A 72,089-nucleotide genomic window follows, 5' to 3' on the forward strand; every position below is an offset into this window, starting at 1 on the left:
GAAGATTATTTTGAGCTAAAGGCACTTGAAAAAACAGCAAGTGCTGGACCTTCCCTTTTCTTCCTAAAAGCAGATGAAACTCCCATGTGAAAGATGTCTTCTCTGGACCAGTAGGAGAGAAACATTCTTATCACCAGAATTGGGTCGTCGAACCTGAGTGAATTCTGTGCAAACAGACCTTGTGAAAATGACTCTTTTCTTCCTTTAGCCTTCCCATAGTTTTTTGGTAATTTTTCCACACTCCTCTAATGATCAATCTAGTATAAAAGCATTTAGGGTTTGCCACTTTTTGGGGTCTTCATTTCCTTATGAAGACTCCCATGTCACATAAAATTTATATTGAAAATGTGTGTGATTTTCTCCTGTTAATTTGTTTTATGTCAGTTTAATTCTTAGACCCAGCTGGGGATTCTAGGAGGACAGAGGTAAAGTAAACTCTGGGAAATGATAACTTTGCCTCTGGAGGAAGTGATCAGATTTTTCTGTTGTCTTCTCCTTTAAAATATCTAGTAAATCTCTAGGTGCAGAGGCTTTTGTAGTTGCACAGCAGGCCCAAGCATGTCGGTAGAATCACGTTTTCGGAGGCACAGATGATGCAGTCAAGGCTGTCGGCAGCAACCGGGAGCGGGCTTGTCAGTTGCCTTTACATCATCAATGGCAAGTGTTACTATCCAACACTTACCTAGCAAGACCCTGCCTATTAAGTGTGCGGTGATTGTTAAATCGTCAATAATGAGATCCTGGAGCCTGTGGAAAGTGAAAATAGTTTCCTGTTTCTCTCTCCCCAAAGCAATTTTTTCCCTTGGGTGTTATGTAATAAGCTTTGTGGGAGCAGTTGGTTATGGTGGTAAGATCTGCTTCCACGTCAGAGAGTGAAAAATTAAAATCGATCAGAACCGCTTACATTTGATTAAAAATGAGACCAATTTTGTGTAAACAAATATATAGATTGATACATATAGATATATATAGAAAGTGTATATATAGACACATAGAAAATCATTTGAAGGCATGTTCATAGGGTATTAATTGAAGTAGTTCTGGTGAACAGAAGTACTTCGAAAACCATTAATTGGCTCTGTAAGATATACTTTATATCTCCTCATACAAAATACACTCGTTCTAGGCATACAGCTTAAATTTTGACAATATATACACATTTACAATCACCAGCCCAATCAAGACCGAACGTTTGCATCTCCCCCTGGAAGTTTCTTTGCTCCTCTAATCAACACCACCTCCCCCAACCTGCAGCCCCAGGCAACCCCTGATCTGTTCTATGGCAGCACTTTGTACTTTCTTCCTTTTGCTTATGTGTGTATTGGAATATTCTTCAGTGAACATATATCTTTTTTTAATACAGAAAAAACATATTTTAATTTTTATTCTTTTTAATTCCCAAAGTTAAGTAAGACTAAAAAGCTTTGAAGATGCTCAGTGAACCCAAAACAGAATAAACAAAGTTCCAAACCACATAAAACAAATCACTATATTGTTTAAGAATATATACATATGGTAAAAACAAAGAAAAACAAACACAAGATTAACCAAAATTCAGGATAGCAGTTACCTCTGTAGAGGATGAGGAATGTGGTCAGAAGGCAACACAAAGCTTCAAATGTATTAGTTTGTGTTGAAAAAAATGTATGTTAAAAGTAAAATATTTAAAACCTAATCACTAAATTCTACTCCAGAAACTAAAATGACACTATATGTTAACGAACTAGCATTTAAATAAAAATTTGAAACAGAGAAGTTAAAAAAATAAAAAAATTAAAAGTCTGATTAAAAGTAGGAAAGAATGCACTATATGCTAACTAACTTGGATGTAAATTTAAATAATAAAAAAAGAAATGTCAAAAAAATTATCTATAAGATGAAGTCATTTCAAAATTGATTGCTATATTTCTCCCTTGTAACATACGCATCGAAGTGTGGGGTTTCCATTGCCAGCTTTGTTCCCTGAACTCTAAAAGATTTCCCTCATCCCCCCATCTACACCCACCTGCACACACTCCACTGACTTAACTGACCCAACTCTCTCAGAACAACCCTTTTCCCCCAGTCAGCAGGTTACCCCTCCCCTCACGAATTGGTCGTCTCTAGAGGTTATGACAATCTTCTCACTCTAAATGGAAAGAAGTGAGACAGCCTCCTTTTTCAGAGGGTGGTACATATGTGACATTCATATCTACTTATTGTTTAGGACAATCATTTACATGACTCCTTTTCCTTCAGTTCTGTTTGAAATACCTCCCAGTCACAGAGTGATAATTAAACATAGTGGAAGGTTCATACAGTCCAAACATAGAAAAGAGATTGCCTTCCTTGGATGTCTCTCCTGCCAAAGCACTGCAAACATTCTGAGACTATGGGAAAATGAAGACAAACAGTGGTGAATGAACTAGACAGAATCTTGGGATTATGGGAATATGGTGCTGACCTGGGAAGCCAGTGACTTCCCTGCCTATAAATGTTATAAAGGAGATCCTAGACTAGATATGAGGTACAAAAAGTGCTTCCATTAAAGCCAAAACAAACGATCAAATATTTATTGAACTCCTGCCTGCCTAATATCCAGATACAAAGTCTTCCTTCGTACCAAAGTACCACGTAGGCTTCAGATGATGCAGCCTAGAAACCCTGCGTAGAGCACCTGGTTTTATTTATTTAACATTGCTCTAAGGGAGTAGGGAAACGGTATGCATTGCCTGCTTTCCTTGTGTAAGAATGTCACATATATTACTTTTCTTAATTTTCTCCATCTCACAGACAAGGAAATCAAGGCTTTGAGGGTTTAAGGTGGTCCCCTGAAGCTGCTTGGAAAGTGGCAGAACTGGAATTTAAGCCTGCAAAGCCCTGCTCCCCTGAAGGGCCTCACGCCTGTTTACTTTGCAAATAATGGCAGCAGTGCCCTGTAGTCTGCTTGCTGGTGTTGAAAGGAAATCATTTGCAAAGAATTTTCATGTACATTGATAGGGTTTATGCCTGTACTTCCCCTTCCCTGAGAATACTTCTTTCTTCCATTCATGTCCTCCTGATTCCTTAAGTGTGAGATAAAGTAAAAAATGACTGGTTTTTATTTGTTTGTCTATTTGTTATTGAAAAAACACGATCACCATGGAGAAAGGGAGCAATTCAAATAAATGGTGTTCTGTATTCCTCCTTTATTTACACCAACCTGTTAAACCGATGTCTTCATGGAGTCCAGTCGTGGTTTGAATGCACTACAGGCAGATCCTTTGCTTTTCTCTCAACCTCTGAATTAATAAGATTAATTAATATAGTTGATATTTGTTGTTCTGATAGTTTAAAATGGAAAATGGGGAAATTTTGTATGTGTTGGGCACGAAGTGTTTTACATAGATTATCTCATTCCTATTATTAACATGCTTGTTCTCCAGTTTAGAAAGTGGTGCAGAGAGGTTAAATAATTTGTTCAAGGTCACGCTGCTGGTAATTGCTCAAGATCGACAGAGCCAGGTTTCAATCCAGGGCTATGTGATTTCTGAGCTGTTACACTGTTCATTCCCAAATTCAACTGGGCTCTGAAGGGGTGGCATCCCGAATTCATTCAATAATGCTAACATATTTAATATTTCTTTCAAAGAGCTTTGGAAGAAATGGGGAAAAACAACAAAAATCAAGCAATATTAGAAATAAATGAGTCAAATGCAAAGAGAAGAGAGTCCAGATAACAAGGAAAAGGGCATGGAAAGGGGCTAGGGCCAGTGGGGATCTTGACCTCTATCATCACCGCCTAAAGCAGGGAGCTTTATTGACGCTTCAAAGGAGATTCAACAGAGACTGATGAGACATTTTAATTGTTTGGCTGGTGTGTGTCTTCTGAAAGTCTTTTGTAAAGAGAAATGTCAGAAAGGGTGGGAAGAATGATACTAAGGGATAGGCTTTCAAAGTGATTAATTAGAAAGAACGACATTCATTTGTATGTCTAAGTGCTGGCAAGATGGATAAGAAATCGTTTTAATCCCTTTATGGTGCTGTCTCATGTGGGCCTGGTCACATAAGGTTTAACAACTGGTCTGGATGGAGCATGATTCTAATAAGGTTATAGTCATGTAGGCCTGTTTGTAATAGAGGACATCTTTTCCACCTGACCACGGTCAGACAGCCACCTGCAGGTTGGTGGTGACAAAGGAATCTGAGAGACTGACCATGACCATCCTTACAAAAAGGCCTGTATTTATCTTGCTAGTGTTCAGTGATGGGATTTTTTATGGCACAGAAGCAAATATTTATTGAGTACCTTCTAATTTAGAAATGAAATCCCGGCAGAGAGTTCTTTTTTTTTTTTTTTTTTAATGTTTCTCACATTGATCTTTTCCTATTTCATTTGTTACTGTCTCAGGTCAGGACCTCATCTCTCACATCAGGATTATTGTTAGATCCTCCTAAACTGGAATAGAATGGAAATAAATTGTTCTAGAGCAGAAGGGACATCGTTTAGTCTATGTCAGTTTCAAGGCTCAGACCTCACCAGAGACGAACTTCGTTTTTTTTCTCCAGTTCCCAAAGCAGATCCTCTTAAGTCAAACCTAACTTCTTGTGGTTCTCTCCTCAGGTATGTCTCTGAGACTTTGCTCAAGCTATTCCTTTCTCCTAGAACATCTTTCTTTCCAATTCCAACTGTCTAAATTCCACCCGTCTTTGAAGAGCCCTTAATTTCCACCTCTTCAATGAATCCTTCTTGACTCTTCCAGTCTTCATTAATTACCCTTCTCTGAACTGTTAGGGGAATTACACTGTGCCCCACAACTTAGTGCTTAATTATAGAATTTTCAGCATTGAAAAGGACCTTAAGATCATCCAGTTCTCCCTCTCAATCTGTGTGTGACTCCCTCTATCACAGCTTTCCTAGTAAGTTTTTACTCTACACTCAAATGCATGTCTAGGCAGATCTTGCCATCTTTACATTCATTCATTCAACTCATATTTATTGCACACCCAGTGCTCCAGGCAAGGCACAAGGGACTGGGACTTTGACAGTGAATAGGATGTAAAAATCCATTTTCCATCATGAAAATCATATCATATAGTGATAAGTGCCAGAATAAAATAAAATAAATTAAAGGGCAGAGAGTCCTGGAGATGCTAACTTAGGGTGGCCAGAAGTGGCCTCTTCTAAGAAATTATTTCAATGCTGAGGGCTTTACTGATGAGAAAAAGCCAGTCGTGTGAGCATATATGGGAGAAAAGTTTTTCAGATAGCAGGAACAGTAAAGGCATGCCTTGGGGAGTGGTGGTGAGTTTGAAGAGTTTGAGGAAGAGGAAGAATGGCAGTAGGTGAGGTGCAGTGAGTGGGCAGGGGGAAAGGTGGGAGACTGGCTGGAGAGTGAGCCCGAGGTATATGCTATAGAGCCCATAGGTCATAGCAAGAGGTTTGGACAACACAGCTTGTATTTAATTTGAGCTGAATATGGCTCACTCTATTTTCTAGTCCTTTATCCTGGCTCTGCCTCTAAATGTCATATGGAACAAATGTAGACCATCCTCCTCTATCCTGTCCCCAGGGAGTCCTTTTAGGGATAGATATTCCCATTTCTTTCCACTGTGCCTTCTTCGGTCTCAGGAACTATACTATTCTGGCCAATGTCTTCTACTCATCCTCCACTCTGTGTTCCTCATAACAGTGACTATCTAGGTCACCAACACAAGATATAGTATGTCTATTTCCTCACCCTTTCTAATATATGTTCTGTTCATACATTTCAAGATTGTACTAGCTTCTTTTTCTTTTTGTCAGCCATTCTTTTTCTTTTTTCATCCAGTCATGACTTTTTGGCCAAAACTCCTGGATCACTTTCTATATCATCTGCTACTAAACTGCACTTCCCCTCAACCTACACCTCTGTGATGGCCATTGTGCAGGGGTTTTTTTCATTCTAGGGCAGAGTCTTATATTTATTTTTATTGTGTTTAGTGTTATTTGGTTTAACCCCTTTCACCAGCCTTTCAGGTTCCCTTGAGTTGCAATTTCATCTGCTGGTCTGCTGTTCCTCTTACCTGCTGGCTATATACCAAGTTAATAATTGTATTTTCTGAATACTCACCAAATTCATCTAAAAATGTTTTTGGAACAAGGCTAAGGACAGACTTAAGTATAATATTCATAAGGGCAGAAACTGTCTTCTTTATTGTTCCTTTTTCTCATCATAGAGTCTAGTACAGAGTATGTCTGATGGAAATAGAGCTTAGGTGTAACACTAAGAACCTCCTTTCAAATTGACACAAATCCACTATTACCACCCTTTGAATAATGCATAAATTCAATGGACTGTACGCACATTCACTCAATATTATCATCTTGACCATAAGGAATATCAAAAACGACCTTCATTTCGTTGCTCCTCACGTATGTTATACCTATTATAACCTTATGATCCATTGGTCTTAGAACTTTTGTCGAAAAGGGAAATGAGGTAGTTAGAGATGCCTGACTCACAAAGAACCCAGTTCATGCTCACACCTGCAGATTGTCTTGTTGGTTGTTTTGTAAGTGCTTAAAATGTTGCTCTTTAAAGAGTCACACAGAAACCTTCTGGGGATTGTATTTAAGAACACACGTTTCATCTGATTTTATATATTAAAGTGACATTTGTCTGTCTTCTGTGTTTACTTAGTATTTCTCTGGTCTTTCAATCATTTTCACTGTGATTTACTGAGTCTGGACATATGAACTCACTGTAAGGAGCTCTCTTTTTCTTTTTTAATCTTTATTTATTTTTGAGAAAGAGAGAGACAGAGTGCAAGCAGGGGAGGTGTAGAGAGAGAGGGAGACACAGAATCCTAAGCAGGCTGTGCTGTCAGCACAGAGCCTAATGGGGGGGCTCGAACTCACGAAATGCAAGTTCATGACCCAAGCCAAAGTCGATACTTAACCGACTAAGCCACCCAGGTGCCCCGGGAGCTGTGTGCTCTTAGGATTGCTTGCAGACTGCTTAGCTCTCCCTGATAATTTTTTATTCTACCTTTTCAGTTTGAGTATCATTCATCTTTACCAAAAAGGCAGAAATAAAAGAGATAAAAGTTTTCTGTTTTTGTTTTTTGTTTTTGGCATTTGCAAACTCTTATTAATTCCAATGTAATCCTGATTAAATGTAAGTACAAAATATTTTTTGTTAACCTTAGCATTTTTTGCAATTAAAAGTTTCATACTACAGTTTCACATAATTCTGTGTACAGATTTTTCTTTGTTCAATGGTCTTTTTCTCCTGTGTTTTATATGCACCTAAGTTATAGAGGAGCTTGGGAGAAAGCACACTGTGTGATTACATTGTTCTCTCCCTTTCTTCCTCATGGGGAAATCACATAGTCAGAATTTCTTTTTGATGATTCCTCACCTTCTTGAGCTATATACCCTTTTAGAATATTTTGCTATGGAACCATATTGTTTTCTATACCTCAATCTCAGACTTTGTTTTTTTATTTTATTTATTTTATTTTTTATTTTTTTAAATAATTTTTTTACATTGTATTTATTTTTGAGAGACAGTAAGTGAACAGGGGAGGAACAGAGAGAGAAAGAGACACAGAATCTGAAGCAGCCTCCAGGCTCTGAGCTAGCAGTCTGAACAGAGCCCCACCTGGGTATTGAACCCACAATTGGTGAGATGGTGACCTGAGCCAAAGTCTGGCGCTCAACCGACTGAGCCCCCCAGGTGCCCCAATCTCAGACTTTCTAAATTGGAACTACATTCAACTTTTCTTTCCCTGATGATCATCTGGGGACACTTTTCTTCTGGGGCACAATTACTTTCGTTTCACTGGCAAACTCCCCTTTGCTTGCAAGTCTTGGGTTCTGAATTGAAATTTCTCTGGTCGTTTCATCTCCTCTTTGGGAAATAAAATCATGTATTTAGCCACAAATTAACCAAAAATCGTTTTAGCTGAGACTCTTAGTAAATGTCCAAACATCTGAAACTATATCAGTAGTCTTTCTTATTCTTTCCCACTAAATCCTTCCTATTGCTTCTTATAAAAGTACATTTACACACTGTGCTACAATCTGAAGTGTGCCTCCTTTGTAACCCAGTTTCTGTGTTAGTGTGTAAAACATGAGACTGTGGGACTGTGAGTGTTGTTTAATGACCCATTTCTCAGTTATTATTTTAATTGAAATTGATTTGGCACTGCATTTGCAACTGTCATTCTTGTTTCTACATAACTTTAGATGAGGATCGTTTGCCTGCAAGAAATAGGTACTTATTTGAATGAACTTAAACTAAAAAGGGGCTATTTAATGAGAGAACAGAGTCATGTCATAAAATATGAAACTGGGAGAAGAGCTGGGCTCCACAAGGAACCCCTCCGACATGTGGACATTTGGAATTGATATCATTCTGTGCTTTGATCTTGAGGTGAATTTGTACCATTCTCCAGCTTCAGGAGCCCACCATACTCTGCTTCAGCAAGCACAAGGCAGACAATGGTGATCTGATCTCCAATGGACATGACTCTCCAGATCAAGTACTCATGCCTCAACATTCAGTCCTGGTACCCCTACTTCAAACTTTTCTCTGAATCATATTGCCTCGGAATGCCATATGGCTTATTTTCTTTTGTGTCACAAGCTCACTCAGTCCAGTCATTTGGAGCTGGAGAGGAAAGGGTTGCATGATGTAGACTGGGGAAAATAACTTTTTTAAGAACCTCACACCTAAGCAGAGGAGGAGGGCACAGCAAATTTTATTTGGAACTTTGATGTTAGGATTGCTGTCTCCTACCCTAATCATTGCCATAGGTCTATTTCTTTTCTCTGCGATTACATTAAGTAGTTTCCAGCCAAATATAATCTTACACTTGTTTGTAAAGTACACTCCCATCTTAGACATGAGTCTTTAATGCCAGTATTTTAAACCACGGTTTAGAATTTAAATTTCATTCATCATTATCTCCCATATCCTCCTCTTCCTCCCAAAGGGAATTAATGAAAACCTCCCCTTATAATCTAAAATGTTTTGGTTTTCTTCCAATGACATTATAATTCTGAAGATACTCCCCAGTGTCCCTATAGGAATCAGCATAACTGGGTAACAGGCCTGGGCATATGCTTGTGAAAGATAGTAATACTAGTTTCTTTGGTCTGTTGTAGCCGCTTCTAGCACATCACAATCATGCTACACACAGTGGTAGCACAGTATGGTAAAGGAACTCTCACAGGAAGCAAGGAAGAATTTGATGGAAAGAATAAGAAAAAGTACTGATACAGCTTCAAATATTTGGACATTTACTGAGTCTCATTCAGCTAAAACAATTTTTGGTTAGTGGGTGGCTGAATACACTGTTTCATTACCCAAAGAGGAGATGAAATGACTAGAAGAACCACTAACACCAAGACACATTCTTTCCTCCCAAGGTAAGTATTTGATATCCTTGAACTACAGAGGATGTTCAATTACTTTCCAGCACTTTTCCTTCCTTGAGAAAGGTCTGGTCCCTTCTCTGCTCTCCTGCAGTGGGAAACACATCCTTAATGTGCATTGCCAGTGGGCCAGCATCTTCTTTGTGTTCTCTCTGTCACATTCTTATACTCTTTAGTCTATGGATTCTGATTTTGATTTTCCTCTTCTTTAGATTCTTCTGTTGAGCTTAAGATAAAACCCCTTTTCTAGAAGGACTAGATTTAACTTTTGGGGGAAGCTAATACCTATTGTATATGTTTTTAGTCCAATAGAATTTCTTATTCAATTGACCTTTGTTTTCTCTTTTTCCTTTTCATTAATTCCCGTCTGTGCTGCTGGATTAAGATCTGACTCTCTTCACCTTTAAAGTCAAGATCTTGTACTTTTTCTTTTTAAGTAGGCTTCCTGCCCAGAGCAGAGCCCAAAGTGGGGCTTGAACTCATAATCCTGAGATCAAGACCTGAGCTGAGATCAAGTGTCAGATGTTAGACCGACTGAGCCACCCAGACCCCCCAGGATCTTATACTTTTTAGTTTCTCTTTTAATCCCATGTTATTGGAATTATTTATGCTCATTTTATGTGAAAATAAAACATATTTTTCAAATCTCTTCAGACATTCAAGCATGTAATTGAGCTAGCTAGTATTCAACATGCCTTTAGCTAATCCTTGCTTCTGACAGGAAGACAATCTTAGATTCTTCTCTGCTTTTCATCAAACTAGTACCATTATATCTGATGAATTTTGGTTGGTATTAAGACATCATATATGTATTATCCTATATTGCATCATTTTCTTTTATTGTCTCTTGGAATATAAGTAAAGAGCATAGCCTTAGAGGTCAACTAGACCTCTATAATATTGAGTAAGTTACTGAAACTTTGTAGCCTTAGTTTCCTTGGCAGTAAAATGGGGATAATAACAATTCCTACGACATAGCATTGTTCTGAAGATCAAATAGGAGGATATGGGTTGACTGTTTACTACATAATAAATGCTCAATAAGTGCTGCCTTTAATTATCACTGTAACTACTTTTGTTAAATTATAATTTTCTTGAAATTGAGAACCATATTTCAAATTTTCAAGTTAGTACTTAACACAAATTTATTGCCATTTGCTTATATAATAGTCATATTTAGGGATAAGAACTCCCAAAATGAAACACACTGGAATTAAGATTGTTAGATTTGATTATAGTTTCTTTATGTCACACCCCTTTATTTACCACAATTTGGTGGGTTTTTTACTTCTTTCTCCTAATCTGACTTAAAAAATTTTTTTTGGAAAAATATTTCTCATTTCTAAACTTTCTTTTGTCTTTTCTAACTTGGGAGGGAGATTCATAGTCAAATTCCACCAGTATCTTTAAGTGTCAACCCTGCCAGGCTTTGTGCTAGGTGCTTAAACATATCTACACATTATCTCTATTTCATAGATGAGAAAATCAAGGCTTAGAGGATTCAAGTGAATAACTTAAGATCATATGATTAATAAGGAGCAGCTGCAAGAATAATGAATAAGACTTAACCATAAACCAGTGAAAAGAACTCTAAAGAAATATGACTAAATAGTATGAGGTACAGAGAGAGATTTTTTTTCTTCAGCAAGGGATGAGTAGGAAAGTCAGGGAAGTCATTGTGAAGGAGATGAAATTAATCTAGGAGATGTCCAATCAACCCATGAACAGTCAAGAAGATTTTTTCTTCCACTCTTTCAATTCTCATATTGTTATATATAATAATTTATGTTTATTGCATATAATTGCAGAGTAGATAAATTTTCACTAAATGGAAGATAAAATGGTGAACATGGTAGAAAAGCATTTTATTTGATGATTTGTGGACTGTAAGTATACTCACAGGCTTTTAACATATAAAGAATGGATCTAATGGAAGAAGACTTATTGTCAGTGTTGAAAATAATGGTACATATGTCCTTTTACCAAGTTTAGTTACAGTTCTCATAATATAAAACCAATCCTTGAAATGCATGGTAAATATGCTGATTCTGGGTACAAATGAATCCTCCATTTCTGAAGGCTTGGTATGGGCTCCGATTTAGATCCCCAATACAGGTCCAGCGATTTTTGGTCCTCTTTTGGGAAACACACCATTTGGCATGATCCTGGTAAGAACTGAAATAAGACTGTCCAGATATCTTAATTGCCTTGACATTGTAGACATGGTAAGAAAGGGAGCAATTTGAAGGAAGCTCTTGTCTCTTTCGCTGCCAGGTTTCTGTTAGCAAATGCGTCTTCAACCGTTGAGCCATCCAGGCTGCAAAGATGTCTAGGGTTTACAGGGAGAAAGATAGCGAGGTTAGTATTTATCCTTAGATAAGTCCCTGAAAATATCCCCAGCAATGGAAATCATCATTCACCCCTGATATATGGATGTCACAAGCACAATAATAACAACATAATTGAGATAGTGGATGGGAGAACATTTTGTTAGTGCTAAAGTGTTATGCAAATAAAAGTTCTTATCACTAAGATAATATTGGTGTTTAAAAATGTCTTCTGTTCCACACAAACAAGAGAGCAATCTATGTTTTTGTCTGTGAAAAGATCTTTGAACAGAATAAAGCTAGAGATGTAATCAGAGGCCAGCTTCAAGGGGCCTTTGCAAATCATGCCAAAATGTTTGGATTTTCCTGAAATCAATGGGAGAATTAAAAATTTTTTTAATGTTTATTTTTGAGAGAGAGAGAAAGACAAGAGTGTGAGCAGAGGAGGGGCAGAGAGAGAGGGAAACAGAATCCGAAGGAGGCTCCAGGCTCCAAGCTGTCAACACAGAGGCCGACACAGGGATTGAGTCAACGAAAATGAGATTATGACCTGAGCCAAAGTCAGATGCTCAACTGACTAAGCCACCCAGGCACCCCTTAATGGGAGAATTTTTAAAGAAATGTTAGTGGAGAATTAATAAAATTGATTTTTGATCATAAATATCAGTTGCAAAGCAGCATGCAGGATGAACTGAGAATGGTGTATTAGATTGGAGATAAGGAAAAACACCAGGTTGTCACAATAATTGTGACAATAAACACAGGCATGGACTAAGGCAGCATAAAGTTTGGTGAGGAAAAGATAAATGTGAGTGTTACTGAGAACCTAGAACAGATTGAATTTGATGACTTGATAGAGGGGAAGGAAAAAGGAGGTATCTAGAGTCCCCAGTTGACTCTGCAGAATATACGAAAAAGAGTAGATTTGTGGGAGGTAGTGATGAGTTTGGCACGTTGAATTTGGTGTGGCCGTGCCACCTCCAGGTGGCAATGTCCCACCCACTGTTGAATACATATGGCTCTGTCAGTCCAGAGGTCTTGGGAATCACCTGAAAGCTTACTGGAATTGCCTAGAATGAGTATGTAGAATGACATAAGGAAGAGTAGAGGACCATGTGGCAAGCCAGTCACCTAACGAGTAGTCAGAGGAGGAGGACTTAGCTGAAGAGACTTGACAGAAGTGGGAAGAAGACCAAGAGATGGTACACTTCCAAAAATCAGGGAGGAGGAGTGTTTAAGGAAGAAAAGAGTTTTAACCGTGCCAAATTTTGCAGAGGCTATTTCTGTCCTGTTAATTTTTGAATCTCTAGTGCCTAACACAGGGCTTGGCAAGTGGTAGGCATTCAGTACATTTTATCTAGTACAAAAGGAAGGAAGGAACAAAGCAAGGAGGGAAGACAGTGAGGTCAACTAAGAGGATCATTGGTAGCTGGGGAGAGTTGGAGTGTCTACAGACAGAGAGCAACACTACAGTGAAGGAGCATTGAGCAGGTGAAGACCCTGAAGGGTCTTTAAAACTTTTTTTAAATGTTTATTTATTTTTGAGAGAGAGTGAGACAGAGTATGAATGGGATGGGGGCAGAGAGAGAGGGACACATGAAATCTGAAGCAGGTTCCAAGTTCTGAGCCTTCAGCACAAAGTCTGATGTGGGGCTTGAACTCATGAACCATGAGATCATGACCTGAGTCAAAGTTGGATGCTTAACTGACTGAGCCACCCAGGTGGCCCCTGAAGAGTCTTTTAGAAAGAAATTGGGAAGAAAAGAAAAAAGCAGAGATATAGAGGATCTAGAATTGAGGGAAGATTTTTAGAAATATTTGTGTGCTAAGAGGACAGTGCTTATAGAGTGGGAAGGTTGAAGTAGAAGAGGGAGAACAGATAAACTGGTTGAATCAAAGTATTCTGAGACTGGGATAGGTTCCAAGGCACAAGAGACGTACTGATTCTGTTGGGATGAGAGGAAACTCAGGAAAAGGAATAAAAACAGATAAGATTGCTGAGGGTGTGTGTGTGTCATTTTCAGTCATTAAAAAATTTTTTTTCAATTTATGTTTTGAGAAAGAGACAGAGAGAGTGAGCAGAGGAGGGGCGGAAAGAGAGAGGGAGAGAGAATTCCAAGCAGGCTCCACACTGTCAGCATGGAGCCTGATATGGGGCTCAAATTTACAAACTATGAGATCAAGACCTGAGCCAAAACCAAGAGTCAGACCCTTAACCAAGTGAGCCACCCAGGTGCCCCTAGTCACATAAAAAAATGTTTATTTATTTATTTTGAGAGAGAGAGAGTGAGAGTGAGCCAGGGAAGGGCAGAAAGAGAGAGAGAGAGAGAAAGAGAGAGAGAGAATCCCAAGCACACTCCACACTATCACTGCAGAGCTTGATAGGTACATAGTTCATAGGATCCATGAGATCATGACCTGAGCTGAAATCAAGAGTCGGATGCTCAACGAACCACCCCAGCACCCCTTTTGAGTCATTTTTAAAAATTGAAGTATAGCCGGCACACAATGTTAAATTAGTTTCAGGTGTAAAACACGGTGATTGGACAACTCTGTTATGTTATGCTATGCTGACCGTTAGTGTAGCTACCGTGTGTCACCATATAACACTACTACAACACCATTGACTATGTTCCCTCTGCTGTACCTTTCATCCCACGACTTATTCATTCCACAAACTGGGAACCTGTACCTCCCACTCATTTTCACCCATTTTGGCCATTCCTCCCATCCCCCTCCTCTCTGGCAACCACCAGTATGTTCTGTGTATTTATGGGTCTGTTTCTGCTTTTGTTTATTCTTTGGTTTGTTTTTAAGATTCCATATATGGGGGCACCTGGGTGGCTCAGTCGGTTAAGCCTCCGGCTTCGGCTCAGGTCAGATCTCATGTTCGTGGGTTCAAGCCCTGCGTCAGGCTCTGTGGTAACAGCTAGCTCAGAGCCTGGAGCCTGCTTCCAGTTCTGTGTCTCCTTCTCTCTCTGCCCCTCCCCCTCTCATGCTCTGTCTCTCTTTGTATTAAAAATAAATAAAACATTAAAAAAAATTAAAAAAAAAAAAGATTCCACATATGAGTGGAATCATATGGCTTTATCTTCCTCTCTCTGATTTATTTCACTTAGCAAAACACCTTCTAGGTCCTTCCACCTCATCACAAATGGTAAACTCTCGTTTTTTTTTAATGGCTGAGTAATATTCCACTGTGTATACATACTACAACTTCTTTATGCATTCATCTATTGATGAACACTGGGGTTGCTTCCGTATCTTAGCTTCTGTAAATAATGATGCAATAAACATAGGTCTGCATATATCTTCCTGAATTAGTGTTTTTGTTTTCTTTGGGTAAATGCCCAGTAATGGAGTTATGGGATCATATGATATTTCTATTTTTAATGTTTTGAGGAACCTCTATACTGTTTTGGGGGTGTGTGTCTTGAAGTGGTTTCTCTCTGGTGATGTCTGTATGAAGGAAAGAGCCAGGCTAAGAATGAGGAGGCAGGGTAATATAAAGGACTCGAGAGTAAAGGAGGCTTAAAAGAGCTGCTTGGGGAACGGAAGAAAGAAGGGGACAACTGTGGTCTTCTGCCCGGCAGAGGCTGGGGACTGCAAGTTTTCACTGACTTCTGGCTTGGATGGTTGCGAAGTGTTTCCATGGTTGGATCAGCAATTGTGCTATTCAAGCAGAGCAGGCAAATGTTTGAACTGATCCGACTTCCCTTTTCCCTTTTCTTCCTTTTTCCTCCCTTCTTTTCTACTTCTCTACCCGCAAATAATCAGAATACTTCCTCTATACAATCCAAAGTGAGTCCAACAGCAGAGTTGTATATTGTTTGATCATGGTCTTTCATACCGTCAAGAAAAGAATCAGACTTCGCAAAATGGAGGAATTTTTGGCCCTGGGCTGACTGAAGTGCGGTGAGGTGCCGGTCGGGGGTCTCTGATGAGCTGGACCTGGCGCACAGCTGGGGCATATGAATGAGCTCCTGGTGGAAGATGGCTGGGATGGAGCAGCTGTAAATGTTTGGGTTACAGACCAAGAGCTGAGAACCTGAATTAAGAAACAGAAAGAAAAATTGAGAATTAGGATACAGATGGAAACACTTGTTGATATTATAGATCTTGTGAATTAGAAACCAAACCAAAACCAAAAGTATTCCCTTCTTTAAGCCAGTAGCCTTCAAATCACTTTTGGTTAAAAACAGTTGACACTTATTGAGCACTTCCTACTTTCCAGGCATTATTCTGCAAGTTTTACATGAGTGTGCTAACTCTAGCCTAATAGCAATTATATTATTAAGTAAGTCTTTTATCATAATCCTCATTGTATAGATGAATTAATAGAGAATTCATGTCGCATGCACAGAGTCATAAAGCTTGTAATTGATGGAGTTGATATTCAACCCTAGGCAGTCTGGCAGTGGAGGCCATATGTTTTTTTTCTCACATATACACGTACATAAACAAAAGTAGAGAACTCCTATTATTGATCATCCATCTTAAAGAATGATCAACTCATCAGCAGGCACAGCTAATATCTATGCTATTCAGCTCTGTAAACGTTACAGGAATTCAATTGGTTAAACTAGAACTTAACTTGGGTGAGAGCCTCAGTAATCCTTGTCGTAAGATGGAATTTGATGAAAAACGTATTCTAAACCTCATATGTCTAGAGGTAAATCACTCTTTACCACAATTTAGCAGCCTCCTCAGTAAAAAGTGACTGATTAAATAGTGTTCCTACTTCTTCTCCCCCACATTAGTTTTCCAAATCCAAGTACTTTTGCCCATTTCAGCTTGGAATCTTAAAGGAATCATCTGACTTGGAGCTATCAGGTTGGTGGCCTGCAGGCAACATGTAGTCTGTACATTGATTTATTTATTTTATTTTGAGAGAGAGAGAGAGGGAGGGAGTGCACATGAACCTGAGAGTGAGTGGAAGAGACGCAGGGGGTCGGGTGGGGGTGGAGACAGAATCCCAAGCAGGCTCCACTCTGTCGGTGCAGAGACTGATGTGGGGCATGACCCCACAAATCGTGAGACCAGAACCTGAGTCAAAATCAAGAGTCAGATAGATGTTCAACTGACTGAGCCACCCAGGTGCCTCCACAATTATTTTTTTAAATAAGATTGAGATCATATTCTCTTCGCAACTCTCTTACTTCCTCCCACCCCTAGATTTCTAGTTTCTCTTGAAAAATACGGATATCTGTAACCATTAGGTCTGCTTTTCTGCAGAGCCACATTGCAGAGCTGAACTTTTTGAAGGGAGAGTCAATATCCCAGTTTGTCACTGTCCCTACTGCCCATGCAGCGTTGCTTACCTATTTCACCCATTTTTTTTTTTTTACCTGCCAGCCTACTGTAGACCTTTGAAAATACTACCCCTGATCAATTTCAAAGACTTCACTGGTGGATCAGGAAACAAATGTCTAGTAAGTGAATCTGCTCAAAGTCTCACCATGGCAACGCCCCTCTTAGACTGTAATAGAATCTAGGTATCAGAATGTTAATGAATAGAGAAAGGGATGAAGAAATAAATTTACTCATACATTTCCAAATCCCTTCTTCATTGCTATCTCTTTTTAAAACATACTCTAGTGTTACCTATTGCTTCATACTGGTTATACTTAAAAGTGATGCAAATGCCAGTTTGTCCATGTCTCCTCCCTGTGGGTGGATAATCATAGCCTTCTTCAGGAGCTGGAGGAAATCGGGGAATAGAGTGAATCAGCCAGAATCCCTGCACTCTGTTCCACAGCAGAAATCCTACCAAAGATACAATGAATACAGATAAATCAGAAAAACAAAGCTCCTTGTAAAGATAGGGTTCAAAGCTAGAACATTTGAGCCCATTTATACTTCAGGTTAATATTTTACTCTGTTAATAATTGCAAAGATCACGCTTGCTTTTCAAAGATTTCAAAACCAAGTTGGGCATACGTCACATTGCCCCATTACTGATAATAAGCGATGAGAAAGAAAAGCCAGGGCAGCCACCCTGCGAAGAGGGAAGAGGGATTTCGTGTTGAAACCACAAGGAGAATTTGTTTTGGCAGAATGCAAATTTGCTAAATTGGAATTTGACCTTGTTAAACTACATAGTCACCTGGTAAACTTCAGATAATGAGTATCTTTCCTGCTAAGCAGCTAAGCTGTTTTCAAAAGCCAGCTAAAAGGAGTTGAAAGACAAAGCATCAAGTGAAGAAATGTACTTGCGATAATTCGTCTAAGAAACTGATGTTCACTTATGTGTAGAAGAGTAATCAATTCCACAAGTCCGAAAACAGAGGCACAGAGAATGAAAGAGAAGCCATTCCCAAATGACCCAGTTAACTGTGTTTAGTGAAAACCTCTAGAGCAAAATAACATAAAAATGGAAAGGAAGAAAACAGAAAGATTTTCATCATCCTGTGACATGGCAAAATGAATACTACCCAACAGGCATCTGTGACTATTTCTGTGTTTATAAATAAATTCGGGATAGTTTTGGTACACTGATGACTTTCCAGTTTGCATACGACCATGCAAATATGGAAATTATTCATGTTTATCTTATTGTTAGAGTAGAAACCAAATGCCTGCCAGTTATTTCTTTTGCAAAGAACACACTTGAAGAAAGCACACCATTGGTCTCCATTCCCTGTGTCCAGGTGGAAAGTGTCCAATGCTCTGTTGCCAAACAGAGCTAGGTGACCTTCAGGGGCTCTCTTTTGCCCATATGAATGTGCTGTTTGCCTGAAATCCTACCCTCCCGGACCCAGTGCCATAGGATGTCAGGGTACCTGTCGGCAAAGAGAGCTCCTGCACTTGACCTGGGGTTCCGTTCCCTTTCTGGTCTTTTTCCCATGCCCTTTTAGCAACTAACAGGATGGAGGGAGAATGGTGGTTGGGGGTTGTGGAAGGAGAGGTTGGAGAACGTCATGTATGGTAAACATTGCTGTGTTCCAAGCAAATAGGACCATCAGGAGGGCAACTTGGCTAAATCCAAAGCTTTCATTAGTCATGATATTTGACAGCCATTACAAATTATGTTCTTAATCAGAAGTTGCAAAAGTGGCAGCCTACTGGCCAAACCCAGCCTGCAGATACATATTATTATTCTCACAGAATCTTTTTAAAACTTTGAGCTCATTGCCAACATTTAAAAATTGGGGATATTTCCCACAAATACTAATTCTCAATATCTCCTGAAAAACTGCATCCCTCTAAGGCAACCTGAGTACTATCTGCACCTTTTGCCCAAGTATGCACCCTCCAGTTCTACATAACCTGCTGGGTTAGCCCCCCTGGCTTGCCCCCAGAGGCTTAGCTGCCTCTGAAGCTGTTTGAGTTTGGGAACTTCTTCTTTTATTTTTAAAGTGTATTTACTTATTTTCAGCGAGAGAAAGAGGAGCTCCTCCTGTCAGTGAGGAGCCTGATGGGGGGCTAGAACTCACGAGCTGTGAGAGCGTGGCCTGAGACAAAGCTGGACACTTAACTGACTGAGCAACCCAGGTGTTCTGAGTTTGGGACCTTCTTGAAAATATTTGCTGTCATGGGAAATTATTCATGATCTTTTAAGTTGAAAGACAATAGATGATAGTCATTACAATAGTTTCATAAAAATGTTTTAAAATACATATTATAGAAAAAGTAAGTAGAAAGGGTCAATGTGATTATCTAATGGGTATGAAAATTACAGATTTTTTTGTTTACTGGCATATTGAATTTTCAAATAATACATATACATAGTTTATAAGAAAAATGTCAAAAATTACTGTAATAAAATCATTATAATATATTAACTATGTATAACAAAAATTACCATAATATAAAAATATATTTAAAATTACTTTTCAGAAATGTTTACTTCAAAAGGAACTATATGCTAAAAAGAGTGAATTTTACTCTGTGGAAATTATACCTCACTGAACTTAAGTGAAATGTGTACACACACACACACACACACACACACACACACATATAGGACTGGCTGGTATTCCCAGTAGACCTCTGGGATTTCTGCTAGAAAGCATATATTTTTATATGTTAAGAAATAAAATAGATGTTATGAAAAGGAGATTTCCAAGTCAGATTATATAATTATAACATGTGATACAGAAATCATGAATTTTGAGAGCTCAAAATAAACCATTAACAAGAAAAGCTATCTTTTTAGGGTGGAAAAAAAGAATATTCAAGATAGGATGTTTAAGAGAAGGTTGATTCCCAGTAGGAAAGATAAATGAAGAGCCTTTGCCGTACCTTTAGTGTGTCCATACTTTCTGCTGTAATTCACGGATGTAGGGACTCCATCATTGTAAATTAGATAGGCTGTGGTGTTGTGCTGCAGGAGTACATTAGTGTTAAATGGTGTAAATCCTACACTCATAAACGTTCACAACATTTCTACCCAGCCTTCAATACAGAGCTTTCATTAATACACATGAGAAGTCATCCATTATCTTAATAGACAGCTTCCGCATCAGACTGAATTCTGTGACAGGCAAGGGAGGTAATGGGAAGTCCATTCTTAACCATGCATGTCTTGTCTTATGTGACGGGGGCCCTGTGCATCATGATGTACGTGCAAAGGCACTATTTCTATTTCTCTTGGTTGTTTTGGACCTGCATTTCTCATTTGGCAACCCCTGTATAATAAAGGAGTACTTAAATATTTGTTGAGGAACGAAGTAGGAACAACCAGCCAAGGATTACACCTGGGTTTTTTCCACTGATAAGGGCACCATGGCAGAACCTGCGGCAGGGTCTGCTTTCCTCTGCCTACCGTGTGCTTCACAGCTTGGTCATAGTTTTGTGTTTAATCAGGATTCCTCATTCTCTGCTCCCCTGCAGGGAGGATTTCCCTTCAATTCATTTCTTAGTGTCACTTCACTTGATATTTCTCTGCTCAGAAAAATAGTGAAATTGAAAAAGAATGAAAAAAGAAAAAAGAAAAAGTGGAATTGAATGTGTGATATTGGACCGCCTCTGGTAAGGCAAAATATGAGTAAATTTTCTAAACAGTTGGCCAAATCTCTGAATAAAAATGAAGTTATTATTTTGATGGTGTCTCCTTTGTCATGTTTTGGAAGCATGCTTATATTTGTTCTGTGTGGTTCCATTTTGTTTGTGTCACGATGCAGTGATTTTTATTGAAGCCAATAGTGTTGATATTAACAAAAATCTCAGGGACATAATTAAGAGCAAGGAAGGACCACCCATCTCTTAAAAAAAGGCTCTTCTTTTTGTATCAGAAAAAAAACCCCAATAACTGAGTCACTCACAACTGATCATTTGATGTAATTTAAAAACCTTTTTTTTTTAAATGTCTGTTTTTTAATAGTCTGTGTAGCATTCTTGGCTACTATATTTAGAAATATCCAGGAAAAGAAACTGTTTTCTTAGCCTCGTTTTCACAACGGACTCTAGCTATTGTTGGCATTCATATTCTCTGCTGGAAGACTCGGACAGTTGTTCAATGAGCTGGCATTGAATGTGGTCACATGGCCATTGTGTGCCTTTGGTGTGCAATGTGCAGGGGCTCTGGGAAGAATCCTCAAGGATCTTTATTCTTATAATAGACGAAGTTTATTATTCCAACAAGGAGTATAACAGCCAGCTACGGTTAAATGGGAAACAGCCCTAGTGAAGAGAGGCTCTCTGATAAAGGGGGAGACCATGGACTTAAAAATAGGTAGGCCTAGGCATCTGCCCCTGGACAGCTTTCTTTCTAGAGCACATAAGCTGGGTATTATTTTAACTATTGGATGTTGAACAAGACAAGTATGATCTCTGCCCATAGCCCAGCAGGGAATATAGACAGACAAGTACAGGCGACTACAATTCAGTTTGATAAGTGTTATTATGAAGGTGTCTGGAAGGTTCTTATTGACAACGGCAAAAGAAGGGAAACAGTTCCAAATGTAACCCAGGTATTGGCCTACGTCATCTTGACATTTGAGATTGAAAGCCAGTTGGTGTGATCTCGCATTCTGCTTTCTGTCAGCAGCCCAGACCAGGAGGTGGGGGAGCTCTGTTCTCGCGGTTGCTTCTGCCACATAGTCCCAGCTTCCAAAGAACGGCCCCACGCACTTAGGTGTCACCCACTATTGTTGCTCTTCTTCTATTGGCTCTGTGCCAGTCAGACATGGAAATCAGCCCCTCCCCTGTCATTTTCTTCCCAGAATCCCTCACTGAAGGCCTTGTGGGTGATTTTACTGAGGGTACAAAAGATTGAATGGTTTTCCATCACAACATGGGATTGCCCCAGTCTCCCTCTAGGTTTCTTACACTTTTTAAATCCTAGCTTTTATCCATTTGTCTTTATTTTGCAGAGCAGTTTAGCTCTCTTGCCCTCTTAGGCTCTGGGGCTATGTTTGTGCCTCCAAAGATGGTTATTATATTCTGCCAAAGTAAGACCCATTTGTCCCAACTAAGGTAAAGGACGGAGGCTCTACAATGTTGCTCTTTCCTTTCCCTCCCTGGTGGGGAAGGAAACAATAGACATGTTTATTTTCTCACTAATGGGTTTGCTCCCAGCCTCCAGCCCCAAACTTGGAAAACAGAAGCAGCTGCAGGCGGTTTGGACTTTACATAATAATCAATTAATTGAAAGCAGGGTTGCTGCTTGGATTAAATACTTTTTAAAAGTGGCTAGAACCAGGCTTGGTACATCACACGCACTTAAACATCTTTCAAATACATTTTTACTTTGTAATTTGGCTTTGAAGGCTGGTCTTAAAGGAAAACGAATAAATAAGTGGTATCAGTCTACACAGTGACAGCTCTCTGAGCATTCTGAGTAAATAGTCGGGAATACATATGCCATAGTTCTAGAATCTAACACATTATTGTTGGGATTCACTTAATTGACACATGGAAAGGCCCAGCATATTGTAAGTGCTGAGTCATTGTACACATTTACTTCTCTCTAAGTGATTGTTAGGAGTGCACATATGTGTGTAACTGAATAATATTGTTTGATTTTCCTTGTCACCCCCGGGTGGGAAGCAGTATTTTGTCACTAAAGAGCAGATGGTGCCTGGGACTTTGGGAGACTGCCCACATCGAGTGATTAGGCCAACTCACCTATGGCTCTGCGGCTAGTTAGCTCATTGCCTAATCAAGTCCAGATAGCAGGTTTCATCGCCATTCAGGCAAGTGAGTTCTAGGGTATCAAACTACAGCCCTAGCTGTTAACCTACTACTTGGAAAATGATAAATTAAAAGGAAGACCAAGGGGAACCCTTTGTTTTGGCCACCACCACTCATCACCACCATGGCATATGTAACCCATACTTCGTGGCGTATTAATTGCCGATCTGTAATGCATTATAACAGGAGAGGGCTTCTCGCTATTTCTATTAGAGGTATAAGATTGCAAGTACTGAGTGAATTGGCAGAGTTTGGCAGCCAGAAGGCTTCCATACGTAATTGGTTCACACCTTACCCAGTGATACTATGGGATATAGTGCTGAATGTGCCCATAATTTGGCATTGCTATAGAGTCTGATGACATATTTCTTAAGGTCTAAGATTGATTTAGAATGTGTGCTAGCTTACTTCAAGTTGCTAGGATTAGAGGTTAGGTAGGATCGAAGTTAAAATCTTTTGGAAGCTTTAGATTCTGTTTATGCATTTTATATGATTCAGACGAATGATAAACTAGAACATACCTTGGAGGCATATGCTTCATATAGCTGTTGTAATGTCCTTCCCAACACACTGTTGGTGTCATTGATTAGTTGCTTACTCCTCCTCCAGCTTCTGGTTGAAGAGTCTAGGTATAGGTACTCTAACCCCGTCTGTCTGCTTTCTTTGTCTTGCCTTTTAGGTAACTTGTAAAAGGCAAACCTAACAAAGGAAATAATTATGAATTACTAACACTTATTGATGGCTTCCCTTTATTAAGCATCTAAATGTTATCATTTGACTTATGTTCCCTAAGTCTAAGGAAAGGGATTTGCTCAGGATTTCTGTCTCTTTTCTTGCCCTTATCTTTGCTCCTTCCCAGAGAAGGAACAGGACTGTGACTGAACATGTCCTATGACATTAACTGGCCTGGTGGGTGGAACTTTCCCTGTTGTGGAGGCCCATGTACGTGGACAGTGGCTCTCTTTGGTTTCCACAGAGCATATGGCTGCACTGGAGAGAGAACAAAGCCCAGGCCTGGACGGGAAAGGCCTTGGATGTGTTTTTCTCGTCTGTCCCAAGTGCTCGGCAGGCTCATCTCTTTGTAGCTGGCTGGCTGGGTCCGAGACTTGGGTTTGGCTTTCAGAGAAGATTGAGGCTCCCTTGAGTCCCTGGCCTAGGCCACATTCTTTAGCTCAGTTCTTCAGACTGCTCTGCATTGAGGATTCAGGGCCAAGACCAGCTCATTAAGCAAGCACTTTGCTTTCCTTACTATTATCTCCGATTTGTATATCTTCTTTGGGTATCTCACAGGGAGGGAAGGCGGCTTGGCCTAAGGCAGGGAGGCACTCTTGGATCACGCAGCCTGGGGCTTCTCAGTGTGCTCTATTCACATTTCAGGCCACGTGACTCTTTGCTGTGGGGGGCTGTCCCAGGCATTGCAGCATCCCTGGCCTCAACTTATCAGATGACAGTAGTACTCCTCAGCTGTGCCAATCAAAACTGTTTCCAGATAATGTTGAAAGTCCCCCGAGGGCAAAACCACCTGGGTCTTGCCAAATACTCTCTAATAGCAAAAATCCCACAGTGAACCCTCAAGTACCCACAAGGAGCCAAACACTCTAAGGCATTCGCCATGACTGCACAACAATGTCCCACGCTGCCCGTAAACGCTTTCTACTCCTTACTTGGTTCTATTCAGTCTTCTTCTATTTACGCGAGCGCTCTTCTGTCCTGCGCATGCGCTCTTACTCTCAGACCAGGCTCCTCACAAGTGGCAGGAGACATAAAATTATTCTTTGGTGCCGACCTGATGTTGCTCTGCCCTCAGCAGAGTTGTAGCAGCTCGACACTGTGCCTCCCTGTCTGCTCAGCTCAGCATTCTCGCTGACAGGTGTTGCTAAGTAATGTGTCCGTTCCGTTGCAGCAAAAATAAATGTTATGTATTATTGATCGCAATTTGGTGGCTCACCAGTGAAGGGTTTGAGAACTATCAGGGTCACGGAATATCAGTGGAAAATTAGTGCTTTTAAACATTTTTCTTGAGTAACCGTTTCCAATTATATTCTGAAGATTCCTCAATCTGTTTGTAGCCCACACCTCTATGCTGAGGTTCAGATAAGCCTAAATGCAGAGATAGCCCAGAGACTTCCAACTCCATATTTTTGAAACCAAGTTTATAACATTTCGCTCCAACTCTGCTCTTCTACAAACAGGGAATACATCCATGTAGTCAGAGAAGCCAGCAATCTGAAATCTTTCTTAACTTCTCCCTCTCTCCTACGACCCTCAGCCCATCTGTTACCAAGTTTTCTTAGAGTGTTTCTTCCTCTCTATTTCTAGCACCGCTTCTTTAAACTCGGGTCCACACATTGGCTCATCTGTAATGCGGCAAAAGTCCTGTTGACCTCCATGACTCTAGACTGGTGTCCTGTTGACCTCCATGACCCTAGGCTGGTGTCCTACAGCTCGCCTTCACCATACCGCCAGTGAGCTTTCTGGAATACAAATCTGACCACATCACATACCCGCTGGGAGATCTTTAGTAGCTCCCTTTGACAGTCAAGTTCACACTCAGCAGCCTAACACACAAAGCCCTTCATGACCTGGCCCTCACCTCTCACTGAGCTTACCTCCTGCCATCTCCCCCTGCTCTCCTGAAGCATCAGCAACACTGTTCTTGAACCTTCTCCATTGCTTTTTGCTTCTGTACCTCCTCATTGCTCTCTCATTGGTTTGAGATGCCTTTGCATCTCCCTTGTTCTTCTTTTCTAATGTTTGTTTTTGAAAGAGAGAGAGAGAGAAGGGACAGAGAGAGAGAGAGAGAGAGAGAGAGAGAGAGAGACAATCCAAAGCAAGCTCCAGACTCTGAGCTGTCAGCACAGAGCCCGAGGTGGGGCTCGAAATCATGGAGTGCGAGATCATGACCTGAGCCAAACTCGGACGCTTAACTGACTGAGCCACGCCGGTGCCCCCTCCCTTGTTTTTCTAACCAACTCATGGGGCGCTTGGGTGGCTCAGTCAGTTAAGCATCTGATTTAGGCTCAGATCATGATCTCCCCGTTTGTGAGTCTGAGCCCAGCATTGGACCCTCTGCTTCAGCACAGCAGCCTGCTTGGGATCCTCTGTTCCTCTCCCTTTGCTCCTCCCCTGCTCTCTCTCTCAAAAATAAACAAACATTAAAAAAAAAATCTAACCAGCTCCTAATTGTGCTTAAAACTTAGCTCAAAACTAGTTTGGGGGCTCTATGCTCCCTAGCGGCCCCATCTATGCCCTCACCACATAATTGAGCCCCTTGAGGGCAAGCGCTATGTTTCATTCATATTTGTATTTTCAAACCTCAGCACAGGGCCTGGCATGAGCTCGGTAACTGCTCAGAGACTGAGCGTGTCTGTGTTCTCAAGCCTGAAGTTTACACAAAGCTTGACGCCAGCCATAATGCTAAACCTCAACACCCTAATTAAAGAGTGAAAAAGTGATCAAAGCTTTAGAAGAATCCATAACTCTAATGCAATGCTGTGTTGGGTCTCTTCAACACCGGGATGGAGGCCAGGGACCTGCCACCCACTCCTGTGCTGCCCGTGCTGCCGTAAGAAACAAGGTTAACCAAATAGTGCTGTGTTCGATCACGCCCTCTTTCTCATTCTTGGAAGGGGAAGCGCAAAGTCCCGTGTCAGAAAAAAACCCAATCTGCCTTCTCTCCTCTGCCAATGTCTGAAAGGATGTTGGAAGGGTCCTGTTAGGAAAGGCGCAATACAATTAATGGAAGCTGCAGATGGAGAGAAGCTGTCTGTTCTCCCGGACCTCTGGGGCCACCAGCCTTGCCCCGCTGGGAGCTGTGAACCAGGCTCACCAGGCACTGCTGGGCGCTTTCTCAGGTGGAAGCCCTTTCACTCAGCAACTATCTGGATATCTGGTCCATTCATACACTTTAATTTCCTTCCTTTTTAGAAGGGAGAGGCAGGGTGGAAGACTCCTTGGGAACTTTACAGTGAGCCAGTTTGCCTCATGCACTCTGGCTTTCTATTTGCACGCACGACTCCTTCCATTTCATTTACCTACCAATCCACAGCTTCACCTTCTTCATTTCTGCATGATATTGTTGCCTCCAGGACCCCAAAGAGGCCGAAGAAGAGCAAAGCGAGGGCCATTCTTAGAAGTCTGGCTGTCATTTTTTTATCTGCCGCCTTGAGTCCGCGCCACAGCAGGAAACTTGCTGCTTTGGTCTCTCTCAGGCTGTGCTGGGCCGGACGTTTGTTTCCGTGAGCCTCTGCTGTTCACTGTTCGGGCGTTTTCAGAAGGCGGTGAACCTCATGTCATTGTGTGATTCTGTCACAACATGCCAGCGTGACTCCAGGGCCTTTGTGCTGAATTGTTGACTAGTTTGCAAAGTCATCAGAAATCCTAGAGAGGAAAAAGGGATGTATAGTTAACTCTTCCAAGGGACATCATGTAAAACGAAGTTTGGTGGGCAGGGGAACTCCATGTTGATACGTAGATGTTGAATTGAATGTGTTTCATGTTTTCTCCTCACGATTAGCCACTCTGTGAGTGAAAGCAGATGTTTGTAGTTCACACATTAAGCAGAAATGACAAAACCTTATGTCTTAGCAAAAATTAGGATCTATCACTTCTAATAGTCTCAATCTTAAGTAAACATTTCCTAAAGTGTGCTTCAAAGCGTTGCCTTAAAGTAAGAGCAATTTAATTGTATTCTACAAAAGATGTTTACATATTGTCTCCACCTGTGGTTTTAGCCATTCAACTTGGTGCTCTGCTTTTGAGAGGACTTGCTGTCCAATTGATTGTCATGCAATCGGGTAAACATATTGATCGCTCACCCTCCAGGTCATATAAAAAATGTTACAAACATGTTTTGCCCAAACTATTCTTTCTCACTCGTGAAACTGAATTTGAAGTTGAAAGCCAAGAGAAAATGGCCTATTACCACAATGGCTATGAAAAGGTGAGTATTCTCTTTCTAGAGGAGGGAAGGGAGTAGACAGGTATATGAAAAGAATTTCCTTAAGTGTGTGATGCTTTTGACTCACTTATTAAAGATGCTGCTATAGTAAGTAGCACTTTACCAGAGGCATAGCTCTGCTCTATCCCTCTAATTCTAGATCCAGACCAGTCGTTTAGGGACCCACCACACCAAGCTGGCATCTTGCAAATCAGATCACTTCTATCTATGGTTGAACAGGAGTTGTTCGGGATCCAAGGTTTGTAGGAAAGGGAGGGTTTGAGGCTGTATATTTTTCCTAAGACAGAGTTTTGTTTGGGGTGTCTGGACCCCGGACCTACATTTTCCTGTGGTTGTTGCAAAAGGGGCAAAATTCTGGGCCTTAGCTCACACCTGCTAACTCAGAATTCTCCCAGTTGGGCTTATGAATCTACATGTTTTATAAAGTTTGCGGTGATGACAGTACACTGGAAACTTTAAGGCTTGCTGCCCTAAGCCAAGGCTACGCCTTATCTGACAGGTTTGCAGCCAATCAAGTTGGTAAATAAAAAAAAAAAAACATTTTTTGTAATTTCTTCATGTATATCATTTTGTTTTATATATGTTTTTATTGCATTCAGAAAAAGATTTCAGCAACTGCAACCTTTTCATCAAAATTTTTTTTAGATTTGACAGCATGAAGTTTATTTTTCTGAGTTAAAATGAAATAAAATTAATTTTTTTCTTGTGATAGCTTTTGGTATTACAGTGGTAATAACTAAGTACACTAGGCTTAGGATTTATTGATGCATCCGTGTTTTCAGTTAGGTAGACTAAAGAACATTGATTGAATAGGATATAGTGTAATTCCCATTTTCTCCTCATTATATGCTTAGCACAGTGCCTGGCCAAAAAGTAAATGATCCACAAATAATAACTAAGATTATTTTTACTATAACCTGAGCCTTTCCCGGGGTTGGAGGACATCTGTATTAGGATGCTATTTGCTAAATTCAATTTTATTTCAAAGTCTGGAAAAATGCTGTTAGGTTTCTTTCAGGAAGCTTTCTTCTCATCTGTCATTGTTGTTGACCTGGTCACGCTGATTGTCAGTCAACAAGCTTTATTATGCAATCACTAGGTAGCACACACTGTACTGAGGGGCTCCAGGGATTTCAACATTGCCTTAAAGCCTAGATTCCACTGTGTCCTGATTTTTACTGAAAACAGCAAAGTCATGTTATGGAAAGAAACTGAATTTGGTGGGTAGAGAAAATGCAAACTGGATAGAATGGTTTGCACATTACCCACTTTCGAAGACCAAGTAGTATAAGATTACAAACATACCACATATACTTTCACAGCATAATTTTCCTGTAAAATTAGTAGAAAAATCCCTTCATCATAACTTGGCCCAGTGAACAAGGTAGAGTTCTTCACTTGGTAATGGGTTTCTTATTTTATAGTTGAAGGTTTGCATTGATTCTCCTAGTAATTCTAGGAAATCTCAGTCCCTATCTCTTTGAAGTTGTGTCTCTTTTTAATGTTTTATTTATTTTTGAGGGATAGCATGAGTAGGGGAGGGTCAGAGAGAGAGGGAGACACAGAATCTGAAGCAGGCTCCAGGCTCTGAGCTAGCTGTCAGCACGGAGCCTGATTCGGGTCTCAAACCCACGAACTGTGAGATCATGACCTGAGCTGAAGTCGGGGGCTCAACCGACTGAGTCGCCCAGGCGCTCCTTCCCGATTCTTTATTTGGATCTATCTCTCTTTCAGTTCTCAAGTTCTCTCATAGGCAACATTAATCTAGCTCTTTCAAATATCTAATTATTTCTTCAGTCGTGTTAAGGAAGTCTGTTTCTTAATGCACATATTAATGCATTAAGAGGTTCTATTGTTTTTTTTTCTTCCATTTTACTTAGTCTTTTTTATGTTCTCTTGTTTTTTGCTCAAGAGAAGGTAAACGCTACCTGCAGGAGATATGCTCAGGGGCGCCTGGGTGGCTCAGTTGGTTAAGCATTTGGCTCTTGTTTTCAGCTCAGTCATGATCCCGCGGTTTGTGAGTTCCAGCCCCATATTGAGCTCTGTGCAGAGCATGGAGCCTGTTTGGGATTCTCTCTCTCTCTCTTTCTCTCTCTCTCTCTCTTCCTCTTTACTCCTCCTCAGCTCATGTTCTCTTTCTCTTGAAATAAAAAAATAAACTTAAAAAAAAAGGAGATATGCTCAGTCCTCTCGTATTTCTGCAAAAATATTAAATATATTATTTTATATTTTGTGTTTGGTAATTCCAACATCTAAAGCTTTTGCAGGCCATACTTAAATGTCTGTTGTTTCTGCAGCTATCTCTCATGACACCTTGCTACCCTGCGTGTTTTTTAAATTTTTGGCTGTGAATTCATGTTCTTTGAAGTTTTATCTGTAAGAACTTTTTGAGATTGAGATAAAGTTGGTTTTTTTCCACACCCTAGTCTAAGCTGGCTTCATCAAAGTTTAGTCATCCTGTGAGGACTTCTGGAAGTCAGGCTGCTGGCTTTATTTAGTTATTTTCAGTAGCTTTTCGAGGTGTGATTTACATGCCAGAGAGTCTATCTGTTTAAGTTTAACTTAATGTTCAAACTTTACAAGACTGTTAATGTACTGCATAAAGCCTAGAATGTGACAAACCGAAGGAAAAAGTTGATACACTTATGGCAGGAGGAAGGGGAGGGGACCTGAATTATTTTGATGAAAATCAATGAGGGCGTCTGGGTGGCTTAGTCAGTTGAGTGTCAGACGTCGGCTCAGGTCGTGATCCCACGGTTCATGTGTTCGAGCCCCACATAGGGCTCTGGGCTGACAGCTCAGAGCCTGGAGCCTGCTTCAGATCCTGTGACTCCTTCTCTCTCTGACCCTCCCCTGCTCACGCTGTCTCTCTCTCTCTCAAAAATAAATAAAGACATTAAAAAAAAAAAAAAAGAAAATCAATGAGACAAACATGATTCAGGCATTTGTAAAACCTTAAAGAATTGTTCATGAGAAATGTTGTTAAAGGAAGCTGTAAGTAGAATTAAAGGAAGAGGGTCAGAAACTTTTATTTTGTTAATTCCTACTCATCATTTATAGCTCTGTGGATGCCAACCCCCCTGGAAACTATCTTTGACCTCTCTCAGTCTGGTTGGGGTATCCTGGAGTTCGCTGTATTTTTTCAGTTAGATAATTACCACAATGGGTTCTAATTTCTTGGTTACTTTTCTAAGTCTTCCTTTCAAGAGCAAGGGTTAGCAAACTGCTATCAGCCAAATCTGGCCCACTTCCTGTTTCTGTAAAGTTTTATTGGAACATGGGGTGACACCCATTCACTGATGTATGATGTATAACTATTTCTCCTATAATGGCAGAGCTGAGCAATTGCAACAGAGACCATATGGCCCGTGAAGCCTAAAATACCAACTTTTTGATTCTCTATTGAAAAAGTTTGTTCCAGTGTATAATCCCTATCAGAGCAGAACAATGTCGGGCTGGTTTGCTGTTGTCTCTCTAGCACTTATCATGGTGCCTATCACCTAGGAGGGGCTGAATAAATATAGATAAATGAGTGGGTTGAATGAAAAAGATTTCAGAGATTTCTATTTTGGGGTTATATGGAATTTGGAATGAATTAAATCTAATCGGATAAGTAAATAAAAATGAGTATGTAGGTAAAATCCCATTTTAAAGAATGTTATTATAATGTTTCATAGGAAGACTTCTTGGTATAGTGAAAATAATCAGGCAGACCTGGGTTCCATGCCTGGCCGTGCCTCTCAAACGCCTTGTAGCTATGACCAAACTACTTAACCTCAACAGTCTCGACTTCCTTTTCTAGAGGTGAGGCTCATGATTTGTACTTGCATAGCGTGCTGTCAGGACTCAGTGAGAGGCTGTGTGCAGAGCCACCGGCACGTGACTAATGCTTAATAAATGCTTGTTCTTAACACCTTGTTTCCCTTTCTTCTATGACAAAGTTATTTCTTTAGCTTTGCAGATGGACTAACAATGGTCCTTCGGCGATGTGGTTTTAATGACCACAAGTAAACCTATACTGCTCATGTTTGTGTAATCCTTACTCAGATAGCAGTCAGTGTTCGACTCAAAGGTAGTGTCCTGTTATTGAAGACACAAAGCTGAATTTTCATTCTGTCCCAAAGGGCACTCAGCCTTTCATTGTCCCTGCACTTTCCAATGTGAACAGCCTTGCATACCCACGGAGCCCATCTCAGCGGAGAATTCTCCTGCAATTTTAACAAATGACCGAAGTTCTAGAAAAAGTGATGTTAGGGGCAGAGGGTACCTCTGGGCACTGGGTTAGTTCAGCCTGGTACAGAGTAAGCAGAATAAGGCTCTTCAGTCTCAGATGGATTCTTTCCACTGTACCAGCCTGCTTGTTAGCTGTGTGACTTTGGGCAGCTTACTTAGCATCCCTGACTTAGTTTTAAAATAGGGATTCTTCCTCTTAAATGGCAGGTTGTGTGTGTGTGTGTGTGTGTGTGTGTGTGTGTGTGTGTAATAGATAAGATAATGTAGCTTCCAATGAGTGGAATTTAAAAAATGGCATAGAAATTCAAGTTTCTGGGGCTCCTGGGTGGCTCAGTAGGTTAAGCATCTGACTTCAGCTCAGGTCAGGATCTCACAGTCTGTGGGTTCGAGCCCCGCATCAGGCTCTGTGCTGACAGTTCACAGCCTGGAGCCTGCTTCAGATTCTGTGTCCCTCTTTCTGCCCCTCCCCTGCTCACATTCTCTCTCTCTCTCTCTCACTCTCTCTCTCAAAATAAAATAAACACATTAAAACTTTTAAAAAAAAAAGAAAGAAATTCAAGTTTCTGCAGTGAAACATGGCCATTTCCCTCCTTCCATTTGGATCAGAGTGTTTGCTTTCTTTCTCTAAAGAGTGGGTGAACCATTAAGGGGGTATAAGGATACTGCTTGTAGTGGGAAAGAGCGTGCTGTTTGGAGACAAATGGACAGGGCTCTCCTCTCTTGCCACTGTCACCTAGTAACTGTGTGACCTTGGCAGGATACCTAACCCTCATATCTCCCATGGCCAAACTTGAATCAAAATACCCACTTCACAGGGTTCTTATAAAGGCCTAGAGGGAACCATATATGCAGAGTTCCTGACATATATGAAACCCTCATTAAATGGTTGTTTTTATATTCAAGAATTACACATTTGGAAAGAGATACCTTTTAATGTATGCATTTCAGTAACATTTTTCTTCCACTGCATTCTCAGAAGTCTCCATCAATTCTTTGCTGTGGAATTTCCTGCCTCGAATCTGAGAGGCTCCTTAAGGCCTTGTTCCAATTCCCACCCTGAGGCCATTGGTGCTGTGGAGAGACTGGCAGGAAGATTTGGCCTTGCCTCTGAGATTTAGTGATGAGTTCCTCTTCCTTTGTAATAGGCAGAAGTATGAAAACAACTAAGCACCTGTAAATGGATTCTTCATTAGGTAGCAGGTCACCTTCTTTCTCCCATAATTATGCATATGACTTGTTAGACTGTTTTTGAAGCATCTGCCTGACAAATCCTTTTAGAGTCACACTTTGAACATAATTCAGGGCATATACCCCCTCAATAGCAAAAATAAGCCATTCTACAGCTTAAAGCAACATGACATTTCCTACTAGATATCAATATTTTCCCATCTGACACTTAGGCAGCCAAAAAAATACCAGCTGCTTCTAAGGCTATGATTCACCATTATTGTTCTTATCCTTATGTATTTTTAAGATCCACCAAAGCGACATTAAAATTGTTCAGATGAGTGTTTCTTTTTCTCATATTAGTTCAGCATCTTTCTCTGAAAGCTTTTTGCTCGTGAACCCTAAGAAAATAGTCAGGCCAAGGAAAAACCTGGGCACAAGATTGGAAGAACTTCTCCAGCACATGCCAAAGACAGAAAGAGAGGCTCGTCTCCATGCACAGTTCTTCTGTCGGGCACACTGCAACTGAGTTGATTTTTATGCCTGTGTGACGGGTCCTAAGTAGCTAGCACTTCTACATTTGTCTCTTTAATGGAAGAAAGACATGAGGCTTACAGAAGCTCTTCAAAGACTGATGAGAAGATGTAGTCATTTTAAAATTTAAATTTACATAGGACACCTGGGTGGTCCAGTCCGTGGAGTGTCAGGTCATGAGCTCACGGTTCGTGGGGTTCAGTGCCAACAGTGCAGAACCTGCTTGGGATTCTCTTTCCCTTTCAATCTGCCCCTCTCCCATTCGTTCTCTCTCTCAAAATAAATAATAAAAATAAACTTAAAAAAATAAAATTTGAGGGGTGCCTGGGTGGCTCAGTCGGTTAAGCGTCCGCCTTCGACTCAAGTCATGATCTCACAGTTCGTGGGTTCGAGCCCCATGTCAGGCTCTGTGCTGATAGCTAGCTCAGAGCCTGGAGCCTGCTTCGGATTCTGTATCTCCTTCTCTCTCTGACCCTCCCCTGCTCCAACTGTCTCTAAAAAAAAAACCAAAAACAAAAACAAACAAACAAAAAAAAACCATTAAAAAAATAAAAAAAAAATTGAACTTACAAAAAAAGTTAAAAAAATCTTCCTTAATATTTTCGACTTCAAACCTATCTGCTGGGCCTTGTAGGATCCAGGCCAAGAACCTCTCATCCTGTAGCAACAACCGCTAGCATTTTTGCTATGGCCTGCACTACAAGAACACTCACTAGCTTATTCCAGGAGTGAAAAATAAGATTAATTTGAAATCTCTTGGAGTTCTTTCCAACCTTACTTGCAGGTAAGCAATGATTTCCATCCCCTTATCTTTCAAGACATGTCTAGGAAAAGGGGTTTTTCTTTAGCAGAGCCTGGTAAAGATGTATTGCTTCTGATGTTCTATCCAGAGTTTTACTCTGGGAAATTGGGTTTCCTTTTGTGACTTGCTTCCGGAAGCCACCCAAGCCCAGAGAAGGACAACCCAAGTATGAAGGTAGCAGGAGCCTTGTCATAGCAGCTGTCTTCCTGGATTGGTGTGCAACCTAGAGATTTCTCTCCAACAGTACAGGAAGGGCCCTTTGATGCAAAATTCGACATCTAGTTATTATTTATCAATGATAATCATGGCTAACGTATATTAAGCACTTACTATTTGTCAGGCTCTTTTCTGAGTGTTTTTCCCCCTCACGTTATCCTCGCAGCAATCCTGACAGTGGGCACCACTATTGTTCTATTTTATAGATGGAGACACTCACCTCCACGCGCAGAGCTAATAGGTGGCACAACAGAGGCTCCCACCCGTGTGCCTGATTCCAGAGCCCAGAGCCTGCCCCCTTCGCCTCCTGCGCCCCTCCAGATGAGACAGACCTTTCATTGTATCTCCTCCTGCAGTTATCACGCACATAGGTCTCCACCATACAGGACAGGGTTCTGGCACCTACTTCTGACTTCTTTGGCTACAGAACTGGGGAAGTTGTATTGAGCCGAGCAGCCTCATTTCTGGTCTGGACCGTTATCTGTTCCGTCAGGTCCTGCCAAGAGGCTCCCGGGCATCCCACACGGTCCTTGTTCCATTCTGCTCCATCCTCAGATGGTTATGTCCTTTTTCTTCTGACTTAATACCCAGCAAATGTGATTACTCCAGCTTTGCCGAGGGGCTGACCTCCCCGGCACGCCTCATGCAGGAGGATGCCTGCGTGGCGCGGAGGGCTCGGGCTTGTTAGCAGTGTGAGCACTTTGCGCCGCACCACTGACTCTCTCTAAGCTCAGTGCTGTCCTCCGGGGCCTTTGTTCTCCAGACGGCTGTGCCTGGGATCTCCAGGCCGTGGTGATCAGACGGCAGATGGCGCCTTCCCCGGTTTCCCCGGAAGAGGAACTTCCTGATTGGGGTTTCAGCTGAAGTGGCAATTCCTGTATTGAAATCTTTTGGATGTTTTCATTTAACTATTGCATGTCACCACGCAAGTGGTGGAGGTGGTGGCGCACCATTCATTCATTCGCGACGCATTTATTAAGCACCTATTTATGTTCTAGGCACTGTGCTGAGCACTGGGGTTGCCATGACAACTAAGAATTGTTCGAGCTTTCATAATTTCCCATTTTTGAACATATCAGACACATGATGAGGCAATTGCGATATAATATGATAAACACTGTGATAAGGTGATAACAGTATTTCCAGACACAGAAGGGGCACCGGACCTTGAAGGGCTAGCGGATTCCCCCGGGAGAAGTGTTATCTGATACCTGACTAAAAGAAGTTAGGCAGGTGACAGGAGGGGTTGGTAGTTGGGCAGAAGGAAGAGAAAGGGGGTTCAAGAAAGAAGGAATAGCATATTCAAAGCCTACAGGCAGAGACAGCCTTCAGAGGCCGGGCAAGCACAATCAGCTTGGGAGGGCTGAAGCCGAGTTTGAAACAGGCTGTGTGGCAAGATGGGAGCAAAGTTAGGGATCTGAAAGGTGGCTGTCACGGAATCTTTCTTCTTTTTTAAAAAAATATTTATTTTTGAGAGGAGAGAGAGAGAGAGAGAGAGCGAACGAGCACTAGTGGGGGAGGGGAAGAGAGTATTTGAATAGCCTCTGTACTGACAGCAGTGAGCCCCACATGGGGCTCGAACTCACAAACAGATCATGATTTGATCCAAATTTGGTTACTCAACCGACTGAGCCTCCCAGGTGCCCCTGAATCTTTCTATGTATCATGCAGGAACACTTGCTTTCACAGACTGAGCTACCATGGCTTGGGTATTTAATGGCAGTGGATAGGACCAAGAAGTTAACATTCATGTGTGTCCCCGGGCTGATGGACCATCTCAGAGACCTTTGGTTCTGGCCCCTCGTTCATGCCATCCAGGAGCCCCAAGCCAGCCAAGTGCCCTCTTCCCCCAAGTGGAATCCCTTGTGGCTCAAAAGACACAGCAGAGTCTTCCTCTGACTGCTGCCAGCAGTGCTCTCTGCTCTGAAAACTGGTGCCTTTACTCTAAGTCCCATCTGCTGTCTCTGCTGCCACTGTGCCCACTGCCAGGCCTGATGTGGCCACTAGTGCTGGGGTTGACCTCACTGCAGCACTAGGTACTAAGAACTGAGTCAGGCCTTTCACCAGCAACTCCTACAAGTAGGGGTGGTTATCCCCTTTTGTACAGCTGGGGAAACTGAAGACTCAGAGCCAACAACTTATTTGTTGCAAGCCACAAAGCTGTAGGTGGCAAGATAGAATCTGGACCTGGTCTGATCCCAAAGACTCAGAACCACAGCGGTGACTCTTTCTCCATCAGTGTTATAGTTCTTAGTAAGCTCCTTTAAGTCTGCTCTTCGAGTTTTCTCATTCATCCTTTTCTAGAAGATGAGACCCTCCAAAATTGGGGCAGAGGCTTTTGAGGGCCCTTTCCAAGAGTTGTCCCTTAAATCAGCAGCATGCCCCACCAGGCACGCTCCGCCCCAAGATTTAAGACAGCCTCCCATATCTCCCATTTTGATTAGCAATGTAACAATAATTTCTGATGTTGGTTAATATTTTACAATTCCTCCCAGAGGATCTAGTGATGCTTTATGTAAGCGGATTTTTAGGGAGCCTGTGTGCAGTTAGCCGGCGACATTCCTTCTTTGTGACTGTCCCCAGGCTAGCATGGCATGTTGTTTTTCATTTGCTTTTTATTTTTGTCACTTTCTGGGATTATCATTTTAATGTTCAATTTTGATGCTAAATAAAACAGGTTTCTCTGTCCCTCTGTCTCCTCTTGCCTTTTCTTTCAAACACCAGTAAAGCCCAGGGACGAATCTTATGAATCCGAGCGGTGGAGATGGATGTATTTGCTCATGAGAGCCCCAGCTCCAAATAAGGGCACTAATGAGTCAATCACCAGGCTTTTATTAAGTGTCTGTTTGCTAAAAGCAGAGCTTTTCCTGCAGCCAGATGGCCTGGCTCTGCACTCCTGAAGGGAATCTGGACCCTGTCACTAATTACTCTTCTTCCCGGCAGCAAGTAGGGGAAGCAATTTTCAAATTGTTTTTAGTGATCATAGGGCATTTTCTCCAGAATATCACTCTGTATAAAAAAAAAACAAGACATAATCATTTTCAGTTAACATAGTCAAACATTTTTATAGAAGAATGGCAGTCTGCATAGTGCTTAGGAGAATAAAAATCAGACCCAATGGATATGAGTATGAATCGTTGGCTCTATACTGGCTGTGTGAAATAGAGCAAGTCTCTTAAACTCTGAACCTCAGTTTCTCCCTCTGTAAAATAGGAATATTAGTTCATAGAGCTGTTACAAGGATTAAGTTGCAGTTATTAAATAAAACAGAGTAAATAGTTTGTCCAAGAGATACTGTCATTATTATTATTACTTATTATTATCAAGAAAGCCAGCTATCTGTTTGTCTTCAGGTTAGTTTGATTTATTTTCATCTGTTTCTTGCAGTTCTCTTTTCTCCATAAAAGTTCCCATTTTGGGGGGCACCTGGGTGGCTCAGTGGGCTAAGCATCCGACTTCTGCTCAGATTATGATCTCGTGGTCTGTGAGTTTGAGCCCTGAGTTGGGCTCTGAGCTGACAGCTCAGATCCTGGAGCCTGCCTCGGATTCTGTGTCTCCCTCTTTCCCTGCCTCTCCCTCACTCAGCCCCTTTCTCCCTCTCTCAAATATAAATAAACATTTAAAAATTTTAAAATAAAAATTCCCATTTTTCTTCAAAGGTAGGATATGGCCTTGCTTTCATGAATACTCTTAACTTTCTCCTTTTCTACTTAGGCAGTTGAATCAAGGCTTGAAGAACTTGCAGTTGACTTTTTGCTTTCATGTATCTTTCTTCAATATGATGACTGTATTTTCATTGCAGAATGAGGAGGTGGAATTTGTCCGAACTGGCTATGGGAAGGATATGGTAAAAGTTCTCCACATCCAGCGAGATGGGAAATATCACAGCATTAAAGAGGTGGCAACTTCAGTGCAACTTACTCTGAGCTCCAAAAAAGATTATCTGCACGGAGACAATTCAGACATCATCCCCACAGACACCATCAAGAACACAGTTCACGTCTTGGCAAAATTTAAAGGGGTATGTATCATTCTTACATACATCTTTTTTCCTAATCTTTTGTGCCTATTTTTTTCCCTAATTTTTAAAATCTTTATTTTTGAGAGAGAGAGAGACAGAGTGTGAGTAGGGGAGGAACAGAGAGAGAGAGAGAGAGAGAGAGAGAGAGAGAGACGGAATCAGAAGCAGGCTGCAGGCTCTGAGCTGTCAGCACAGAGCCCAATGTGGGGCTGGAACTCACGAACCATGAGGTCATGACCTGAGCCAAAGTTGGACGCTTCACCAGCTGAGTCACCCAGGCGTCCCTAAATGATGCCTATTTTGATGCAGAATTCACTGAACTGTAATATATCACTTGCTTACAGCAAGTTCCCTTTACTTTTTAACCCTATTTTTACATTTAGGCCACTAAATATTTTTCTTTTCTATTCTAAAATTCTCAGCCTTACAGAAAAGCTTTTCCCCCCACCCCCTTAATCTCACTTCTCTTTTTTTGGTTCTCAACTTACTACATCTCAGGAAGAGAATCCTATCTGACAAATTTACATGTTCTCTCTTAATTAGGATCATTGGCAAGTCAACACCCTGGGAGGATTTCAGAATAGAATTTTACACATTTTTTGTCATGCATTTCTTTGATTCCTGTTACTTATTTATTTATTTTTTCCTTTTAGAATGGCGTGCATTTATTTATAGAAGAAAGTACCATTTCTCTTCCTTGTGTTACTATAAAAGAAAATCTTGAGTACAAGATATATTTTGAAATATATTGGTCCAACTTTTAATGCCTTCCTAAATTTCTCTACTGCATGACCACTTAGTATCCATATATGTTGGTAATTGTATTCTTCAAAAGGGTCTTGGAGCTGATAGTATCTGATATTTTAGCACTTCAACTTCTATTCTTTAAGTATGAGGGAAGCTGTTTGACCACCAGCAGATTTCTGGGAAACTTAAGGTGATTTTTCTTTTTGCAAAGAAGTCTAAAAAGATAAGAAAACTAGACTAGAACATTTCTTTTCTCATGCTTTTGCATGAAATCCACACTCAGAATGCATGAAATGAAAACAATTAATTGAAATGTAATTTCCACAAGGCCTACCTCCACCCTGAACCGTTGGCTTGCTATTCAGAGTGGCCTAGCAAGCATAAACATTTTTATAGAAAAACACATCTCTCTCTTAAAAAATAAATTGAAAATAGGCTTCTGCACTGCACTGCAAAAGAGGGTCAGGTAACACAGCTTCTTATATTTCCTGTATTGTGTGAGAGACGCAGAAAAGCAAAGAAATGGATCTGAATCCTAAAGACAATTCAAATTTATTCATTGTAATAGAGCAAACATATAATTTCTTTCCAAAACAAGGCACTTTTTACTTTTGTTTTTTTAAATTGAGGTATAATTGGCAAACAACTTTATATTTCAGGTGTACAACAGGATGGTTTGGTATTTGTGTATGTGGTGAAATAAATTTTTATTTCTTGTCATTAGCACTTGTAGGAGTTACTATCTTAACTAATTCCAAATACATAATACAGTCTTATGACCTGTATTCGCTGTGTTGTATAATACGTCCCCATGACTTACTAATTTTACAACTGGAAGCTTGTGTGTTTTGGCTCCCTTCACCTGTTTTGCCCATCCCCTCTCTCCTGGCAACCGCCAATGTGTTCTCTATATCTGTGAACTTAATTTTGTTTGTTTGTTTTTGTTTTGTTTAAAGTCCACATATAAAGGAGAACATATGGTATTTGCCTTTTCCTGACTTGCTTCTCTTAGTATAATCACATCAAGGTTCATCTATGATCTATGTTACCACAAATGTCAAGATTCACTCTTTTTTAGATGAATAATATTACACTATATATACACACACCATGTAAATATGGGGTAAATAATACATATAAACAGGTATATATACCACTATGTATATTACCAATATATATTACATTTTCTTTATGCATTTATCCACTGACAGGACACTTAAATTGTTTCCATATTTTGGTTATTGCAAATAATGCTGCAATGAACATGGGGGTGCATATATCTTTTTGAGTTAGTATTTTTGTTTTTCAAACTAGGACACTTCTGAGAGTAAAATAAGATGCTAAATAATTATTCTGGGACAACAGGCATAAAACAGAACTGCCCTGGGGAAACCTGTACAAATAGTCTGCCTTAGGCAAGACACAAATCATCTGTAGACTCTCCTATGACCATAACGCATTGTCTAGAGATCACTATGAAGAATTTGTGTGGAAGTAGGGTGCTGCTTCATGGGGGTGGAGAGCGAGGGACAGTCAATAGAAAGTCTGTTTGCTAAGCAAGGAAGCAGAAGTGGCCGTATGCTAATGTTTTCCCTTGGGAAACTGGGAAGCCCATTTGCCAACCTCATAAAGACACCTCAGTGTTTTGGAGTACACCGTAGTATTGTAGTTGGCGTGGGTGATGACTAAGCTCACCGAACGGAGAGTCTAAATGTTAAGTTTTCTTGTGCTCATCCATTGATTGACATGTTTCTTCCTGCAAAACAGGTTTCTTTTAAAAACAGGGTAGTCTCACTTGATAATGGTGATGTATTAACTACACTTAGGAGACCTTATCAAAAGTTGGGCTAAGGACCAATTCATCTCTCGAGGCTCTTTCAAAATGTGTATTTCCCTGATTCTAAAAAGGATTTCAACAGGAAAGGGAACTCCGTGGATATTTAAACATTATTTTAAAATAGGGGAGGTATTTCTGATCACTGGCATTTTATTTCCTTTTACAGATCAAAAGCATAGAAACTTTTGCAATGAGCATCTGTGAGCATTTCCTTTCTTCTTTTAACCATGTCATCCGAGCTCAAGTCTACGTGGAAGAGATCCCTTGGAAGCGTTTTGAAAAGGTTTGCTCAGTTATTTGTGCTCTCAGTTTAATTAAAGAAATTGGCTTTATGACATATGCTGAAATTTTACGGGAAACAATTTTTTCCCTAATTTTCAGAATGGAGTTAAGCACGTCCATGCATTTATTCACACTCCCACTGGAACGCACTTCTGTGAGGTGGAACAGATGAGGAGTGGTAAGAAAATATTTTTCATGCTTTGATTCTGCAATAGCAATTTCAATATTTTTTTCTTCTAAACAATTCCGTTTATTAACATTGAGGAAAACTGTTGAGTAGTTTGAAGGCATTTAAATCTGAGATGGGAATGGGCATTGTGATTCTGGAGTATATTTAAAAACAGTCTACTCCTTTATCATAAAAACATAAAAATGAAATAATACATTTTGCAAGAAATCTAAGGGTTGAGTGAGATAGATCATTTTTATTATCTGATTCTGAGGTAAGGAAAAAAAAGGCCTGGGCTAACAAAACCCCAAATCTCTGAATTTTCTGACCAGTACTTTTTGTACTATGCTAATAATTATCATATCCTTTATAGGAAATACCTAGTAAATAACAATCAAGTTTCCCTGACATTTTATTTTCATAATAATAAAACCACTGATATTATTATAATTACTGTAGAATGAAACTCATTTAAATGGCAATGACAATTATGTAATTCTTTCTATTCACTAAGAAATTGAAAACTTAAGCACAGAACAGGGGCATCTGGGTGGGTCAGTCGGCTGAGTGCCAGACTTCAGCTAAGGTCATGGGCTCAGGTCATGATCTCATGGTTCATGGGTTCGAGCCCTGCGTCAGGCTCTGTGCTGACATTTCAGAGTCTGGAGCCTGCTTTGAATTCTGTGTCTCCCTCTCTCTCTACCCCTCCTCCGCCCACACTCTGCCTGTGTCTCAAAAATAAATAAAGGTTAAAAAATTAAAGGAAAAACCCTTATGGAACATAATCACAATATGGCCTTATTAGTACTGAGGATTGAATTTAGCAAATACCAAAATTCCCAAAGCTTGTCTTCCGCAGCGTGGTTAGGATTGTCAGAGCAGAGTAATAATTGCTACGAGTTAGACCAGAGGTCCTCTAGAAACTGTGGAGCCAAACATGGTAGAAAGGTATCCAACCTAATAAAAAATGGACTTTCATGATCGTTATAAATTCAGAGGGTGGACTCTGAACTTTTTTCCTTTTCAATTATTCTTCTGTTTCTTCTCCTCTCTTTTCCTCTTCTCTGGAATTCCTTTTCTTTTCTGTATCTCCTTTTTCTTCTCTAGCTCTCTTCAGTAAGAATTTGAGGTAGCATCTCATAAACACCAGAAACATTGTAAACTTAATAAAATAGAAGTCCCTTCTCATTCTGAGTTCTATTGAATAAAGCCTTCCCTTAGACAGTTCTATTGTATTTGCTGTTATTTAATATTTTTTTGCTATCTGTAGTAAATTTTAGGCACAGCCAGGGACATCTTGGTATTTGATTAACAGTTATGTAATTTTTGTCATATAAAGGAGATGGAATAACTAGTTGTTACATTAAGTTGAAAAGATAATGATTTCTTAATCCCCCAAATGTAAGGTCATATATATTGACTTGCTGATGGAGCTGTTTGTTAGTTAAAGTAAAACTTTGCTTCCTTCCTTCCTTCCTTCCTTCCTTCCTTCCTTCCTTCCTTTTTTCCTTCCTTCCAAATGTGACTTTTGGGAAGAAAGAGAAAGAAAGTTTTCCTAACTCCCCAGGTCAGTGTTTTCCTTCTCAAACCACACTGACTATGTTTGTAAAATTATGAACTCTAAGCTGGCAGAGTCGACCAGAAATATAATGCAAGCCACATATGTAATTTAAAAATTTTCTAGTAGTCGCTTTAGGAATGCAAAAACAAATTATTTTTAATAATAGATTCTATTTAATCTGATATATTTACAAGACACTTTATGTAATAAACTTTATGTAATATTTCACATTCTTTTTTCAAGTTAAGTGTTTTGAAATCCTGTGCAGATTTTATATTCACAGGACATCTTAATTCACATTTACTGTATCCCAAGTGCCTAAGAGACACATGTGGCTAGTGGCTACCATACTGATTAGCCTGGCTGTAAATGATTTTTAAGTCATTTCACAATATTTAGCATACTCCTCTTTCAAGTATGTGAAAAAATAGTTCTAGATAGGGTCTAGAATTTGATTTTGGGAGAGCTAATTAAAGAATGAGAACATGTTGAAATACTATTCATTCAACAATTAGATTTTGAGGGCTTTTTATGTATCCTAGGGCTGTAAATTCAGAGGTGAATAAGATATTCCCTGGCCCTAGTGAGTTTGCAGTGGATGAATGGTAGGAGATAGACTTTTTAAAAGATTATTGCAATAAAAGGGGCTAAAAACCACAACAAGGGCATCAAAGTTACGCCAGGGAAGCAAAGAGGTACAATAAAAACCCTTCCTAGGGCAGTCTGGAAGGCTTGACAGGGGAGGAGAAAATATTTCAACTGATTTTTGAAAAATGATTCAGAATGTGCTAGGCACAGGAGAGGAAAGAAAATTACAGGTGCAAGAAACAGCATGTATACAGGAAGGAGCCATGAAGAAGTGGAAGAGGGAAACTAGCGTATTTTCTATATCTGCCTTATGCCAATCACCATCCTGGGCAAGTGATTTTCGTGTTGAAAGGCCAAAACATTTGAGGAGCAGTAGGAAGTTCAAAGGTCTAGTTCTTAGAATATAAGGAGCCAAGATGTACACGAAGAGATTGGTTTGGGCTGGATTTTGAAGGGCCTCATGCACCGTACTAACAAGATTCGTGTAATTTGGAAGCAGTTTTACATGGTGGTAAAGGCATACATTTGGGATCAGACTATACTGTATTTGAATTTGAGTTCCACTACTTAATAATTTTGTGACTGTGAGTTACTTATGCTCATAGTGGTTTTCATTTGTAAGATGAGGATAACAGTGTCCACCTTAACTTCCCAAAGAATTAAAGGAGATAAATATTAATATAGAGCATTTAAGCACAGTACCTGGCTCATAGAAAGCATTCCTTAAATGACAGCTACTATTGTTATTATTTAGGATGTCAACAGAGACCCAGAAAAGGTGTGTGTGTGTGTGTGTGTGTGTGCTGTTCAGTAATTCTGACGAAGGTTATAGTGATTTGGCTGCAGAAACAGGCAGTGGGGAGATATTTAGAAACTTGTTGCGGAGATGGAGAAATGATGGAGTCAGATGTAAGGCCGTGAGATGGAGAGATGAAGGGATTGACTGCAGAGGTGGAGGAGGGCATTGCGTGAGGCATTTCTGAAGGGCACTGAGCAGGCCTGAGTGGCTGGGGAGGGGTGGAGCTTGGAGAGGAGGAAGTTGCCCTCAAGTCCAGATCTTGGGGAAGTTGGCTGAGGAGAACACGTATGATTAGCAAGTGATCAGGAGGAATCTGGTGATTTGGGGGAATAAGAGATTTGCAGACCATCAACAGACTGATGGTAGGTGAAGCTGTGAGCAAGAAGGAGCCATTCTAGAAAAACACGTGAGGCGAGAAGAGGAATGTGACAGGACCCAAGGGAAATCCCCCAGTTTATGGGTTGGGCAGTCTAAAAAGTTAGCAGAAAGGTCAGAGAGATAGAAGGAAGATTGGAGAGAGTGATATTGTGGAGGCAAAAGAAAAAAAATTAAGAAATCAGGGATAGTGATTGTGATAACAGGATGCATAACACACAGGCTCCTCTGCAGTGGCTCCGTTACAAGAAATTCACTGCTTTTTGTTAAAGTCCAGTTTAGTGGGTGTGTATGTGTATGTGTATCTATATGTGTGTGTGTGTGTGTGTGTGTGTGTATGTATCTGTGTGTGTGCGTGTGTGTGTGTGTATTGGGGTAATGTTCTGCTCCAAGAAGTCATCCTATGTTTATGCAACTGTAATGCCCAAGATTTAAATATCACCTCCAAAAACCAGAGGCCACCAGGGAGACCAAGTCACGCATGCAAAAGCAAAGGACAGTTTTATTATGGCTTAGGCTCGCCGGGCCTAAGTTCAGGCTCACAGACTTTACCAGCACAGTGGATCCGTGCTGAGAGCTCTGAACAAGGGCTGAGTAGGGTTTTTATGGGGTTTGGGAAGGGGGAGTTACAAGAAATTGTGACACAGGTACAGTGACCCAATCATAATGGTACAACAGTATTGGTGGCAACTTTAACCATACACGTTGTTCAGAGTGTTCGTTACTTTTGGCGGGACCCAATCACAATATTTAGGGTATCTTTGAAATTAACTAATTACAGAGTGAGTTCAGGGTCTTATTCGGTGACTATTGGGTTAATTTCAACATTAGGTAACAGGGTCCTATCTAAAGTATCCATCTGCAGGCCTCACCCTTAGGAATGTGGAGAGTGGTAGCTGGCCTTTCCTGATTGGATACCACAAGGTGGTCTCTCCTGCCTCGGGTAATGTGTAACCGCCTAATAGTTCCGGAGAGACTGACCCTTAGACCTTCTAGTTTAGAGGGGGATCTTGAGGCCTGTCATGGAGTCTATTAGGTTCAGACCTATGTCCTTACAGCAACCTAACATTTTTATCCTTACTTTTTGGGGTCACATTGAGAGTAGATCCCCTAACCAGACAACTAGGACAGGAAAAGAGCTTGGAGGAGCAAAAGGAGGAGACAAACCTCCACCAGCATAACACCAGGCCTGAGACTAGAGCACGGCACTTCTCCAGGAGAAAACCTAATCACACAGCCACACCCAACTGCAGTGGAAGCTGGGAAATGTAGTCTAGCCAGGTACCTAGGAGGAAGAGGAAACAGATTTAGTAAATGGCAAATGGTCTTTGCTATGAGAAGGTTCAGAAGTCTGGATTACAAGAAAGTGGAACAGTAAGTGTGCAGTTTGATAAATAGATTACTGGTGTCTTCCACAAGAATATTTTAGCAGGGCCCAGATTTTAGGGCTCTGCTGATCATAAGAAGAATACAGGCCACTCTTCATACCATTGTTCTCTCCAGGAATTAATGGAGCCTGAATTATAGTCACCTGTTTGCTACAGAATGGAAAAACTCATCATAGTAAGACCAAAGCTTTTTCTTTCTGCAGAGAGCCATAAATCTTCAGGGTAGTGCAGTCATTGTGGCTGTGTTCCCAGAAGCTCCAGCTCGACTCTAATCTAGAGTCCAGAGTCTCTCTGATATCATGTAAGGATGGCAGAGATCAGGGAGCAGAAGAAGCATCTGTTGCCTTAAGTGTATGCAGTATATATGCGTACATGTATATGAGTATGTGTATATTCCAGTGTTGTGTATATAAAGATGACATTTGTACTCCATCCCTCTTTGGAGAGTAAGGATTATGATCTTAGGGTAGCGAAGTTTAATCCTTAATTCGCTTATTATCTACAAGCTAAAACTGCAGATATTGTGAGGTAAGTCAATGTACAGGCATTGTCATAAGAAATATCTTTGCATAGGCTTCACTGAAGGAAATAATCATGATACACACACACACACACACACACACACACACACACACACACACACCCCAGTTCACATGGCAAAGACTGTTGTTACAAACCCGTAAGCAATGCTTTTAGTGAGGCGCTAGTTAGCTGGTGAGAATTCTGTCCTGTTAAACACACGTACTTAATCATACATTTATCCATGCAGCTCCCAATGGGGACTTTTCCCAGCAGGATATGTAACTGATGGACTGGATTTTTTCTTACCAACTGAAGAAACATTTTTGAAAGCCTACTGAATCTTGAGCACTATTTTAGACCCTGAGAATTGCTGTAAAACTCCCATTACACTCTTTTCTTAGTGGATCTTGGAAAGCTACATCATTAAGTGTACTTTTGCCTGTTTCAGAGTCTGTTAGTTCCATGGGAGCATCTGGAAGAGAGAGAAATTTGTTCACCCAAATAGTTATATTTGGGACTTGCCAAACTCTAAGACCTGGCCTCTGAGCATGTGATGCAGGTTGTTGGTTTAAGTGTTCTAAAGAGCCTGGATCTTCCAAGTTCTTTCTCTCATGTGTCTCTCTGAACTACAAGCATAGTTTAGTCTTGAAGTTGCTGGTATGCTTGAGTCACTACTTTGGACTAAATGGGCTCCCCAAACCTTGGCATTATTTGAATTATAACCCACAATTCTTAAAGAATCAAATTCCTCCCAATCTGCCACTAACTATAGAAATTCAGCTAAAGCATAGCTAAGTTGTGGACAGTAGATGGAAAACACATCTCTACTAAGAGATACTGTCTTCTGGTAGTTAAAAAAAAATCTACTGACTTGGAGACCAGTGGGGCATAGGAGGTGATTTTAAGGGGGAAAAAAGTGATGAAATTGAGGTCCTGCAGGAGAGTAATTGCAAAGGCATCAAGCTGGGCAGGTGGAAAAAGTGAGATGGAGGGAGGGGGAGACCAAGGACCTTTTCGATGTCCTGTGTATGCCCTTTTCAATGTCAAGACTGAAGTGCTCCTCATTTTCTCCAAAAGAGGAGCTTTTGGTAAACATAAGTCTTTTAAGCTCACCTCAATCATAACCTTGTACAAAAGCCCAGTTAACTTCCTCCCACATGGCTGATGCCATCTTTCTCCATCAAGAAGCACATGGAGGGATCGTTCACTCTTCCCGCACGAGTGCAATGGACTCCCAAAGGCAAATGATATTTAATTTTCCCTTTTTCTAGCACTTTACAAGTTTGAGGTTTTCTACTAGAATGATTTAATATAGTTTTAAAATATCCTCCTTTTAGCTATTTGTGTCCTTTTTGGAGGTGTTAAACATGGAAGCAATTATCCTCTTCATGACAGGATTTTTTTTTCTTGGCTCAATAAAGCTTTGTGCTTTGTGACACCTGATGCGTAGGTAAGGAATCAGGCTTATTTTCTATTAATTCACAGTGAGTTTCTTTCCCTTAGAGAGCTAAAGGGTAGGATGTATGCTTCTCTGAGAGATAAACCACAATCTGTTATGTGTGTAGGAGGACACTAAAAGCTAGCAAAGATTATGTTCTAGCAAAGTAAAATGTGAAAATCTTCCCTTTGCATTACTCTATAATGATGGCATAAAGGCAAAAACAAAACAAAAAAAAAGCTGATTAAGTGGTTCTATGACAAGTAACCTAGAAAAGGACAGTCCTTTTGGTTGAAATAATTCTGCCAGTCTAAATAGAAGTTGTTTTTAGAGTGCCAGGCACCATATTTTTAGTCGATGGGTCCATGAATTTGAAAGGCTCAGGTTCGTACCAGTGTTCAGAAAGCTGGGGCACTGCCAACAGGGAATATAAAATAAGCTCTTTGATTTCATCCATAGTGTCTAATGTGTGCCAAGGGGGGAAAATTCATATTAAAAGAGAATAGGGATTTTTGTTGTTATTGTTCATAGAATGATGAGCGCACTGGAGTAGATGGTTTGTGTTCTGCCAAAACTGTGGCAATAGTTAATTGTCTTTGGGAGCATAAAACATTTTACTTTATGTGAAACCAAGACTAAAGCACATTAAAAAATGCAACTTCTTTCTTCATGTTCAGATGCTAGCAAGAAAATAGACCATTTAAAAAGTTGCCTAGCAGAACTGACACTCCCCAGAGATCAATAAATCTCATCCCAGGACTGTAGGTGGATAGAGACGGCAGGTCAGAAATAGTTTGTAAAACCCAACGAGAAACATGAGAAATGTTCACAGGGAGTTAATGTTGATATGAAAAAGTCAATTATCACAACATCATGATAATAACTTTTATAAAAGCATTTTCTGTGGGGCGACCATTCTACTAAGCCCTTTATAGATATTGTCTCAGACATCTATCAATTGTAGGAAACAGGTATGGTGATTATCTCCATTTGCAAGCTGGGAAACTCAAGGTAAAGAGGGGCTAAGCAATGTTCTGAGGGGAACAGTGCTCATAAAATACGGGAGGAGAGGCCCTGAGAACACTGACATTTGAATTCAGGAAATCTTGAGTTCCAAGGCTGTGATCTCAGCCACTGTGCAACACTGCATCCAGAAATCCTTTCATGATTAAGGCCATTGGAGGAGCCAAAGTCTTATTGGCTTACATGGATGCTATACAGGAAAACATCAACTAGGTAAAAGTTGACTTTGGTTCTCATTCACTTTCTCTTTATTCCCCCTCCAAGGAATACTACTTGTTCTAACCCCATTCCACATTGCAAACCCATTATTTCATTTCTATAGGATTTTGTTTTCTAGAAGGGATTACTATTGGAAGTAGATTATATTAGTTTATAAAGGCTTATGAAGTCACTCCTTTATGGTGTCTTTGTATTTCAATAGGAAATTTTTAAGGAATAAAAAGTTTTTAAGACACATAGGGGCCATTTCTAAACACATAGTTTCCATTTCAGATGAATGGAGATGTTATTTTTTCTGGCTGGGGGCTCTGTCTGAGGCTCTCAAAAAATACTGTGGAAAAGGAGATGGCAACCTTCTTGTCTCCTGGAAAGGCCTCATATTGTAAAGAAATGGGGAGACACAGTGAAATGGAGGATAAAACATCATGGGGATGGGGAGGGATCCAAAAAGAAGGAAATAATGAAGTGCTGAGTTCAAATTCCACTCCTGCCAGTTTCTAGCCATGTGACTATAGGCAAATGGCTGAAAGTCTCCTGTGTAAGAATCTGGTTACTCAGCTGGTCAAGCAGCTGGCTCTTGATTTTGGCTCAGGTCATGATCTCGCAGTCCATGAGTTCAAGCCCTGCAGAGGCTGCTTGGGATTCTCCATTTCCCTCTCTCTCTGCCCCTCCCTCCTCTCTCAAAATAAATAAACAAACATTAAAAAAATAGCTAATAGAATTTGAGGATTAGGTAAGATAAAGACTGAAAAATGCAGCAACTAAATGTATGCTGATCATCAGGATGTTTTCAGCTAATGTTGGTGTCCTCCCCTTCCCCTACCATGCCATGTATGACATTTGGGTGGGGAGTAATCAGGAAGGGACATGGTAAAGATTGATGGAGGAGAACGGTCTAAAAGAAAAAGAGACTAAGCTGTGAAATACTTATTTTCTGACGTGAATCAATCTTGTTGCATGCATTCACTCATTCATTCAATAGATACTTATTGATTGCTTCTGCAATTCTCTTGTATTTTAAACTCAGCCTCACTTGGATCAGCTCTATACAGCATTTAGAAATGCTGATTGTGCAGAATCATGTCTTCATACATCCAGAATCCAATAAACCAAGGCAACTTAAAGCATTAGGCATTACTGGTGTCTTTCTCTTGATCCTTCTTCAGATATAGTTTCCAAAGAAGACTTCCTAATGTTAAATATCATTTCAATTAATATATTATCCTGAAACGCTCTGATCAGAACACCTTATTTAATCAGCAAATCTACTACTAACCACTGGCCATTGCTCTCTTTGGTAGATGTACACCTGTGGCTGGGAAAATATCAAAATATGGTCATTATTTACCTACTTGGAAAACTCCACAGCTCCTGAGTTAACCACAGCAATTGAAACCACATAGATGATGTAAACTATTGGATTATTAAGAGCTGCTCTGGATTTTAATTGAGGTCATGCGTTATATTCCTGTTCTTCAACTTTAACACTATGTACAACATGGATACTTGATGCCTCTTGCTCTTGAGTTATATACTAAACAGGCCAAGAAGGATAGATGTTCCTCAGGACAGGAGAAAGGCAGGGAATCATGGAATTCAGATAGAGAGAAAGGCACACCATCCTCATAATGTCAGAGGAGACATAGCGACAGAAAACATGGATGGTGAGGTAGGTCTTTGTTCAACAGTGCACCATGTTTTAATGACCAGGATTCTCAGAGCTAGCTATCAATAAGAAGACACTGTTTTATGTATGTATGACCTCTTCCCCTCTTACCTTTTTACTTAAAACAGGACCTCCAGTCATTCATTCTGGAATCAAAGACCTCAAGGTCTTGAAAACGACCCAGTCTGGATTTGAAGGATTCATCAAGGACCAGTTCACCACCCTCCCTGAGGTCAAGGACCGGTGTTTTGCCACCCAAGTGTACTGCAAGTGGCGTTATCACCAGTGCAGAGATGTGGACTTTGACACTACCTGGTATGAGTGTGTGCTAAGGCCTGGTGCTGGCTATGCCCTCTCCCCAGGGGTCCCAAGGTCATAGAGTCTTGGATCTGAAAGGGAAACATAGAAGCCACTCAATTCATCCTCCCCACTGTTCAAAGTCCCTGCTGTTGGATAACAGACAATGGTCTGATTTGCATTAGCAAACCTGCCTTGAAATCTTAGATGCTATTAGCTAAAATAACCTTGAATGGACCACCTAATTTCCCAGACCTTTTGTTTTTTTAATTGATTACATCAGTAGTTCTCAAACATTACTGTGTATCAGAATCACCTGGAGGGCTTGGTAGAAAGCAGATTACTGGGCACACCTCCAGAGGTTCTAGTTCCGTAGACCTGGGGTGGGGCCTGGGAACTTGCACCTCCAGTAAACTCTCAGCTGCTGCTGTTGCTGGAGCAGGAGCCAAGCTCTCAGAACCACCATATCAAGAGAGCATAATAATATTTGGCTTTACTACCTCATGGTACACACGGAGAGAGCTACCTGAGGCAACTCCTCCCAGTTTGCCAAGGACTTTTCTGATTTTAACACTGAAAATCCCATGTCCTGGGAAAACTCTCAGTTGATAGGTGAACTGGGATAGTTGGTCACTCTAGGCTAAACTAAAAATGAGATATTTACAGAAGCAGTTTATAAATGATAAATGAGTTAACAACATAAAGGTACGATTATAACATCCTTGGCAAGCAAGACTTAGGCCTCTGGACTCTGAGTTTGCTTTTTGACCAGGCATCTCATTCCTCTGCTGAAGGTCTCATTGCTTGAAACTGCCACTTTCTGATGAGCTGGAATCTGCCCCCTGGTAGCTTCCTCCCACTGGTATAGTTTTGCTCTACTCCTTTTATTATGTAATGGATCTGAAAATGCTTACAAAGAACTTCACCTCAATCTTCTTTTTCCCAAGTGTTCCCATTGGCAGAAGACTGATGTATTTCTGTTGGAAAGAGCACAAAATTCAGCCCGGCAGAGTTAGGGTCTTAGCTGGTCCGCCCACTAAGGAGAGGAAGTTAGTATGGATCATGTAACTTTTAAGATTCCTCACGTCTAAATTTTGCAAATAATAATAGTACCTGCCTCAGGAATATTGAGAGAATTCTGTCAAGTAATCACATAAAATCCTTAGCACAGAGCCTGGCACAGAATAAAACCCCTAAAATTGTAACAATTCAAGGAACTGGCCAGTTTGAGCAGTAAGGGAATTGGAGTACTTGGAAGTCCTCTTCATAAGTCCTTCAAATGTCGTGAAGATTTACCCTAGAATGCCCAGTGGGCCCTCCTTCCAGAAGATGAAGGTAGCCTAGTGACACTCAATACCTTTGTTGAATAGGGTGTGTGTCTGTGTGTGTGTGCACTGTAAGATTTAATAGATGGAGGCAGAGATGAGAGGAAAGAAAGAGACCAAGTTATGGAGCCAAGAAAGCCTTTATTGGGATCTGCGATTCCCTGGCGAGGTTCCGTGATTCTGGGAGTGGGAAGTCAGGGAAGTTGCACCTGGTACAGAAGGCGCAAGGTATTTTATGGGTGAAAGACTTCCGGGTTTGGTCTTGAGAGGGCAGATTACCAAATAAGGGCATTTCAGGGACATGGCGGGTTGGGATAGATTGCCTCCTCTGTCGGGGTGATGGGAAGCTGGAGCTTCATGATTGGCTGTTTTCAAACAGCGCAGACATTCCAGGTCTGTAGGTGAGGGGTGGGGGTTGTAGGTGCATGGAGTTCTTCTCCCACCCACAGCAAAATGGCTGCTCGGTTGCCATCTTAAGGTAACTCTTACATGTGTTTGTGCATGTATGTGGGTAAAGAAATGGGAAGTGAGTTGTGGGGGGCATTACAAGATATTAATCTCTTCTAAAACCAGCAATAAAATTGTTAACTACAGAAGAGAAGGTCACTGCTTCTTAGCATTATAATGCACTCCTAAAAGACCACCCTATGAGTCTGCAGTTGTCTTTTCTGTATTTTAGGGATACTGTTCGGGATATTGTCCTGGAGAAATTTGCTGGACCCTATGACAAAGGCGAGTACTCGCCCTCTGTCCAGAAGACCCTCTATGACATCCAGGTGCACTCTTTGAGCCGGGTTCCTGAGGTATGTTTGGTCACTTGCCATTCTGAGGCCTGAGAGAACTTGTTGTGTCTCCTGTCATCTCTGACAGAAGAGCTGAGAGTTAAAATAAGACAGTGGAAGACACTGAAAACTGACATCTGTTGTTGTTCAAAATCTTGTTATAGCAAGTGAGAAGAGAGCAAAAAATGGAAAAATCTGTCCAACCTGAAAACATAGACCACTGCTATAGTTCTTTAGTTTGTTGAAAAGTCTTTGGGTCTTTACAACCTGCCACAATATAAGCCTTATATCAGGATGCTCAAACCCCCTGAAGGAGGGATAAATGCCTGAGAGTCTGTTTCAGGGGAGCCAGAGAATGAAAGGTAGATGCAGACAGATTCCATTCATCCATCCACTTGATGTTATTGAATGGTTATTATATCTCTGTCAGCACGCAAACAATACAAAGATAAATTAGACAGTGTGCCTGCCCTCAAAGGGTTCATCATTAAGTAAAAGAAGGAAATAACTAAACTAATGATATGGTAGAGCATAAAGCATTACAGAAATACAGAGAAAGGCACCTAACTCAGGTATGGAAGATTGGGCCAGCCAGACTTTCTGGAGGGAGAGGTGTTTGAGTTGAGTCTTGAGGGACAAGTAGGGGTTTTATATGAGTTCACACTTGAGGGTGTGTATGGTAGGTATAAGATGGGAGCAGCATGGAATCATCATTCACTGTTGAGGTTCTGCCTTATGTGAAGTGTCAGGAGTGAATGTCTTTCAATGTGCCTAGGGTTGAGGCAGAAATCAGACCAAGAGGATCTTTGTGGGCTTGTTTATAGTCTGTGCTTTATTTTCAAAGCCCTTAGGAGCCATGGAGGGGTTTAACCAAGGTGTAGCACTATTGGATTTGCACCCCAGAAAGATCACTCTAAAAGAAGGGTGATAAATTAAAAGAACAGCAGACCATAGTCGCGGAGACCTGTGGGGAGACGATTGGGAGGCAGAAATCTGGCAATCAGGGTCTGAACTAAGTAAGGCCATGATGGGTGGAGATAAAGAATACCAGTCTTAGACACAGGCAAGAGGGATCCTGCCATGACCTGGCACTTTCCAGGCTGTTCTCTGGCTATCCTTTTTCCACTGGATGTAGAGTCAGTGGGGCCAAAACAACAAATCTTTCAGGGGTGCACACATCCCTGTCTAGTTTCTCTGGATACCTGCCCCCCAGAATTAACTGCCCAAATAACCCTGAGACCACTTTTAGAACCTGTGCAAACCTCTTCCCCAGATCCATCCTCTGGAGGCAGACCATGCCATCAATGTGTATACCCTTGGGCCTGAGAGTGGGCAAAGGGGCAGATGTTTTCAGGAAGTGTGGATGAGACTTGACAAGCAAGCTAAGGTGTCCACGTGAGGCCGAGAGAGAATAAAGGATGGGCCAGGGGCTGGGGTCTGGCTCTTCCCACACTACCACATCCTGGTATGGCATTGCAAGCAGTCATGGAAATTTCAACTAGATTCTGCCTTTCCAGGTTGTTATGAAGGTATATTTGTCAAGTAAGAAGGATAAGACATATTTCACTTAAAATTTTTTTGCATGGGGGCACTTGGGTGGCTCAGTCTGTTAAATGCCTGACTCCTGGTTTTGGCTTAGGTCATGATTTCATGGTTCACTTGGGATTCTCTCTCTCTCTCTCTCTCTCTCTCTCTCTCCCTCTCTCTGCCCCTTCCTTGCAAACAAAAATGTTGCTTGTCTGATTCAAAACTTTAAACATGTGGCATGGTGGGCCTCCAACTGTACTCTTACCCCAGGGCCTGTAAATGTTCAGGAGAGGCCTAGGGAGGAGGAAACGGACTGAAAAAGAATTTAGAAGGTCTACTGGCCAGCACCAGGAGGCCAGTTGGATACTGAAGATCTCACTGTTTTCTGACCCAAGGAACTCTTACTTTTCTGAGAACAGATTTTGTACTTGGAGGGAAAAAGAATGCATCCACCATCTAGTATGGGAATAGCAGGAGACAACCATGTCAAGAAGTAGAAGAACATCAGAAGGTGTCTCAGACACAGAGGTGGAACTTGAATAATGGGCTAATGGGCAGTTGGGTTGCTGGGGAGGAATGAAAGAGAGATATATTAATAGATACCCAACATGATTCATATTACTTTGGATTCCAGATAGAAGATATGGAAATCAGCCTGCCAAACATTCACTACTTTAACATAGACATGACAAAAATGGGACTGATCAACAAGGAAGAGGTAAGAGAACTTTAAAAGAACATCTACCCTCCTACCCCTACACCCTTACCCATTTTTATAATAGCCTTTGTTTTTGGAATATTTATAGTTGCCACTGATTAGAGTCCTCTTAGATTCTGGGCCTTTCAGTACCTGAGGCTGGAGTGCCGTAGAAGTGGGTGAATGATTATGGAGGAGGGTTGGAAGCTACAGAAATTAAAAGACAAAGAAAGAACAGAGTGTGCCAGAGGAGACAACTCAGAGATGTACTTCTCCAAACAGTGCCACACAGGGTCACAGCTTCATTCTTCTTCCATCATGAGACAATAAGGAGAAAAAAAAACAGATTCTATTTTCATTTTCTTTCATCATCTTTAACTTTTGATTAAGTAGTCAATTTAAGTAGCATATGAACAGAAAATGTAAACAGAAAAAAAGAAAGACTATTTGTGTTTCCAACTGTAATTATAGAAAGCTAGATGAGGGGGTTGCCTGGGTGACTCAGTCGTTAAGTATCCGACCCTTGATTTTGGCTCAGTTCATGATCTCAGGGCTTGTAAGGCTCTACAGAAATGGCACAGAGCCTGCTTGGGATTCTTTCTCTGCTTCTACCTCACTCGCAGGTGTGTACACGCGCACTCTCTCTCTCTCTCAAAAATAAATAAATAAACATAAGAAAGGAAAGAAAGACAGAAAGAAAGAAAGGAAGGAAGATGAGGAAGTGCACTCTTTGAAAAGACACATTGTTTTGGAAAAACACTTACCCGGAATTGTTTTAAGCCATGGCAGAAGGTTAAACCAAGTGTGTCTGACTAGTCAGCCCGACGTAGTGGGTCCTGGGAGATTGGAGCTGGCCTTTCTCTCTTGACCCATTTTGAGAATGGTAGGATTTCTTTATTCTTGTTTCTGTTCTGCAAATCATGTTAATGGGGTCCATCGAGCTGTGCTACCACAGCTTCAGGTGAAGGCTGGGGAACAGCACTGGGAAACACAGGTCATGCTTAGGAGCCTGTGATAGCTTCTAGAGAACCCTGAGTCACAGACGAGAGAAACGCTGATCTCAGGAACTGTTCATTCAACTGAACTGGGAGACAGCATCGTTGATGTCACTGGAAGGAAAGGATGTCGATGACCAGAATACCATTAATTAGAATTAAAGGCCTTTAAAATAAGTACCTTCTAAAGGACAAGAGACAGACCTGAAAGTAGTCTTGGCCATGTCGACCAAAGGTAAAACAAATGGGTTCCAAACAGAAAAGGGTCAAGCATCATGACTGGAGTAGCGCTTAGATGAGGAACCCAGCAGAGAAGCGAGGTCTCCTCAGGGCCCCCAAACCTGTGACCTGCATTGATCCCAGCTCAAGGACATGTCGCATGGCTTGCCAGGTGTGTCTCTATTTCCAGGAAGTGAGACTTGCAGCTTCCTCCCCTCCACGTGAAGCCTGCGTGGGGGCCCCGGGACAGGAGGGCCCAGATTCTTTGGGCCAGGGCTCCGCATGAAGGCACCTCAGAGGCGGAACAGGTTGTCCTGACTCTGTGTCTGCGCTTTGGGGTTGGAAGGGGGGAGCTGCTCTCAGGCCCTCAGCCCAGCAGGCTGTACAAAGTGAAGGCAACACATGAGAAGCAGGGAGTCAGGCCACACTGACAACAGTGGAGAGGTGACAAATCACGGGGAGGCAAGACGGAACCATGGTAAACCCGCAGCTGTGGAGCCATTTAGCATTGGGCTACCAGCCCTGAGGACCTCAGATGTTCCTGAGGGTGTGGTATGACAGCATTGGACATTGATAGGTGTTCAAAGCGAATCCCCAAGTAAAGGCCAAATTATGGTCACCACATTCTGTTTAAAAAGCAGAGATATACAGTGATTTAAGAAACACTTATATCCTAGTGATTCAAATCTTTCAAACTCTTTAATCTTCTGGACAATCAACTCATCCCTCAACTACTGCCGGAAAAATAAGGCATTATCATGCTTGATATAACTTGACTGTAGGGCATATCCATTTTCCTGTTTAGCGCGTTGTTGTTTTTGTTTTTAATATCAATTCATCGAAAAAAGGAGAGGTTTATTTTAATGCCTCTGAAGTTGCCATGTGGTTTTTCTACAGGTCTTGCTACCGTTAGACAATCCGTACGGCAGAATTACTGGTACAGTCAGGAGGAAGCTGGCTGCAAAGCTGTGACAAGGCAGCCACCTCCACCGGGAGTCTACGCTCAATGGAGGACTTCCGTCAGCCTCTTGTGATGCTGGAAATCATAGCATGCAACCATGCAAAATTTCAAAGTAGTATGTTGATTTACAGTGTTAATTTTCCTCCTGTATGAAAGAATTCTTCTACTGCTAGCTCAGCAAGGTGTTCTGTGATTAGTAATTATAACATACTTCATGGATACAGTTTACTTTACAAATGCTAAGCAGTATTAGAACAGTCAGAAATCAAGATTTCTTTTTAGTCGTCTTGTGCCTTCCTATCTTAGAGAAGCTTGAGAATCAATTCACTAAGAAAATAATCATGAATTAATGGATGTGTCATATCAATTACTTTGTGCACAAGTTCAAGAGTAAGCATTGTTTTCATCCAACTGATACAAAAACTGCTTTTGGGCAATGCAGCACATAGAATGACAAAATCATCTTTTGAAAAATATCACCGTTGTGACTTCAATTAGACTGAATATTTTGGTTTCTAAGAATGCTCTACCATATGTATCACTGGGAATTTATTTATACTCTATAAGTACTTTTGTAATCTTAATGTGTTGGTTTTATGACTTTTACAACTCTTAGAGAATATATAGTCCACACTAAAAAAAAAAAGTATAACTTATTTTTCTTTGAATAAGGTCTCACTTTGGCACAAAGAACCCATCTAATATGTGCTGAGTCAATACACCAAGCAATGAATATAAAGATAGAAAGAAGACGAAGAGACTCCCTCTATACAAATATCAGTGATGATGTGTCTAGATGGTGGGATTAGGAGTGATTTTTATTTTTTGCCATGTGCTTTTCTGAATCTTCTGTATCTGAACATTTATTACTTTTATAATCAGAGAAATAAATATAATCGATGATTTAAAGATATATACAGTCTTGACTGGTGATTGTCTTTATATCAGTTGAGTACCACTACTTATATATATAATGTATATATACTATATATAATATACATATATGGTATATATAATGTATATATACTATATATAATATACATATATGGTATATATAATATATTTTAAAGCTTAATAAACTATAATTAAACTATAATTTTAGAAACCCATGATGAAAACCTGTCCACATGAATCTTCTAGATGACCTTCTTCCATTTAAAAAAAATCTCCATTTATTAACCTTTTTAAAATCTCCATTTTTAAATAAATGCTTATATATAAGTACTTCATATTATATGATAATTCTGCTTCATTCCTCTTTATAATACTACAACTTAAGCTAACATTGTATAGTGTTTAATTTCACAAACTCACTTAAATCCTGGATCTACTTCTTTCTAGCTCTATGACAAGTATCCTCATCTGTAAAATAGAGGTGAAATAGAACCTGTCAAATGGTTAATGTTTGTAAAGTGCTGTGATAGTATTTATGGCTGACGCACGGAAATTTCTATACGGTACTCCCGGGGGGCTCAGTTTGTTGACAGTCAGACTCTTGATTTCGGCTCAGGTCATGATCTCACGGTTTGTGAGGCGGAGCCCTGCATAGGACCCTGTGCTGAGAGCACAGAACCTGATTGGGATTCTCTCCCTTTCTCTTTGCCCCTCCTATGCTCTCTCTCCCTCTCTCTCAAAATAAATAAACAAACAACTTTTTTTTTTAAAAAAAGAACATTCTGTATGTGTTTGTTAAATAAAATATCTTGCCTTCTTTTCATGTGTTATTAGACCCAAGTAGAAAATTTTCACTGGACTTTATGAGTGAGGTGAGATATGGAGAGGCCAAGAGAAGCAAGCCCTAGAAGATGCTGGAAACCCTGCACAAGCTAGTACCTACCGGGAAAGAACAATGAGATAAGCAGGATGAAATAATTTGATGAGGAAAGTTTTGTGCCACACTGAATATTCATGTTGTAAAATGTGCTTCTATATCATGTCACGTGGGTGGCCAAATTGCTAGTACATTTTATTCCTCTGCTGATTTGATAATCCTTTTTAACCAGGAATTTAGAGTGTAACATGATTTTTTTCTAAAAACAAACAACAAGAACAAAAACCTTAGGCCCTTCTCACTAGCTATTATCTTGGTTATGTAAGTTTTAGAAACACTGTATTTGCTTCAGAGAAGAAATTGATGTTAGAGCAGAATCCTTAGAAATCGTGATCCATTTTGGACATATATGCATTTTGCTTCTCCTGTGCTCTAAAAACATCTATTGCAGTGGATTGCAAAGGAGCTATTGGATGTTATATCCCAGGTGTTATTTTCCAGGCAGGAAAGCCTGGAGTCTGAAATTTTCAAGGACCAGAATCCTGTTTTGTGAAGAATGGTCTCTTGTGCTTAAAATTGTAAATTATGCTGAAAAACAGGCTTTGGGTTTCACCTGGTTTAGTGCAGGCTGGCCAGCCTGAACTATAAACACCTGCCAGGTAATTTGTATCCAAACATTTTGTAATTGTGTTACAGAAGACTACAGGCTCTCGGCTCCAATTTTTCTGGGAAGCCAGCTTGCTGTACAGCGCTTTCCCTTCCCTTCCCCACACCCTTCCCGGCCCGTCTCAAGTACTTTCCCGGGCAAATAAAAGCAGGTGACTCCAGCCCATTTGCTGCCTGGAGGCAGTCTGCAGTTCGCCCAACGGAGCAGCTGTCATCTGGGGCTTCTGGCTTCCGCAGCCAAATTTCTAAGACTAAGTCGAATTCCTCTAAATTTCATCTCAGAACCTTCACTGAAACAGGCTCAGAAAATGCATTCCATTCCGTTTTCTTTTTAGAGTCAGACTTAAGTTCATACCTTTCTTCCCTTTTAGTAACCTGCTTTTTCTCCCTTTGTTCTTAATATAATAGAAACCACTCTTTGGAAACAGCATTTTGCCTGTTTGTTATTGATACTGAATTTAGCTTTTTCAACCACATGCAAGATTTAACTACAGAAATCTGAACTTCTCTAGGCCTTTGTCCAGAAAAAGCATTGTTTTTATTTTCCCTCCAGACTTGGGACTGGATAGACTTTGCCTTTTGGAGTCTCCTTTGCAAAACCTTTGTAACTTCTGCTTTCTTACCTGCATTTTGGAGGAAACCAAAACTTCCTTCTAAAGACATGGATTTCAAGCCTTCTTACTGGGTTCTTCCTGCTTCAAATAGTGGAAACTTTTTCTCTCTTGAATTTTTCGCAGTCTTTGTTCCCATTTCTCTCAGAGTGCAGCTGCCTTTTGTTCTCCCATTTGCCTGGACTCTTTTTCAGGAATTTTTTAAGTGTTTGGATTCTATGGATTTCCCATTGAGAAAGAATGGCTATAGACCTTCTTCCCAGCAAAGTGCTCATTCATGCCTCTACAGGGCCTTTACCATCTGCCAAAGAAGTCATTTACACTCATTCCTTAAAGTGTAAAGGATTTCATTGGAAATTTACCACATAAGGATAATATTCAAAAAAAAATTGGAAGAAAGGTATAGTGATTCCCTTGTATGAGAAGGGGAAATAAGTGTGTTTAGAATAAAAGGACCCCAGATACGTGAGTTTCCTGAGGCTGCCATAACAAATTAACACAAACCTGATGGTGTAAAGCAACAGAAATTTATTCCCTCATCGTCCTGGAGATCGGAAGTCCAAAATCAAGGTGTTGGTAGGATTGTGCCTGCTTTAAAAGTCCTAGAGGAAATTCTGTCCTGCTTCTTCAGCTTATGGTACTTTCTGGGGTTCATCAGGTTGTGTTTGCAACACTCCAGTCCCCCATGGCCCTATTGCCTCTTCTGTCTGTCGGTCTCCCCTGTAGGACCCTTACAAGGACACTTGTCATTGGATTTAGGGCCTACCCAAATAACCCAAGGTGATCTCTTCATCTCAAGGTCCTTAATGGTATCTACAAAGACCTTTTTCCACATAAGGTCACATTTACAGGTTCCAGAAACTAAGACATGAACATAAGATTTGGGGGGGCCACCGTTCAACCTGCTCCAACAAGTCAGGGAACAGTGAGTTTTTTGAGAGCAACTCTTCTAGTATACATTGGATCTTAAGCGACAAACAGGCTATGAATTTCTTCCTGTGTGGGGGATACTCACATCCTCCTTTCAGTTTGATCAGCTGTCACATACATGTTTAGGAAAGGGTGAAGAATAAGGACTTTGGGTCTAGATTGTGCTAAGTTATAGATTGGGCCTTTCCAATTTCTAGCTGTGTGACCTTGGGCAAGTAACCATAAATGTTACCTCTATAATTTTGAAATGAGTATAACAATACCTACTTTACAGAGTAACTTAGGATTAACTGAGATAATGTATACATGAGCTAAAATGTTTTTGGTTGCAAGTAATCGAAAACCCAAGAGTGTCTTCCCCTGGAAGGACATCTTGTGTACTTAAGAAGTTTCGAGCTAGGCTGTCTCAGGGTTGATCTGGCCACTCAGTGATAGCTTCAAGGTCTCAGTCTCATGCTTTGCTCTGCAGTCCTCACGTTGTGTTAATATCTCCCTGGGGGCCACAAAATGGGCAGTGAAGCTCCTGATAAAGATGCTGTGCGTCACCCAAATCTCCCTTGGGACCGAAAGACTCAGATGCTGGAAGTGTTGGCCTCTGCTGGCTTATCATTGGGTCCCTTCGGAGCAATTACTTAGGCTAAATGAAACTGCCTCAGCCAAGTTTATACCCATTCTCTGGGAAGGGCTCACAGTGTAGGAGGTACAGATCCTGACCCTCTGACCTCCTTCAGGACAACCCTGCAGAGATATTCCAGCCCCAGAGCTTCTAACTGGCTGAGGCTTTGTTGCAACTGCATTGTAGTCCAGCTTCTCGCTTTGCCCAGTCCTGCCTCCCTCACTGCTCACAGGCATTGTTCCTGACAGTAATCCTTAATAAGCCCGCATCACAATCTCAGGGACTCACTGTATCTTTCTCAAGAAAGCCAACCTGTGGATCTAGGAGTGATTCTAGAAAGGAGGCTTTACAATGGGATTTTTGGAGCCTAACAACCCACTTTCCAGTTGGCAATAAGCACCTGAAATGTTGTAATTATGGGATTGTTAAAACTATCACCTAAAGTGAATTAAGATGGGATACTGGAGGAAGGGAATACTCTGGCAGGGGCAATATCTTAGATGTTTGAGAGATTTGAGGGTAATAATTATTGTAAGGACTATGGAATTTGTATGGGTGTTGCTGAGAACCATTAATACATTAAGAAAGATGATGACCCTCTGACACAGTCATTGCACTATTAGATATTTACCCAAAGGATATGAAAATATAGATTCAAAGGGGTACATGCACCCCAATGTTGATAGCAGCATTATCAATAGCCAAACTATTGAAAAAGCCCAAATGTCCATCAACTGATGAATGGATAAAGGAGATGTAGTATACACACACACACACACACACACACACATATATATATATATATATATAGGAATATTACTTGGTCATCAAAAAGAATGAAATCTTGCCATTTGCAATGACATGGACAGAGCTAGAATGTATTATGCTAAGTGAAATAAGTCAATCAGAGAAAGACAAATACCATAAGATTTCACTCATATGGAATTTAGGAAACAAAACAGATAAACATATGGGAGGGAGATAGAGAGGAGGGAAGCAAATGATAAGAGACTCTTAACAATAGAGAACAAACTAAGGGTTGATGGAAGGAGGTGGGTGGGCGGTGGGCTAGATGGGTGATAGGTACTAAGGAGGGCATTTGTGATGAGCATTGGGTGTTGTATGTAACTGATAAGTCTCTGAACTCTACTCTTAAAACCAATATTGCACTGTATGTTAACTAAAATTTAACTTAAAACAGGAAAGAAAGAAGATGAAAAGATGAGGATGATTAATAATCAATACAGTGCAAAGCATGAAAGCAAGAGGACCTCCTTGGTAGCATATAAGGGACCTCTACAGCCAGATGATAGGAAAAAATTAGGACTTAATTATAAGGACTCAATTATAAGAATAGCACAGCTCCAAGGAACATTAAATTTTCACTTCTGACAGGCCTGCACACCTGAGATTGATGAACCGGAGATCTTGAATCCTCAGATTTTCCTGAATCCTCTGAACCTGCAGCCGTAGACTACTTTTCCCTCTTAAAAGCCAGCACTGCCACCCTTACTTGAAGGCAATGCAAAGTCTTCTGCCTAGCAAGGAAACACATGTTTCCTTGGAGTTTATTTCTACTTCTCCTTCAGGCACCAGACCTATAAATAAGGTCAAGTTACATGATAAACCATCCAGAGACATACTTGGACTGTTAAGGGAGAAAGGGGCTTAGGGGCCGAAAGAGTGGTAAAGTTTCAGTCAATATACACAAAAGTTGGAGGGTTATACATGGGACTGGATCCTGAGTGTGCTGGATAATTCCCATCAGATTCTTTTTAAATTTTTAAAAGTATTTAGAGAGAGAAAGATAAAGAGAGAGAGCGAGAGAGAGAGAGAGAGCGAGCGAGCGAGCAAGCAGGGGAGGGGCAGGGAGAGAGGGAGACAGAATCCAAGGCAGGCTCCAGGTTTTGAGCTGTCAGCCCAGAGCCCACCACAGGGCTCGAACCCATGAACTAGGAGATCACGACCTGAGCTGAAGTCAGACATTTAACCAAATGAGCCACACAGGTGCCGCAAATCCATCAGATTTGTAAACCAAGAAGAACAGAAACAATTTCCATAGGAAATAGGATGGACTGCTGTATACATTTCTGATCTTGCCCTAGGCACACTAATTTCCTATTTTTTGCATATGAGACCTGGACCATATGGAAATTCCACAGAACATCACATTGGTCCATTTGTACACATGATATCACGTTAATTAAACCACAAGAGTAGGAAGTGGTGCTTGTGCTCTAGAGAATGGTAGAGAAAACTATAAGGAGCCCACCATATTAGTGAAGTTTTTAGGAGTCCTATGGTCTAGTGCAGGGGTTGGAAAAGTCTATCCTACTACCTGTTTTTGTAAATAATTTTTATTGGAACACAGCCATGCCCATTTGCTTATGTATAGTTTATATATTGAGTAGTTGCAATAGAGACTATTTGATCCACAAAGCCTAAAATATTTGCTCTCTGGCCTGTATAAAAAATGTTTGATGACCTGTAGTCTACGATGTTCCAGGAGATCCCTTCCAAAGGACGCATAACTGCATCTCAAACTTTCTAGCACTAAGAAGAAAACACAATGTCTGATAGTCTTTCCAAGTTTTGGAGACATCATATTCCACTGAGATATTCCAATGGGAATACTGATCCAACCCATTTACTAAATGACCAGAAAGTCTTCCAGCTTTTTGTAGGGCCCAGAGCATTAGAAGTCTCTGCAGCAGGCCCAGGCTGGGTGCAAACATTCCCGTGGCTTAAGTCAGATGAATTAGCAGATTCTACGCTATTCGAAGTGTCCCTGATTGAGGAAGATGTTGTATGGGGTTTACAGAAAGCCACGATAGGAAAATTACAACATCGACTCTTAGGATTCTGAAGCATATTATCTACAGAAGAGAATTATTCATTATTTGCATATTAGCTCCTGGTGTGTTATAGGGTCTTGGTAGAGACAAATGTGTGACTAGGGGACATGAAGGGACTTTGTGGCCAGAGCTGTTCATTATGAGCTGGTTTCTACCAAGCCTACCAAGTAATAAGATCTGGTGAGCCCAGCAGCAATACACTGTAAGATGGAAATGATAGATCTAGAATCAGACAAAAGTAGGGATAGAGAGCTCAAGAAAGATATGCGGGTTATGAGCTTCATGCCATCCACCAGTGTTTCTCCAGCACACTTATGGCCGTAAGAGGAGGGTGGCTTTTATGGCAGTGTTGAAGGGAAATCCTTTCAATGAATAAAGCTTTAGGAAATGCACCAAAAGGTCATCTACTACTTTGTGTGGAAAGAAAAGTGGACTTGGTAAGAATATATATAGACACTCATGGGCAAATGGCTTGATTGATTGGTTAGGCTCCTGGAAAGAGAAAGACTGGCAGATTGGGAAGAAAAGATCTGTGAATGGATCTATATTTATTAGTCATGCATTTTATTAGTCTCTGTATCTTATGACGTTTGACATATTGGTGGGCCTTCCAGACCCAGTGAGAGATTGCCCCTCCCAGGGATAGTCAATTGCTAAGGAAAAGAAAGCTACTTAGAGCATTCCACTCCTATGAGATCCAACCACTTCCTTTATCTAACTCACACACCAAGCCAATATTTCTTCTATCCTAAGTCAACCCAGGGCTAGAAACCAGACAGCTAAAGAAGAGACAGACCCTACGCCCCAAAGCCTGACAGAATTATTCAAACTAGCCAGTCCTAAAAGCCCTACTTTGTCTTTCCCATGGAAACCACAAGAAAAGTTCTGTTCTAGGCTTTTCCCTAACTCTTGCTTTTGCTTCCTGACAAACACTGATGGTGGTGGCCCTGGATGGTGTGGCATGTCCTCTTTTCTCAGGAAATGTAAGTAGTAAATTCTTCCTTCAATGACATTGACCTCTGTTTTGTCACCCAGCCATCTTTATGAATTAAGACCTGGGCACAAGTAACTGTGGGAATGGGCATTAAATGTGAAGATCTTTGTATTACGTAATGTCTAGCAAAGATCACCAGTCATGGAAGACGCACTTAACAATCCAGTAGACAGAATGACTTGGTCAGTTAATGTCAGTTAGCCTCTGCCACTGGCAATCCCAATGCTGGCATAATAAGCTCATGAGGAGAGTAGCCATGACAACAGAGAATGAGGCCTTACATGGGCCCCACAGCATGAGATTCTACTTTCTGTTACTGATCATAACTGTTGCTTACAAACATCCAATTTTCTAGCAGTAAAGACCCAAATCAAGTGAGAACTTGATACGGCACTGAGCCTTGAGAACACTTGGCAATGAACTGAATACATGGGACCCCTTTCATTGTGAAAAGGGTAATGACTCATCCGAACAAGGATTGATACATATTTCGAATCTGCCTTTGTTTTTCCTAAGTACAGACACTCACCTGGCAGCACTATCAGCACTATCCAAGGGCTTATACAGTCCTGCACATTATTCAATAGGTTAAGGGACCACGAGTCCTACTTTAAAATGAAGGCGATATGGCACTCTGTAAATGATTGTATGATCTATCAGTCCTGTCACATCATCAGCTGCTGACCTGATAAGAGTGATAAAACGGCCTTTTAAAGGCACAACTGAGGTGTCAGTTTTGAGATGTTATCATGTGATTGTGGAGTGCCATCTTCCAGCATGTGGTATATCCCCAAAATACGCTTATGTGGTGCTATGTCTCCAAAAGGTGAACACATGCATCTGTTAACCAAAGGGCAAAAATAAGAGAGGGACCACTTACCATCATTCTCCGTGACCCAGTTGGGAAATTTTTGCCTTCTCATCCCCTCAACCCTAGGCTCTGATTGTATATAGGCCCTATTCCTGAAGGGAGAAGAATTCCACCAGGGAACAGACACTGTGAGTGATTTAAACTTAAAGCCATAGGATTGTACATTGCTTAAACTTGACAATTCTCAAGAAAAACAGCTGTTTCCAGCTCACTGCATGGGCAAAAGAGAATCAATCAAACTGAAATCTTAGAACATTTATGTAGGGGAATAGACATTGTTGGACATGACAACGCTGTGAGTATTAACTGAATGGTGGAGGGAGCAGTGACACACGTTAACTCAAATTATTTGATTCTTAGAAAATCACAGAAATCAAATGCTAAAATAAACTTCTAGCTGGATTTGTTTCTTTTACTGGATTTGTTTACATAGGAGGCGATTGCACCAACAGAAGTTAAGAGACTTGTTACAGGGTCTTACAGAAGAGTCAATAACAGATCTGGGATCAGAACCCAGCCAGTGTCCCCTTCATCCTGCAATGTGGATTCATAGCTTCAAAGTTTTCCTTTTTAAGTCTGTGTAAACTAGGCTAATGTTAACTTACTCTGCATTCTGCATGCACACCACACAGAAGGTTGATGAATAACCTACAGACATTAGGGTAGCTAGAAATCACCTTAGCATTAAAAATGCATTACGAAATTTGCTTGAATAGATAATTAAACAGACTAATGTCAACCTAATTGGCTCAAATTAATGAATGTAGATTTACTTAGATTTTTTAAATTTTATTTAAAAATTTTTATTTGTTATTGGCCCGCACATGTCTTCAATAAAATCACAGAGGCGTCAGAGGTCTCCCTTTCATTAGTCTCACAAAACCATTTTGAATGTCATTGAACGTCATTTGAAATTAGGGATGAGATGTATTTAGGATGAGATGTATTTAGAATTCACCAAATGCCTCAAACTAACTTCTCTAGTCTTTGGGGACCAATAAAAAGTTATATGCATTTTGCTCAGCACATTTCCCTTAACTCAGCATAACAATTGTTCATGGAGCTTAAATAATGCAAGGTTTTTTTTTCCTTTTATGTGCCCTTATGAAGATAAAGTATCTAGAACCACTCCAAATCTAAGGACCTAAGAAAGTAATTGTTTTATCTTTGAGCAATATTGGAATGTATCAAATGAACAGTATTTGGTTTGAGCATATGTTTGTTTATTCTGTGACTCTTCTGGGCTTGAAATGGAGTGAGAGCAGAGTAATACAATCATACTGTAATGTACTTCTCCTGTTGTACTAATGACTGCACTATGTACTCTTATTCGATTCTCCATTGATCTTATGAGACTGGTATTATGGAAGGATTGCTATTTTCCCCACAGCATCCATCCTCCTATCTTTGTGTAGCTGAAAACTTGGCTGTCTGAAATAAACACTGCAGTTCCCAATCTCCCTACAGCTAAGTATGGCCAAATGATTGAAGTTCTTGTTACAGAAATATAAGTATTAGTGCTGGATGCAACTTCTCAAAACAGGTACCCTTCTCTCCTTCTTGGCTGGAATACAGTTGTGATAAATGATGCTTAAGCAGCCAGCTTGTCCACATAGGAAGCTATGTATTGAAGATGGTGCAGTCACACACTAGAAGACTGAGACCCAATGACTGCGGGGAGGCTGTCCTCACCCTGATCTGCTTACCTTCAGACCTCATATATACAGAAGGGAAATCTTATCTAAGTCACTGTTATTTAGATTTTCAACTGAAACCAAGCCTGCATGGTATACTTGAGCTGTTCTGTCTTAACAGAGATGTGCTGTAAGTATGAAGTGCACAGTGGCTTTTGAAGATGTATTTTATTTTATTTTTTATTTTTGTTTTTATTTTTTAAAGTTATGCATCCACTTGAAAGGGCATTCCTTTTTTAAATTTTTTTAAATTTATTTGTTTTGAGAGAGAAAGAGAGTGTGGGAGCAGTAGAGAGACAGAGAGAGAGAAAGAATCCCAAGCTGACTCAGCATTGTCCGCGAGGAGCCGGATGTGGGGCTCCAATTCATGAACTTGAGATCAAGAACTGAGCTGAAGCCAAGTCAGATGCTTAATTGACTGAGCCACCCAGGTGCCCAGAAGATGTATTTTAAAAAGACTGTAAAGTATCTCAATAATTTTGGCATTGATTATACATGTAAATGGTAATATTTTGGATATATCAGATGATTTTCCTGCTTCCTTTTACTTTAAAAATGTGACTACTAGAAAACTTGAAGTTATACATGTGGCTCACATCATATATTTATTAGGCAGTGCTGATCTAGTGCTGCTTTGCTCTGTGTCTGTGGCTGCAGTAGAGAACAGGGGAAGGCCCTAAGGCTAAGGGGAGCCATATAACTGCCCAACTTCCCCTTTCAAGTAGATGAGGGGCTGGACGCAAGCTCAGGTCTATAGGAGCAGCCTCAGTGTACAGCACCTGGTGTCACTGGGTTCCGGCACGGAGAGAAAACACCCTCCCAAACACAAATTTATTTGTTTGCCTCCTTATTTATATATTTACTTACTTATGTATATTTTAATTCCAGGGTACTTAACATGTGGTGCCAAACACGAATTCTTAAAGGCAAGGACTTCTTGTTGCTTGAAGAGTTTTCCTACGTGTCCCTCAAAATGTTTGTAATCTCATGAGTTTCGTAGTCTTATTTTGAAGTTGTATATTTCCCAGCATTTAAAAGAGTGTAACCCACTGAAAAAAGAAATGTAGCACAGTTTATGGAGTGAGCCTGCTGTCTTTAATTTAGGAAGACCTCTAACTTGCAACATTGCCGCAAATGTCTCTGGTCCATGATGACAGAGCCGGAGGACCTTGTGGAAGATCTGTCCTTGGTTGCTTTACCTGACTCTTCTGGAAGCTTAAGGGCTCTCAGCTCTGTGATCTGAGATGCTTAAATGATAGCATATTCTATCTTGTGGCATATGTTCCCTTATTCTGTTGTTTGTAGGTCTGGCTTTCCCAGGCCATGGCCTGCCCTACAGCTACCAAGTGTATTCAGTATTATTTACACCTTAACTCGCTGACCCCTTTCCCACCTCGGCTATGGTAAAGGTGGTAGCTCTGCCCAGGCACCTCTTCTGTGGACATCAAGCACAGTCTCCATCTGGAGATTGCCTGTTGTCTCCAGCTTTCCTGACTTCTCCCTAAAGATGATGGGAGACAACGGGGCATCTGGGTGGCTCAGTCTGTTATGCGTCCGACTTCGGCTCAGGTCATGATCTCACAGTTCATGGGTTCGAGCCCCACATCGAGTTCAGAGCCTGAAGCCTATTTCAGATTCATTCTCCCTCTCTCTCTGCCCCTCCACCACTCATGCTCTGACTCTCTCTATCTCAAAAATAAACTGTTTAAAAATTTTTTTAAATATTAAGATAATGGGAGACAGGAACACCTGGACCAACTGAGGTAAAGAGACATCAACCCAGCTCCATACTTGTGGGCAGCCAAAGACTTCTCTTCCTTTTATTCACAGGGTCCTCCATTATTCTGCCCCAGGGCTAGGCTAGATGCAACTCTTTTCTTGAGGTTTGAAAAGATAGAACATGGCCGCCGTCACCAAAGCAACTGAGATGTGATCGTTTTACTCTCTTCCTCTCTAGAACTGCCACGACTGGCGAGCAATGGTACCCAAACTTAAATTGCCTATGGAGCTACAGCATGAAGCTAACGAGCTGCTCATTAGTGTACCATTGCTCTCTCATTCCTTCCTGTGGCTTCTCTTCCTGGTTTAGAAGCAGAATTAACAAGTTTTCTTATAAGAAGCATGTCTGTCCTACAGCAGTCAGCTCTTTGAACATTTAACTTCATCTTCCAAATCGTTATGGAAAACACTTAATGGCTCTGTGCCCAGACCTGACCCCTGCAGATCCCATTTGCCATGACCGTCAAAGGCAGATGGATCACCTCCAGTAAGTACTCTTTGCATTTGGCTTCCAAATATAGGAGTGGTTGGGCAACTGAGGGTCATTAGACTTTTCTAAATTAAATTCCTTCAAAGATCTATTTCTCTAACGCAACACAAGGACAGTATGTGCCCCTGACAGTGTATGCTAAGCCTAGGAAGACAAAATCCATGCTCTCATAGGGTACTTATTGAGGATAGAACTAGGAGACTGGTCTCTGAATATGAAGATTATTCAATATTCATCATCCCTATTAAGTATCAAAAATGATGCTCAAAGCTGCTACACATTCCAATGCAGTGTGCCACCTTAGTTTTTTTTTTTTCAACCAAATCTACTTATAAGCTCTAGTTCCTGAATTAATTTACTCTGAGGGGGCTCTCTGTGTGTTCTTTGCTTTACATCAGGGGTTTAAATTTCGTATACCTTGTAATGACAATGTAAAAGTGTGCAGTTGCTGGCTGCAAGGTGTTAGGGAATTAAAAAGATTGTAATAAATTGTAGTTTTCAGCCTCACCTAGAATGCAAATGTAGTTGTAAGAAACACACATACTGCACTAGCCAAAGGAAAACATGTCAGCTTAGATTTCACTGAAGAGAGACCAGTTTGTGACCTTGCCTTTAAA

The 72,089-nt window shown here is 40.7% G+C and overlaps 2 protein-coding genes across 4 annotated transcripts; one reads left to right on the plus strand and one right to left on the minus strand.

Moving 5' to 3' along the window:
* Positions 1 to 11,223: 11,223 nt before the first annotated feature.
* DNASE2B (deoxyribonuclease 2 beta) lies at positions 11,224 to 26,993 on the minus strand. Of its 3 annotated transcripts, none has more exons than XM_029949342.1 (6): positions 26,884 to 26,993; positions 23,367 to 23,544; positions 19,954 to 20,035; positions 17,314 to 17,409; positions 15,560 to 15,757; positions 11,224 to 11,711 (listed from the first exon to the last, which is right to left on the minus strand). In XM_029949342.1, exons 1-6 carry the CDS (start codon positions 26,991 to 26,993, stop codon positions 11,371 to 11,373), a joined length of 1,005 nt encoding a protein of 334 aa, XP_029805202.1. In that variant the 3' UTR covers positions 11,224 to 11,370. The 3 variants fall into 3 exon arrangements, with proteins under 3 accessions (XP_029805202.1, XP_029805201.1, XP_029805203.1); XM_029949341.1 differs by having other exon boundaries at positions 17,314 to 17,475; XM_029949343.1 differs by lacking the exons at positions 17,314 to 17,409; positions 19,954 to 20,035; positions 23,367 to 23,544; positions 26,884 to 26,993 and adding an exon at positions 17,058 to 17,109.
* Positions 26,994 to 27,631: 638 nt separating this feature from the next.
* On the plus strand, positions 27,632 to 59,108 carry LOC115297650 (uricase). The gene is made up of 8 exons (XM_029945811.1): positions 27,632 to 27,787; positions 38,560 to 38,778; positions 41,529 to 41,645; positions 41,744 to 41,822; positions 51,521 to 51,707; positions 53,694 to 53,817; positions 55,958 to 56,041; positions 58,132 to 59,108. The coding sequence occupies exons 1-8, from the start codon at positions 27,632 to 27,634 to the stop codon at positions 58,204 to 58,206; spliced, it is 1,041 nt and encodes a 346-aa protein (XP_029801671.1). The 3' UTR covers positions 58,207 to 59,108.
* Positions 59,109 to 72,089: the final 12,981 nt, after the last annotated feature.

Source organism: Suricata suricatta, chromosome 8 (assembly GCF_006229205.1).
Source record: "Suricata suricatta isolate VVHF042 chromosome 8, meerkat_22Aug2017_6uvM2_HiC, whole genome shotgun sequence".
Taxonomy (NCBI): Eukaryota; Metazoa; Chordata; class Mammalia; order Carnivora; family Herpestidae; genus Suricata; species Suricata suricatta.

Bases quoted from the DNA above. Each gene is read 5' to 3' on its own strand.
- DNASE2B (XM_029949341.1), bottom strand. From the start codon at position 26,993: ATGACAGCCAGACTTCTAAGAATGGCCCTCGCTTTGCTCTTCTTCGGC. The intron at 20,036-23,366 runs GTATGTTCTAGT...GTACTCCTGCAG, and splicing joins ATGAAGCATATGCCTCCAAG to CACAACACCACAGCCTATCT. The intron at 17,476-19,953 runs GTACGGCAAAGG...TATCTTTGGTAG, and splicing joins AAAGTATGGACACACTAAAG to GATTTCTGCTGTGGAACAGA.
- LOC115297650 (XM_029945811.1), top strand. From the start codon at position 27,632: ATGCAATCGGGTAAACATATTGATCGCTCACCCTCCAGGTCATATAAA. The intron at 38,779-41,528 runs GTATGTATCATT...TTCCTTTTACAG, and splicing joins TCTTGGCAAAATTTAAAGGG to ATCAAAAGCATAGAAACTTT. The intron at 56,042-58,131 runs GTAAGAGAACTT...GTTTTTCTACAG, and splicing joins GACTGATCAACAAGGAAGAG to GTCTTGCTACCGTTAGACAA.